The 53304-nt window shown below is 53.9% G+C and overlaps 1 protein-coding gene and 10 non-coding genes across 11 annotated transcripts; 3 read left to right on the top strand and 8 right to left on the bottom strand.

Moving 5' to 3' along the window:
• Positions 1–10986: 10986 nt before the first annotated feature.
• On the bottom strand, positions 10987–11058 carry TRNAP-AGG (transfer RNA proline (anticodon AGG)). Its single transcript has one exon. It is a non-coding gene; the product is annotated as a tRNA-Pro (tRNA).
• Positions 11059–12584: 1526 nt separating this feature from the next.
• TRNAP-UGG (transfer RNA proline (anticodon UGG)) lies at positions 12585–12656 on the bottom strand. Its single transcript has one exon. It is a non-coding gene; the product is annotated as a tRNA-Pro (tRNA).
• A 2679-nt stretch (positions 12657–15335) lies between these two features.
• On the bottom strand, positions 15336–15407 carry TRNAP-CGG (transfer RNA proline (anticodon CGG)). Its single transcript has one exon. It is a non-coding gene; the product is annotated as a tRNA-Pro (tRNA).
• Positions 15408–17539: 2132 nt separating this feature from the next.
• TRNAK-CUU (transfer RNA lysine (anticodon CUU)) lies at positions 17540–17612 on the bottom strand. Its single transcript has one exon. It is a non-coding gene; the product is annotated as a tRNA-Lys (tRNA).
• Positions 17613–20368: 2756 nt separating this feature from the next.
• On the top strand, positions 20369–20440 carry TRNAP-AGG (transfer RNA proline (anticodon AGG)). The gene has a single exon. It is a non-coding gene; the product is annotated as a tRNA-Pro (tRNA).
• A 1774-nt stretch (positions 20441–22214) lies between these two features.
• On the top strand, positions 22215–22287 carry TRNAK-CUU (transfer RNA lysine (anticodon CUU)). The gene has a single exon. It is a non-coding gene; the product is annotated as a tRNA-Lys (tRNA).
• Positions 22288–25111: 2824 nt separating this feature from the next.
• TRNAP-UGG (transfer RNA proline (anticodon UGG)) lies at positions 25112–25183 on the bottom strand. Its single transcript has one exon. It is a non-coding gene; the product is annotated as a tRNA-Pro (tRNA).
• A 3815-nt stretch (positions 25184–28998) lies between these two features.
• TRNAR-CCU (transfer RNA arginine (anticodon CCU)) lies at positions 28999–29071 on the bottom strand. The gene has a single exon. It is a non-coding gene; the product is annotated as a tRNA-Arg (tRNA).
• Positions 29072–29604: 533 nt separating this feature from the next.
• On the top strand, positions 29605–29677 carry TRNAK-CUU (transfer RNA lysine (anticodon CUU)). Its single transcript has one exon. It is a non-coding gene; the product is annotated as a tRNA-Lys (tRNA).
• A 1152-nt stretch (positions 29678–30829) lies between these two features.
• TRNAR-CCG (transfer RNA arginine (anticodon CCG)) lies at positions 30830–30902 on the bottom strand. Its single transcript has one exon. It is a non-coding gene; the product is annotated as a tRNA-Arg (tRNA).
• A 7710-nt stretch (positions 30903–38612) lies between these two features.
• Positions 38613–42446, bottom strand: ZNF213 (zinc finger protein 213). The gene is made up of 5 exons (XM_004373195.2): positions 41958–42446; positions 41102–41216; positions 40665–40750; positions 40323–40446; positions 38613–39271 (listed from the first exon to the last, which is right to left on the bottom strand). Exons 1-5 carry the CDS (start codon positions 42354–42356, stop codon positions 38613–38615), a joined length of 1383 nt encoding a protein of 460 aa, XP_004373252.1. The 5' UTR covers positions 42357–42446.
• Positions 42447–53304: the final 10858 nt, after the last annotated feature.

Genomic DNA, 53304 nt, shown 5'->3' with positions numbered 1-53304 from the left:
ATAATGTCCTCCAGTTTCATCCATGTTATGAGATGATTCACAGATTCGTCGTTGTTCTTTCTAATTGCATAGTACTCCATTGTGTGTATGTACCGTAATTTGTTTATCCATTCATCTGTTGATGGGCAGGTAACTATTTTTTTAATGATGATAAATATCACAATTAATGGTGGAATTTTGAAAGCGTGTCTCCCTGAATTCTAGAACTAAGTAAGAATATCCTCTAACACAGTTCTATTTAACATTTTATTGAGAGTAATAAGTCAAGGAAAGTAATTAAAAGGTATAAATAAGGATCAAAAATCATTAAGTACTTAATTATATGATTAAATACTGGCATTATTCACAGATGACATGCCCAAATATATACAAAAATCTAGATTAGAGATAATCAATGAATTTCCAAGGTCACTGAATCCAAGATCAATATACAAAAATCAATTGCTTTTTTATCAATCTGCAAAAAAACAGAAAATTATGTACAAACATAATTTACACTAGCATCCAAAACATCAAATACCTGGAAAAATTCTAATGAAAGGTGTAAAGCCTATCTGAAAAAAACGTAAAATGCTACAGTGGTAAGTTAAAAAAAAAAAACTTTAATAAATGGAAGGATATAGCAAGTTCATGAATTGAAAGATTCCATATTGTAATGATTTCAAATCACTCCAAAGTGATCTATAGAAAAATCCCAATCAAATACCAGTTGCTATTTTTGTGTAAATTGACAAGGTGAATCTAACATGGGAATAAAAAGATGAACAATAACTAAAACAAGTCTAAAGGGATTATAATTCCTGGATGTCAAAACTTATCATAAAGCTAAATTGGTTTTGACGAAAGGGTAGACAAAAAGACTATGGAACAAGCTTTCCAGAAATAGAACCATATGTATTCAGACTCTTGATTTGTGAAAATGTTTTCACTGCAGAGCAGGGACAGAAAGGATGGTCTTTTAAACAAATAGTTCTGGATCAGGAAAAATAAATCTTACACCCTACCTCACACCATACAAAGAAACCAATTCATGGTAGATTGTAGTCCCAAATATGGAAGGGAAGGGAAGAGAAGATAGCAGAGAACAAGAAACTAGAGGTTTTTTTCACTTCTGCAGATTGATTTGATCAAAATGAGTGCTGGACAATGAATAAGGAAGACCAAAGAAGAATTGATGCCATGGAATTATGGTGTTGGTGAAAAATATTGACTATACTATGGACTGCCAGAATAAGCAAATATCTCTTGGAAGAAGTACAGACAGGATGCGCCTCAGAAGCAAGCATGGCGAGACTTTGTCTCATGTTCTTTGGACATGTTATGAAGAGGGACCAGTCGCTGGAGAAGGACATCATACTTGGTAAAGTAGAGGGTCAGCGAAAAAGAAGACCTTCAAGAAGATGGACTGACACTGTGGCTGCAACTATGGAATCGAACATAGCAATGATTGTGAGGATGGTGCAGGACCAGGCAGTGTTACATTCAGTTGTGCGTAAGGTGGCTATGAGTCAGAACGGACTCGACAGCACCCAACAACATAACAACAACAACATAGTCTTACCTGGGAGAAGTGAGTGCTGTTACTATGGAGTGGCCAATGCTCCACTGTATTCTAAATACATGAAAGTTTTATAAATAAAGGCAAGTGAAGTGAGTGAAGACAAGAGGTTCATGACCTTTGTCCTGTGTTTGGGTCAATCACGGAATAGGCATTTGCAGGGGCCTCCCTGGCTACGGGGACAAGATTCCCTGAGAGCCTCATTACAGACAAGCAGATAATAATTGTGCTTATCTGAAAAGAAGACCCTCAACAAGATGTATTGACACAGTAGCTGCAAAAGTGGGCTCAAATACAGCAGGATGATGCTAGACCTGGCAGCGCTTCATTCTGTAGCACACAGGGTCGCTATGAGTCAGATCCAAAAGCACCTAACAACAATGACAACAGTGCTACCTACTTTCTAGTCCCGTTGGACCCAATAATGATGACAAAGAATATTAGTTAACTCCTAGGTCAGAACTTGGAGGTGAAGCAATCTAGCTTAATGTTTATAGGTTTGGAAGTTCCATTATTAAGACTTTTTGTTCTTCTTGCCTTATTAGCTCAGAAACTGAGGGGATTACAGTATTATCTCTTTAAACCTGTTTTCTTTTAGTGTCTGGTCATCTACTGCATGGGCTTACTGATGTCTGTGCTAATGGGAATGCTGGGTGCATTATAAAGCTGTCCTTAATCCTTAAAGCATTTAGTGTGAAGGATAATCTGTGTGTAATGGGGTAGGGGGAAGAAGGGGAGATATCAGGAAGTGCATAGCATCTCATGATTGAGGGCTCCTGGAGTAGATTTTTCTTGATATGTCTTCCCAGTTTACAAGGGATCACCCTGTTCAGAGAGTGGCCACCTAATCCATAGATCCACAAGTGAGTTTGTCCTTCCAAGGGCTTTATATTCTCATAGTGGAAGACACACAAAATGAAAACAACTGCTGGAGAAGGTTGTACAGGGCACACCGAGAGCATAAATCAAGCAATTCCATTGGGATGGGTGGAGAAGAGTGAAGAAAGACTTGAGTTTTAAATACAAATAGGTGCTTTTCAGGAAAAGGTAGTCATTTTGAGGAAGGAGGCTTGTGAAGCTATTACAGATAGAAAGAAGTAAGTGTGGCCATCAGGGAACCTAGTCTATTGGGAAAGGAGCAATTAGGTTTGACTGGAGTTAGAGCATGAGGATTAGAGCAGGAAAAGAAAGGCATGTAGCAGACAGCAGATCACGGCATCCCTGAAAGGAAGGTGATCATGCAATTTGATTTACCTGGCAAGTCTGAGTTTACCTCTGATTATTGGTAAGCCTCCTTTTACTCAATCATTGTTTGGGTGATAAATTACATAGCTGTCTGGGTGATAGCTGACGAGGTCTTGGAGAACAGCTCTTTGACCCATCCATTTATGAGCAAAGCTGTGTGAAGTGTGACAGTTCCTGCCCCTGTTAATGGCTGTACCTGGCAGAGGGTCATAGGCCACTAACAACTGTTTCTCCATGGGGCTGTATCCGTTTTCTGTCTCCCTTCCATAATTGGGACCAGAAACCTAGGGGAACTTTAGTTCCATCCTGGTCTTTCCACCAGGCCCAGTCAAAGCTGTCCTTGGTGCTGGTCAGCATGAACCAGAAGGATAACCCTTCCTGCACTGTGCTCAGTGCTTTCACTTGTGCAATCAACACCTTTGCTTTCTCAAACTTGCTGCTGTTCATTATTCCAATCCCAAGAGGCACCCTTTTTTTACCAGTCAATAAAGTGATCTCAAACACTGGGCCAAGTAGGGAATAAACACTCCCCAATACTCCAAAAAACCCACGAAGGCCTGCACCTCCTTTGTCATTCTGTCATTGTGGTAAGCTTGCATCTTGTCAATTATGGCTTCAGGCAACACACAGGTCTTACCCAACCTGACAATCCCTAGGAATTTTACAAACGTTTCCAGCCCCTGCACCTTGTGGGGATTCACAGCCCATCCTCTCACTTGTAGGTGGATGATTAGGGCATCTAGATATTTCTGTAACAGAGAAACATCTTCAGCAGTTAACATGATATCATCAATGTAATGAAGGCAACAGACAGCCATGGGGAAGGGGAAAAGAGTCAGATCTTTAGCCACTATACCATGGTAAATAGTGGGACTATGTACATATCCTTGAGGAAGCACTTGAAATGTCCATTGCTGCCCTTCCCAGGTGAAGGCAAACTGGTCCTGGACAGACAGGGCTAGAGGGATGCTAAAGAATGCATTAGCCAGATCTAACACAGCATGATATATGCCCAGATCTATACTAAGAGTTTCTAACAAAGAAGTGCTCAGAACTGCAGCACGTATAGGAGGGATCACTTTGTTAAGTTCCCTATAGTCCATGGTCATAGCCAGGACCCATCTGGTTTCTACATAGGCCACACAGGGCTATTAAAAACACAGTGGGCTTCCCAGAGGATACCTACTCTTTTTCATTCCAAAATAGTTTCACTAATTTCCTTATGTGCTCCAGGCAACTTATATTGCTTGATATCTACCACTCTTCATGGTGGGTGCAGGGTCACTGTTTCCCATGTAATGTTCCCCCTCAGGACTGCCTTTACCACCCTCACTCACAGTCGGAATTCTCCCATAGATGTGGTCAAAGTCAGTCCCATATGGACATCCATCCCTAGAGTGTACTGGTATTGAGGAAATATAAACTTGATTCAGTTTAGGGGGAGTATGCCTGCTTGTATGGTTAGAAGTACCTGGCATATGCAGACAGACTTTCTGCCTTACACATCAGTTGCCAAATGGGATCTTTGCAACCACTCAAGGTTTCCAAAAATAAGTGTGCACTCTGCCCTGGTGTCAACCAGAGCTAACACCTGCTGCATGTTTTTTCTTGACCAATGTATTGTTACATCTACATAGTGACCTCTGGTGCCCCTGCAGGGCACTGACCTGCAGGTGACCTCAGCCCCCCATAATCTCTAGGGATGGGGGGTTCACGCATCACCAAGGGCACTTCCTCAAAAGGAATTGTAGGACCCAGAGGTCGATACTGTTGCTCTGCCTTCAGATCCTTCTAAAGGCTAACCAAAACCACATTAAGTCCACTAAGTCCACCCACATCTACCTTCAGGTCAGATTCAAGGGGCACTTGGACAGTTGTCTCACAGGTTTCTCAGTCTTTCTTTTCTCTTTTCCCATGGCTCAAACCCCTTCTCTCTAGCCTTCTCAGTTTCACTCAAATCAACTAAGGCTTGTCCCACTTGATACACTGTCTGGCTGACTAAGGGATTAACAATAGCCACCAGCGTGCCATACCAGGAGGAAGAAGCTGCCTGCAGGATTTTTGCTTTCATTCCTACAGTAAAAAAATTTATTGTCTGGCCCCAACCCTGCCAGAGAGAACCCCCTCATTTGGCCACACCCTTCTGCAACACAAGACGATCCGCTCTGTGAGGATATGTATGCCCTCTGTGTTATGAGCTGTGTGTCTCCTCGGAGGCCCTGTAGGATAATTCTACTCTGTCCGATAGACTTGTTATAGTTGGAATAGACTCCCTGGGAGTGGGTACTCAAGTACATATTTCTAAGAATATATTTCTAAAAATATTTTAGAATTTTATCTTTCATGAATTAATGTTAATGGTAAAATAGGATACAAAACTTAGATGTTCATGGGAAACAAGACTAAAGATACTCAGATAAAAAAGATATCTTTAACTAGAACATTATTAGAATTGATTATGAATCCAAGAACCAGTTCAGAAAAATAAATGGTATAAGCCTTTACCAAAAGCAATCAAGAAAAACATGAATAAAGTTAGAAACAAAAAGAATAGTAACAAATATAAAATTATTTTTAAACGTATATAGGAATACTAGACACAATTTCATGTTAATATATTTGAAAATCTAGTGAAGTAGATGATTTTCTATAAAAACGTAAAAGTAGCAAAAACTAATACATGAAATAAAAAGTAATGTAGTTTACTAAGTGAGGGAGAAATTTAAAAACATCATGCCCTTCTCTCGCCCCCACCCTTTCCACATGCCCACATACAAACCAGAGGCTGATGATTTATTTCAAACTTTCAAGAACGGGCACTTTCTATCATATTATGAAGAATTTGTGGATATATAGACTAAATATTGAAAACATTCCCATGTATTCTTAAAGGCAAACATCTTAATACACAAATCTGACAAGTATAAAAATGAAAATCATATGTTAAACTCAGAAACAGCCTCTGATGCTGAATTCTGTCAGTTTTCACACTAGATGTCACTTTACCCATCTCTGAAATGAGAAATTAAGGGAAACTGCCCTATTTTCTTCTTTCCTCCTCAAAATCCAAGCATCTTGTTTAGTGGTGTTTTACCTAGTTTCAAATATTTCTCAATTTTTTATTTCCCACAATTGTTTTCAAAATAAATTTCAAATCACAATTTAAATAGTAAATTTCCATTATGTTTAAAAGAAAAAAAAAATTACCAGTGAGTAAATTGTGCTAAAGTAAACTGATAGAAATTTAAATGTGGAAATTGTATAGCAATCCAAGAAGCTGGACTATATGAAGAAGAAGAGGGCATCAGGTTTGGAGGGAGACTCATTAACAACCTGCATTATGCAGATGACACAGTCTTGCTTGCTGAAAGTGAAGAGGACTTGAAGCACTTACTGATGAAGATCAAAGACCACAGCCTTCCGTATGGATTACACCTCAAAATAAAGAAAACAAAAATCCTCACAACTGAACCAGTAAGCAAATCATGATAAACAGAGAAAAGATTGACGTCAAGAATTTCATTTTACTTGGATCCACAATCAGCACCCATGAAAGCAGCAGTCAAGAAATCACAAGACGCGTTTACAGATATCTCCATGGCCACTGGGACCACATTCCCTGAGAGCCTCATTAGAGACAAGAGGAGAGTAATTGTCCCACCTACCTTTGGCTCCTTTGGACCAAACAATGACGACAAAGATTACCTAAGGTTTAAATGTAACTTTTGGGTCAAAACTTGTAGATAGTAAACATGAAGCTACCTTGGTGGAGACAAATCCCAAACAAAATTGCTAGGACCTCAAGCCTCATCCCCTTAGTCTTCTGGTTCTGTGTCCATAGATGGGGAAGCTCAGTTATTAAATCCTCTTTCTTCTCACTTCCTATATGCAGAACCTGGGCTGTTCCTGTGTTTTCTGTGTAACCCTTGCTTTCTCATGTGTGGTCACCTTTAGAGGTAACTAGTGATATCTGTAATCAAATCGACTACATCTGTGGAAGGAGATGATGGGAAAGCTCAATATCATCAGTCAGAACAAGGGCAGGGGCCAACTGCGGAACAGACCATCAATTGCTCCTATGCAAATTCATAGGGCTATTCCCCCCTTCCAGTTGAAATGGAAGAAAACTCGAACAAGTCCACGAGAGCCAAAGTACAACCTTAAGTGTATCTCACCTGAATTTAGAGACCATCTGAAGAATATATTTGATGTGTTGAACACTAGTGACAGAAGGCCACACGAGTTGTGGAATGACATCAAGGACAACACACATGGCGAAAGCAAGAGATCATTAAAAAGACAGGAAAGAAAGAAAAGACCAAAATGGGTGTCAAAAGAGACTCTGAGACTTGCTCTTGAACGTCGAGTAGCTAAAGCAAAAGGAAGAAATGATGAAGTAGAGGAGCTGAACAGAAGACTTCAAAGGGTGGCTCAAGAAGACAAAGTATTATAATGACGTGTGCAAAGACCTAGAGTTAGAAAACCGGAAGGGAAGAACACACTCAGCATTTCTCAAAATGAAGAAACAATTCAAGTCTCAAGTTGCAATAGTGAAGGATTCTACAGGAAAAATATTAAAAGATCCAGGGTTTTTGGGGTGGGGTGGTGGCTGGCATGGAAGAGATGATTTTTCTTCTGCATAAATACTGGAAGAAGCCATGTGTTAAGGTCCCAATGTCTTAGGAACCAGCCCCCAGGCTGGGGCACTTTCCTGAAGCAGCTAAGGCCCCACTTGGGGTGCACTGGGTGTATTTCTGTGCATAGTCTTCCCGAGGGTTTAGTCTTTTTGGGTCACAGATTCAGTGGGGACTCCGCCACTTGCAGTGGGCCCTGGCCTGTGCCTTCCTTTCCCAGCGCCCCAAGGTGGTCATGTTTGCTGGGCTTGGCCAGTGTCCTCAGAGTGAGGGTGACTTTAGGGCTCCATGCACCCCGTCCAGTTCCCCCGACTGCTTAAATTTGGTCTGGAATTTCTTTACTTCTTGAAAGCCCTTCAACGCTTTTAAGTTTGTTTGTGTATTTTTAATATTTTCAGCTAGAGGGTTGCTCTCAATTACCCCCTCCCCCTTTTCTGTTATTGGAAAACTCCTCTCTCCTGGGGCATGTTTGTTTGAGATCTCCTGCTGTGACAGTGGTGCTTCTTTAACCAACACATAAGAGTTTTTAAAATCCTGTTTAGGACGGAAGTGGTTCCCCCAGGAAATGGAACTCGACCATCTGTCCCAGAGCCTGCAGGGTGCCCCAGAAGTAGGAGGTCGGACCAAGCCCCGACCTCAGGCCCACGATGGCCCTGAAAGGGGGAAACCTTTGCCCTTTATGGAAAGCAGCTCCCGGGATTGGAGCGCAGAGCGTCTTTCCCCACTTAATAGTCAAAGTCATGCCTGGACCCCCAGCGGCCAAACATGGGCCTCTGCACAGGCCAGAAGTTTTGATTCGCTCTGGGGAGACGCACTTCGCTTCATAGTCACCCACATTAGGGACCTGTCATAAGGGCAGCCCATTGTCTTCTAGTAGGTGCAGACTAATGGCAACCCCATGTGTTACAGAGCACAGCTGCTCCATAGGGTTTTCTTGGATGTAATTGTTAAGGAAGCAGATCACTAGGCCTTTCTTCTGCAGCGCAGCTGGGTGGGTTAGTAGTTGAGGGAAACAATTTCTGCCACCCAGGAACTTCTATAATAAGGATAGTCGTATTATAATCTGTGTCTGATAATCTTAGCATCTGAAGTCTTTGCAATTGTATCTATGCTGCCGGAGGTTTATTGGTTCTTGCTCGTGGTACCATATTTCCTGGTTATTTTTGACTTTGAGCTGCCCATTTTCCTTGTAAATGTCTTTGTGGGGAATTCTGTGAGATCTAGAATCAAAGTGTTTCTCCACAGAAAGCCTCCGTTTGCTTTTGCCAGGGGCCCAAGGGCGTTTCCGGTCACGGGTCACTTGAACTTCTGCTTAAGGTGGTGGCTTGTTTGCTTGTTTGTTTCTCCCCCGTTGGTCCTTAAATGCACGAAATGGGATTATTCAGGACCCTTGGTTCATGACAAGGAGGCCTGGTGGCACAGTGGTTAAGTGTGCTCAGCTGCTGACTGTAAGGTTTGTGGTTCGAATCCGCCAGCTGCTCCATTGGAGAAGGATGTGCCAGTCAGCTTCTACAAAGATTACAACCTAGGAAACCCTATGGGGCAGTTGTGTTCTGTCCTGTAGGGTCGCTATGAGTCAGAATAGACTCGACAGCAATGGGTATTTTGGGGGTTTGGTGGTTCATGACATGCTCTCAAACCCACCATCCCAAACAAAATTAAAAACTCTACCAATAACACATGTCCAACCGTGTGGTCTCCCACCATTCCGTTCCCCTGCTTCCACCTCTCCAGTGTGACCATCCACCAGATCTTGTGTGAGGCAGATTCCGTTGGGCCCTCAGCACTCCTCTTTCCAGCGCATGCCGAAGGCACTGGACAGCAAGCACTTGTGACCGCCCACCAGGGGGCTCTCTGCAGTCCTGTGGGCTGGACAAGGGGGTGCGGCTGGCGGAGCTGATCACCCTCATGTGAGTACAGACTAGGTGTAAACTCACCTAGCCTCCCTCTCACGCCTAAGTACTGAGGGATTCTGAAGAACTGCTTTTCACCCTTGTAGAGCTTTTGAACAGCACAGCAAAACCAGAAAGCCGGAACTCGTGTAAGGCAGGAGCCTGTCAGAGACGGAAAACTCAAATATTCTCCACTAAGCCAAGCGACAGAAAAGTGGTAAGACTGCACCCTGTCAAAGGCGGAAAACCTGCGAGACCTGGAAGAACAAGACGGTCCCATCGAGCTCCAGCTCTCACAGGTTTCGCCACCTATTCTGGGTTTCTTAACAAGCACTTGATATTCTCTGGTACAATTTTCAGGCATGCCCTCTACTGAATCTATTGCTTGACCTTATTTAGCTGGTAGGGCATGGGGGGGGGGGCGTGTAACCATGTGGAATCATAGCCTCAGACCAACAACGCATCCACTATTGTTCTTCAAATGTTTGGAGTTTATAACTTCCCCAAGTTAGCGGAACCCAGTGTTCCGTGTCTGGGGTCTCTATGTCTGTTTATTGCTCTGTGAGGGGCCCTGGAGGCCCACACACATCCGACTGGCAGAACAGAGCAGAGGAGGCACCCCTCCTGGTGGGTGCTGAAACTCACCACCCCTGTACCCCGATGCCTGGGCTCAGCCCACAACCCAGGGTCCTGGCTGGGGCAGGGGCGGAGAGGATCCCCAGGAGGCTACGCCCATGAGAGAAAGGACTCAAAAACAGAGGGGGGAGAAGAAAGGGGGAAAGGTCACAGGGTGCAGCTACAGATCCATTAGCCCCTCACGGCTCCCCAAGGTGCCGGCTCTCTAGTCGCTCAACTCTGGCCTCCTGGGCCAGGGGCTGCGGTGGTAACCCAGGCTCGGATTGTGATGGAGGCTGATGTGGAGAAGGTGGGTATTACTGACACAGAAGGGACTCTTCTCTTCTTCCATGCTGGAGTTTATACTGACAAATTAGCACATCAAGGCCAGGACCCTGGTGACGCTCTGGCAACAGGGCCCCAATTAAATTTAAAAATTATTAGTGGCAGCTTCTTAAAAAGCTTGAAGACTTTTTTTTTTAGTTATATTAAATGTTTATTACTGTGTTTGTTACTTTCTAAATGATATTTTATTGTATTTTTGGAGGTTTACACACAGTTTAGGTTCCCATTCCACAATTTCTACACAGGTTATTCGGCGACCTCGGTTACGTTGTTCACAACGCGGGAAGCCTCTCATTATCTTCCTTCTGGCTGTTGTTTCCGTTAATCTAGTCTCCCTTCTCCCTTATCTTCTCATCTTGGCTTTAAAGTAATTGTTGACCATTTGGTTTCATAGAGGTGATTTTTTAAAGGAGCACAGTATTCAAGAGTGACATTCATTATATTTTACACCAGTCTGGTATTTAGCTACTAAGTGACCTCAGGGGTTAGTTTCGTTTCAAAGTTTGAAGAGCATCTCAGGGCGATAGTCTCGGGGGGTCCTCAGTCTCAGCCGGTCCAGTAGTCCTGGTTTTCTGAGGCCTTTTGTAAAGATCACCTTCCACAGGGTCAATGTCCAGCGCTCAGGTCTCCGCAGCACGTGGATCTCTGAATGGCATCCACAGGAGAAAAAAGGAAGTGTAGTGATTGTGGAAAACAAGGGCTCATCCGCGATTTGAACCCGGGACCTCTCGCACCCTAAGCGAGAATCATACCCCTAGCCCAACAAGCCCTAAGCAATGGGGTCTGAGGCTTGTCCTTCTGGCCAGGTACGCTGGAGTGGGAGGGAGGAAGCCAGCCTGTAGGGAGGACACTCCGGATCTCAGACTCCTGAGAAGGAGCTCAGACGCCAGAGGGAGCCCAGCGCCACCCCGTCCCCCGAGCCGCACAAAGTGGGGGACAGCCCCTGAGCCCCAAATCCCGGCCCACCCTCGTCGTCCGCCGCCTTCACTTCGCGCTGGGACAACCACCATCCAGGCCCGGAAGGTGGACGGCCAGGCGGCATCTGTGGGTCTCGGTGCCACGTAGGCACGTCCTTCGGTCACTTCGTCGCAGCCGAGAGCGCGCTGGGGACCAAAGCGCCGGGGAGCTCTCCGGCCAGCGGCTCAGACTGACTTCCAAGGGCCGGGCAGCGGCTGCGTCTAGGATCTTGGAGCCGAAATCACTGGGACACTCCCTCCTCGGAAAGCCCACCCCCACACTGTGGCACCCAGTGGGTTTTGAAAATACGCCTATCCCTCCGCCTTACCACCCAGCCCGCTTCCGTGGGCTCCGCTTCCCCTCTCCCAGCAAGGCCAAAACCAAGAAAAGGAGCTCCCGACTAGCGGGCTTGAACCCACGTGGCTGAGGTTAGGAGTCACCTGCCCCAGGGGTGAACCAGGCGGGCAGAGCCAGCTGTGCCCTCAGGTGTGCGGGGAAGGCCAGCAGCCTGAGATGTGGCCCCTGGAGGAAGTGGGTCAGGCCACCAACAGTCCTCGTACCCGAGGCGGGTCAGTGATGCCCTCCCCACACCGGGGTGCCATTCGGGGACAGCTGCTCCCGTCCCCAGGTCATGGGGAGGGCGGAGGACGCGGCCTGCGAAACAGCAGGGACCTTGTACCGGGGTCCAGAGGTCTGGGTGTCCAGGGATCCAGGGGTCCGGGAGTCGGAGTCAGGTTCAGGACACGCTCGGCTGTTAGTCTGCCCTTCCGCTTGTCCAAGCGTGATCTGATCCCCAAGAATCCGGCAGGTATGGATGAAGCTGTCCCACTCCCTGCGGTGCCCTATCTTTCCCCTCCCCGCCATCCTCCTGACTCAGGGGTATTTCCTCCGGCCCAGACCAGCCAGGAGCGCCCACTGACGTTAAGCCGGGGCCGCCTCGCCCTCCGCTTTCCGCTAAAACGAGATTTGAAGCATGAGTATGGCTCCTCGCGACCTGACAGGCGAACCTCTGGAGCCCACACAAGAATTGCACGACTCGTAACAATCAACCGACGAGCGTGACTTGCGTATTTCCTTATTCTAAGTAACCTTCCCCCGCCCAGGATCCTAGCTGTGGGTTATGGGCTAGGGATTCGCGCCCCACTCTCGCCGCCTGATCTTTTGGGACCATGACCCTGCTGCCAAGGCAGGACAGCTGTCAGAGTCTCTCGACCCTGGGGGTCCCCCAACGGCTGTGGCAGCGGAACTTTTCACCTTCTGTATTTCCCTTCCACCTCCAGGGTCTCCCGTCTTTCCTGAAAAGGTGAAAACGTCCCTCTAAAGAAGGGAGGACGGGCCGGGCTCGTCCGGGATTTGAACCCGGGATCTCTCGCACCCAAAGCGAGAATCATACCCCTAGACCAACGAGCCCCGGTGGTTTTATGTCCTTTGACTGTTCGCCTACTGACTCACAGGTCACTCCAAAACACCTGGGAGCTGCTTAGCAGCACCGGCACCCTTGAATCCTCAGGATGTGGCTCCCCGGTTCACCGCCTTAGTCAGATTTTCAGGTGAAGGGTTTCGTTCTGCTGAATAACCGGGTAAACCAGCAATATCACCTGTTCGTACAGGAACCCTGGCGGCACAGTGGTTGAGAGCTTTGCTGCTTACCAGAAGGTTGGTAGTTTGAATCCAGCAGCCTCTTCCCTGGAAACCTTATGGACTGGTCTGACCCTGTCCTTTAGGGTTGCTATTGCTGTGAGTCGGAATCTTTTTTTTTTTTTTTTTAAAGCCTCCACGCAGCCCCAGCCGAGCTCAGTCTTTGATTCCTCTCAGTCCACATGACAGACAAGTGAGTAAAGGGGCCTCCAGATGCTTCTGGCCCCCAGCCTTCTAGCTGCTCCCAGTCTTCAGCTCTTCCCAGCTGAACCCCAGACTTGACGGATAGAAATTAAACCTGCTGTTCCCGGTTGAACTCCTGACCCACAGAATCCATCAGCATAATAAAATAATTGTTTTGTGTCACTAAATGTGGGGATGTTTGTTACACAGCAACAGTAACTGATACATTGTAACTGTTTTTATAATGACAATAAATATCGTAATTAATGGTAGAATTTTGAAAGCTTCCCCCCCCCCTGAATTCTAGACCTAAATAAGAATATCCTCTACCACACTTCTATTTAACATTTTATGGGGAATCCTAGATAGAGCAATAAGGCAAAAAAAGTAATTAAAAGGTGTAAATAAGGATAAAAATCATTAAATACTTAATTAAATGATTAAATACTGCCATTACTCACAGATGAAAACCAAAACCAAACCCGTTGCCATCGAGTCGATTCTGACTCATAGTGACCCTATAAGACAGAGTAGAATTGCCCCATAGGGTTTCCAAGGAGTGCTTGGTGGATTCCAACTGCTGACCTTTCAGTTAGCTGCTGTAGCTCTTAACCACTATGCCTCCAGGGTTTCCATTCACAGATGACATGCCTGAATATGTAGAAAAATCTATAGATTAGAAATAAGTGAATTTCCAAGGTCACAGATCAATATGCAAAACTTAATTGCATTTTTCTATGTCTGCAAAACATAGAAAAGTATATTCACGCATAATTTACATTAGCATCCAAAACATCAAATACCTGGAAAAATTCTAACGAAGGACGCAAAGCCTATCTGAGAAAAATATAAAACACTATTGTGATAAGTTAAAAAAAAAAAAGACCTTAATAAATGGAGGGTTATAGCATGTTCATGAATTGAAAGAGTCCATATTGTAATGATGTCAAATCACTCCAAATGGATCTATAGAAAAATCCCAGTTGCTATTTTTGTGTAAATTGACAAGCTGAATCTAATATGGAAATAAAAGGACAAACAAAAACTAAGTCCAGAGTCTACATTCTTGGATGTGAAAACGTATCCTAAAGCTAAATCGGTGTTGACGCAAAGGGTAGACAAGGAGACTGTGGACCAAAGCTTTCCGGAAATAGAACCAGATGTCTTCATACTCTTGATTTGGAAAAGATTCGCACTGCAGAGCAGTGGGGGAGAGGGTGGTCTTTTAAATAAATAGTTCTGGATCAGAAAAAATAAATTTCGAACCCGACCTCACACCGTACAAAGAAACCAATTCATGGTAGGTTGTAGTTCTAAATGCGGAAGGGAAGAAAGATACCGGGCAGAGAACAAGAAACTAGAGGCTTTGTTGACGCTTGCGGATTGATCAGCCAAAACACGGAGCTGGAGCCCACAACTTCAAGACTGAGAGTCTTCTACTCTGCCGACGGGGCTCACGCAGAAGCGGCGACGCCCAGTTTGCCGGGTCTTCAGGTCAAAGTCCAGTCCTGGCGGGTGGGGAGGAAGGCTTTCCCTGTTTGACGTTGGAGTGTGTCGCTCCTGCTCTCAGGCTGGTCTGGATTGTCGAGAAGTCCGAGGGCCCGGGGAACTGAGTTGCGATCTCAGTTCAGCCTCCGACATTTTGGGGGGACCCAGAAGGCGCGCCAGAGCTTCAATGGCCTTCAGCTGCGACTTGGGCGTGGCAGCAGAGATGGCGCTTCCTAGGGAGACGAGGACAGGAGAGGGATGGAGGGCTTGCGCCCCAGGCATCCATTCTTTCAGGAGCCCCGCAACCCTGGCCGCCGCGGTCCCCTCTGCCGCTGGAAGTACGTGTCCAGCCCGGGAAGCGCCAGAGAGGAGCCGCGTTGGGCGCTCCCGGACGCGCGCGGACACAACGGGACACCAAGGGACCAGCACAGCCGGGCGGCCGGAGCAGAGCTTTCAAGGACGCCCCTCGGGCCCAAAGACCGGCCTCCCGCCCTCCCAGTCCCCGCGCAGCGACCCAGGCAGGGGGGTGCAACTCGCCCAACCAATGAGGACAGGTGCTGGGAGTTGGGGGTAAGGAGGGGGCGAGGACCCGGACAGCGCCAGGGCGTCGTCTCGTCCCTTGCAGCGGAGAATCACCCGGGATGTGGCGGGGAGTCCGCTCAAAGCCTGTCCGCCGCGGAGATGCCACAGAGACTGGCTCTGGGCGGCCCCCGCCGGGTCTCCGCCTGAGCTCTGCACACCTGCTGTCTAAAATAGCGGTGGGAAAAGGGAACCCACCCAGGGCTCGTCCGGGATTTGAACCCGGGACCTCTCGCACCCGAAGCGAGAATCATACCCCTAGACCAACGAGCCACGCGAAGGAGGCCTGACTTCGCCTCTCGCGGTCCTCGCAGACTCAACTTCATTCCGCAGTTGGCGGAGTCCCTTCCAGCCACGCACCGGGCGGAGACCTGGGGTCGCAGCCAGGAGACCCCGCGGAGAAAGAGGGAGGCCTGGAAGCGGGCAGAACAGCTCAGTCGCAGGAAGAGGGCTCCGCTGAGCCGACACGGGTTGATTCCTGCCACATAGAAATGAGGAGCAGAAAGAGGGGTGCACGAGGCTCCTGCGTGAGCTGGGAGGTCACCTTGGAGGGGGAACAGCCTCCCAGGGAGGGGGACCCCGGGCCTGGGGCTGTGACTGCAGTGGGGGCGGTGGCTTGTGGCTGGGGAGCAGGGAGGAGGCGGGGCCGTGCATCAAGGAAACCCTGGTGCCTTGCTGGGGAAGGCGCTGGTGCCCTAAACCAGGGCCTACGGGCTCCAGTCCCTCCAAAAGGAGAGGGTAGATGGCTGTCCAATTTCGTGCGAGCAACTCCGAGACTATTGGAGATAGAAGGAAGCGCGGATCCCAGAATCCTGCTTCTCCCACTTAATCCCCAAAGCGCCGCAGGGTGGGTGACGACCCCCTCAGGGCACCCTGCAGTTCTGACCCAGCACTCAGTAAAGAGTCAGTGCTAGGGAAACATCAAGACGCCTTGAAGGGAACTTGTAAACTTATTTCTTTTACGCAAGTCTTGGCTTGGGCCGTAAAACGCAACTCCTAAACACGGAGCTCGAACCCACGAGCCTGAGATTAAGGGCCTCATGCCCTGCCGACTGAGCCAGCCCGGCAACTACGCTGCTAGACTTCAGGTTCTCCTACCATGAGGGAAAGTGACTCTAAGGTCCGGTTCGCACAGTCCCGGCGGTCAGCTGAACCTGCCTCTCCAGGCCCTGTACACAAGGCCTCCATTCCACCGGCTGGAGGCGGGGCAGGTTCTTTTCGCAGCCGCCCTCGTACCCAGCACGTCTGAGGCCCTGCGAGCGCAGGGGGCGGAAGGAGCAGGGGCTAGATGCTGGGGCGGGCGGAGCCGGGCTGGGCCCTCCAGCGGGGAAGGGAGAGAAGGTGCCTTCCCAGCTTGGGACCGCCCCAGGGAGCCTTGCCAGAGTGTGTGGGGTGACTCGGCTCCCCAACACTAAGAACTTGCCCCATTCGTCCCACCTGGAAAAAGGAGGCTCCATCGCCAGAGCGGGCTTCACTGGCAGGCGACCTGGGACACAGTCACACCAGTCAAGATGTTTTGACACAGTGGCCACAACAATGAACTCAAACATATACCTAAGATCATGAAGATGGCGCAGGATGGGGCCGTTCTGTTATACGCAAGGCTCAGAATCTGAGCCGACTCCACGGCAAGTAACAATAATGACAACACTTCGTTTAATGCTCTGCCGTCACTGCCTTGAAATGCTTCATGATTTTGTAATGAGGGACCCTGGGTTTTCATTGCACTGGCCCCTGTAAATTATGTAGCCAGTCCTGACAGTCCCCTAAATCTAACCAGTCCCCCCAGGACCTCCACCTCTATCCCCAAGGGTCCTCCATCCTGCTGTCTTTGCACAGCTGGAAGAGAGGGCCCCGGGGGAGGGGGCATCATCACCACCAGGCCCTGGGTGGCCGTGCCTCTGAGTCTCAGAATGGAGAATGCAAAGTCCCGTGCTCCAGAGAGGTAAAAAGGCACGGTCACCGGAAGATGGGGGGCGGGGGGTGGCAAAGACAGCCGCCTGCGGCTGTGGCTTGTTGGTCTAAAGCCATGATGCTTGCTTCGGGTGTGAGAGGTCCTAGGTTTGGCTCCTGGGTCCCTCTTGGAGTTGGTCCCTGGAATCTGGTCCCCAAGGTCTCCACGGGGATGACGTGTGGACAGCGCAGGTCAGCCTGGGTCTGGGATGGGTTGGGGCGGGTAAGCAGGGCTCCTTCCGGGACCGGTGTGGTAAACGTACCAGCACCACAGGGAGAGGGGATGCGGGCTTCCCCAGGAACAATCCGCCCCTCGTGTGCAGGCATGCCATTCTCTATTTAAAAACCGAAACCAAGCGTAGCATAGAAGTGGGGGCCCGCTGCAGCCCTCAGGGAGAAAACGACAGGAAGCCTGTATAGAATCCCGTGCAAGATGCAGAGCAAAAAAGCTGCGCCCAACGTGGGGCTCGAACCCACGACCCTGAGATTAAGAGTCTCATGCTCTACCGACTGAGCTAGCCGGGCCCGTGTAATAAAGACTTAAAGGCAAATTCTCTGAGGACTCCTGGTGGCTGACGCACCAAAGGGAACTCGTAGAGTTTGCCCTGAAAGAGGCGGAACTACCACAGCGAGCAAGGAGCCCCCCGTGCCCACCTTACCCAACACGCCCCTTCCCGTCCTCCGCGCCGCTTCCCGGGAACCGGGACGTTGAAGGCAGCGAGGGAGGGCAACCGCATGGCCCAGAGATGGCGGACATCGAGAGAGGGGGCGCGCACGCTGACCTAGATGAAGTGACAGACAGAGGCCGGGGCGCGGCGGTGGCGGTAGGAGGCTGGTGCCTTGTGGAGCGAGCCGAGACGCCCCCGCTCGGCCGGGGACCCCCTTGCAGGGGCAGCGACACTCAGCTATCTCCCTCCCTCCCAGGCCTCCCCACCGTCCCTCCCTCCCGGGACCGGGCAATTAGGCCCCCTTGCGGACAGGGAAGTCAGGGTCACGGAGTCAAAGTGACCAGAGGCCTTGCGTTCAAACCCTCTGCATACTCTCACTTTCAAGCTCTCCAGTCTTGTCTGCACCTCATCGCCCACTGCTGCAGGGCAGGCAGCTGGAGAGAATCGCGAACACCCGGTGGAGGACCCCGGTACCCCAGGGGTGCAGCTCCAGATTGGGCCAGGGCAACCTTCTTCCTTTTCTGCCGGCTTCTGGAGCCTTCGGTGGTCCACCTAGCACCCAAAGTCTGGGGAAGGGCTACCGGTCAGGAGGAGACCAAGACGGGACAAGAGCTCCCACCAAGAGCTGCAGAGACTTTCGGGGCCGAGGCCAGAAGAGGGGCACTTGGCTGAGGACAGAAGCCCCTGGGTCATCTCCAGACTCTGGTCCCTCTTCCTGGGACAGCTGAGACTTGGCTTTGACCCAAGGCCCATCGCAGGGGCCGGGCAGGCTGGGAGGGGCAAAGCACTGGGGTCCTGGGCTTGGTCCCACGTGGAACCCCCAAATCAGTCCTGGAGCCGTGCCAGTGCCCCTAGGGTCCAAGTCCCTGGTGCCTCGGCCTGTACTGAAAGGAGGTGCCACAGTCTCGAGAAGGGACCCTGGACTCCAGGACCCAGCCAGGCCTAACCTCACCCATCTGTTCCTTAAAGCCCCTCACTTATGTGGTGTTTACAGCAGCTCTAGGAGGCTAAGGAGGGTGCTGTGAATCGAGAATGTTTAGCATCTTCTGGTTCCCAAGAGTTAGCCACATCCTGGACCTGGGATGCCAAGGGCCGAGGGGAGGAGCAGACACAGCGGCTGCAGTTGCTTCTCAGAGAGAAGCCCCGTGCATGGCTTTGGAACCATGAAAGAAAGAAAATTCTGGTCCAGACACTGAGCCTGGCCTTTTCACTGGCTGAGCTGTTTAAAGACACAAGAAAACCAGCTGAAGGAAGCGATACACCTTTCTCCTCCTTCTTCTCCGACTTGGGAGAGGATCGCCTGGGGTCCATTTCCCTTCTAATGGGAAGGGTGGAGGATGGGTGAGAGACTCCCTCCCCTCAAAATGGCTATGCTTGACTTTGGGGCCGGGGAGGGAAATCATGATGGGGAGCTGAAGAGCTGGTCCCTTCTTGGGCCACTCCAGTGGTGCACTTGCTGAGAGCTGACTGCTGGCCTGTAATATTTGGAATTGTGGATTAACTCAATCTTTAGGCAGCTGTGTTGCCTCCTTCCGAGGCAAAACTATGCCCAGTGTGGGGCTCAAGCCCAGGACCCTCAAGCCCAGACCCTAAGATGAAGCATGTCATGCTTTACCGACTGAGCTAGGCGGGCAGACAGAGAAGATGTTCCCTGCTCTGCTGTTTAGAGGCCTGAAGGCAGGCGTTCAGAGAAGGGGCAGAGGCGGGATTGGCCTCAGGTGGGCAGTGCGGGCATGGCTACCCCAGAGCGGCCCTCTGGGCACTGCGGCATCCAGGCAGCCAGAACAGTCCCTGCTAAGGTCTCTGACGTCCAGACACCGCCCTTTCTTCCGCCTCACATAGCTGTCAGTGGAGCGCGGAGGCTTTAGCCTCGGGGTCATGAATTGGAGCCTCCCATTGGGTAGAATTTTTGGCCTGAGGCTGTTATGCGCAGACCTGAGTGGGGCCTATCGGGGTGATTCTGGACAGCGGCAAGTTACAGCCTCTCTGCCGGGCCCAGGTACTCCCAGAAGGGGCCTGGGGTCCAGGATCCTACAGCTAGTAAAAATCCGAATCCCTGCTGAATTTTGAGTCGGCCTTTTTAGGGCTCCGAACCGTTTAAAGTGACGTAAAGGATTAGCCGATGGAAGCAATCTGTGTGCAGGGCGAACAGACCGCCCCATAAAGTCCCAGGGCAGAGGGTTCACAGGTCGCTTTCGTTTGTGCCAGGGAAGGTCCTCGCATCTGTGAATCCACGAAGCCACAGCTCTGCCCGCCATGGCCACGTCTTGGGAAAGTCCGTCGCCCGTCCAGGTATCACTGGGCCCGGCGCCCAGCTCTGCCCGGAACCTTGGGCGGTGGACAGAGGGCAGGACACAGCTCCCCTCCCTACGGAGGCCTCGGTTTCGGGGGGCATGGAGAGGCCAGGAGGGCCGGAACCCCAGAGCTGCGTTCCCCCCGGACCTAGCGCCGGAAGGGGCGGCAACGCTCATCCAGGCCGGCCCTCTGGCCTGGGATCAGAGAACCCCGGAGCCTCCAGTCGCTGGGGGTCGGAAACACCGGGCGCTGTTGAAGGACTAGGAAAATGCGCTTTAGCATAACTAAGCATGCGCGAGCGAACCCCGCGTAAGCGGTGGCTCGTTGGTCTAGGGGTATGATTCTCGCTTAGGGTGCGAGAGGTCCCGGGTTCAAATCCCGGACGAGCCCCTCCTGTTGTTTTTTTTTTTTTTTCCCCCCACTTAAACTCTTACCCTCCTTTCTCGAAGACTGGTAGCGGCTGAGGTTCGAGCACCGGGTCGCGGAGCCTGCGTGGGCGCTCCGCGTCCGCCCTTCTGCGGGGAAGCGAAGCACGACTGTGGTCGGCCCTCCCCACCCAGCCCGCCAGCCCGCTAGGCGGATGGGAAGGGCCACAGATCTTTAACCTCTGAGTCCTGAGCGTGAGCCCGACACTGGGTAATACGAAGTCTGAGACCTTCAGGGGGAGACCTTCACGCGCAGCCGGACCACGCAGGCTCCCCGACGCTGGCCCATGCCCTGCCTCCCGGGACCCAGCCCAGCACGCGGCGTCCTCCGCAGCGCTCTGGCTCTCCTAGGCTGGCTTTCCCCACCTGGGCCGCTAGGGGGCACTGCTGGGTTGGGGATTCCGGGCCCTCTCCACGCTTCCCATGCATCGTTAAAATCTATCTCCCTCCACTTTTTTTTTTTCCTGGAATATTTTAAAAGCGCATATCGTATCTTTTCACCCATAAAAGCTTCCATGTGTATCTCTACAAATAAAAACGTTTTGTTTAAAATATTCGCAATGCCATGCGCGCACCCGACAACATGAACGGTATTAGGATCCTCAGATCCTCAGTCCGCGCGCTGTCCTCTGACCTCTCTCACTTGCTTGGTTCTATTCAGGATGAGGACAGGTCTGCACATCGCACTTGGTGAACGTTTCTCTCGTCTGAAATGTCAGTGGATCCTAACAGGTCCTCCGAGGATTCCCTGACCCCGGAGCTGAGGGGCAGGAGGAGAAGACCCCTGGGTCCCATCCCCAGGCCCTCTGCCCCCAGCCCTGGGGAAGGCACTTTGCTCGTCCTGCTGTTGTCTGAGTTCCTGCCTGAGCTCGGAGTCGGGGCCAGGAGTGGGGTGCGGCTGGGGATCTCAGCTCAGATCCACCGCGGGGCTCCGGGGCTCAGGCCTGTCCTCTTTCTCCTTCCCTCCAGCCCCTGAATTCCGGGAGACTGGACCTCGAAGCAGCTGGCGGGAGGCGGGGGTCGCTGAGGACTCCCCCATGTTCCCATGCTTCGTGCACCATCCATGACCAGGTCGCAGATTCCGGCAGCGCCGGTTCTTCCGAAGGGCAGACCAAGGAGGTCTGGGCCCAAATTTTTTTTTAAATAAATTTTAAATGTTCTTTCGATCTTAGATAATTGAAGTATAGATGGATTTGTCCGGTGAAACAGCAGGATCCAGTGGGTCTAATCACTGTTTTAAGTTCACGGGTTTGTTTGATCACACTTGGAGGGGGGCCGCGTTGACATTTCCCCATTTGGGGCCTCGAGTCCACGCGTTGCGGGACCAGCTAGCGCGAATGCGTCCTGAGTCCGTCCGGCGGAAGGGCTTCCGCGGGCCGCTGAGCCGGCTGTCTGTGGGTCGGTCGGTCGGTCTGTCAGTGTAGCGCCCCACTCCCACCCCGCTCTGCCCTGCAGTGCCCCGCGAGGCGGCCGGCCCGCTTCCTGCTGTCCACACTGAGGGTCCAGGCAACCCGGGTGAGGACACCGCAATTTCCTCCCAACTCGGGCCAGGGAAAGGGGAGTGAGGGGCTGGGAGAGGAGGGCTTGGGCCGATGTCGGAACCCCGGCGGGTTCACTTCTGGCTGTCCGGAAGCGCAGGGTGGCCAGAGGGCGACTCTAGGGTGGTCTCATGTGAGCCCGCTTTCCTGGTCTCTTTGCTTCGTCTACCACCAGGTCAACTCCACCCGCCTGGAGCGGTTGCCCGGCTAGCTCAGTCGGTAGAGCATGAGACTCTTAATCTCAGGGTCGTGGGTTCGAGCCCCACGTTGGGCGTTCTTTTGCTAAGCCGCGTCAGTTTATGTACAATCCCTTAGTGGCACCACCTGCGTAGTCCGCGATGGCCGGATACAGCGGTGTCCAACCCTGCCACGTGTCTGTCACCGTGCTTATGCTCCCGGAGATGATCAGACATCCTCTCCTTACACTGGGTCCGCAAGCCCCTTTCATTCTCCTTTAGAAACTTCAGAGATTTCAACCCATTTCAACCCAGGGAAGGCGTCCCGCAGTTCTTCCTGTGGTTTAGTCCACGGAGCTGTGCCCCGGTTACCCAGCTGCTGTCAGACAGCCCCTCCACGGTGGTAAAACGCTCAGCCTCTAGTCTTTCCCCAGGGGCTGGGTTAGCGAGACCTTGGCTTCTCAGATCAAGATCATTCAACATGGGGCTTGAGCCCTCCAACCAGTCGCCGGAAGGTCAGGGTGATATCCTGGGTGGGCGTGTCCACATCTCCAGGTGAACAGAAGGCGTTTCTCTTTGCCTCACTGGACAGCCAAGGTCCCGGGCCGACGCACTCCTTCCTCCTTCTGAGTCCCTTCCTCCTTGCGTGTCCCAGGCTAGTCGCCTAAAAGCAAGGCTGGTCTGGAATTTGAATCCGGACCTCTCGCACCCTAAGCAAGAATCATACCCCCAGACCAACGAGCCACCCTTGTTCCACTTGCTCATTTGGTGAGCCGGTGCAGGCTGTGGCCTGGCTGGCCTACAACAGTCCCAACTTCCTTGTCTCTGGCTGCCCCCCCACACACACACTTTCCTGGGTGGTGGGGGGAGAGGTAAGATTTTCTCCAGGTCCCGAGGAGAGGCGAGGGATGGGTGGAGCTTCAGCATTGTCACACCCTAAGACTCCAAGTCAGCAACTCGCCCGCTGGGCTATTTGGGAGTCTGAATTTTAGGGGTATCCATTCCTCCAGGCTGGCCACAGCGTTGGCCCACTCTACCACTGTCCCCTCTGCCCAGGAAAACGGAGACCCTCAGCTTGGGGGATGCCCCGAGTCCTCCCCGGGCTGGGAGCATCCAAGGCGTTGCGGGCTCTCAGAGGCTCCGGACCCTACTCCCTACTCCCCCACTCCAGTACGGAAGCCCGGCTGCTCAGTCCCCCGGAAGGCCTGCCCAGCACAGTGCTGCGGCAGCTCTGCGCGCCCAGGGCCCTCCACCCCCAAGGCCACCGGGCTCTGGACTCCAAGCAGAGGGAGGGGTCCTGGAGTATCGCAGCCGCCCAAAGCTCCCCTTCCTGCCCCGCGACCCGCCTCTGGGGCTGCCCAAGCAGAGCGCAGGCTACAGCAGGAAAGGCGGGGGTGGGGGCCGGGGGGGTAAGTTGGGAGTGAAAGGGTGAGTGAGGACATTGAGGGAAGGGCCCCGTCCCCTGGGGCGCAAGCAGGCAGGGGGGTCTGAGGAAATTCAGGGAGAGACACCCGAGATGTCGCTGCCTAACCGGTGCGCCGCGTCCTGTGAGCCAACTTTACACCCGGCCTCAGTGCCAGGCCCGGTCTGACCACTCCGTCCACCTTGGATCTGGGTCGACCGCGCTGGGCCCGACTGTGCCCCACCCACTGGCCAGCCCAGGCCCTCTGCGAGGGGCTCCACTCAGTGCCCGAAAACACCAGAAAAGGCCAAGTGTGGGTTCCTTTGGGTTTTGAAATCGAAGTGAGAACGACACCTCCTCCCTAGGAACCTTGGTCCGCAGCCTCACTTGCTCTCTAGGGACTGTCCACTGTCCACTTATTGAACACATGGCGGCTGAGCCCCACCTCCATCTTGGATGGGAGTGGAGGGGACCAGACCTCCGGTGAGGAAATGGGGAGGGGCAGGGATTTTGGAGGGAGGGATGTCTCCGACTGGGAACAAACAGGACCTCGGAGAAGGAAGACCTAGCTTGCGTGGGGGCGGTAGTGGTCTCCTCTTACGGGAGATGAGGGTCTTAAGCGGTTCCGGACGCAGGAGAAGAATGCGCCGCAGGGGGCCTGGGGCCCGTTGACGCCCTGGCTCAGGTCTGTGCAAACCACCCACATGGGCTCAGGGCTCGAGGGCCAGGAGGTGTGAAAGTGTCACTCAGCCCGCACAATCCGGGGTGACGGTCCCGGGCACGTCGTGGGTGAGGCCCGTCGGTCGGGGACTGCCCGCGCCCCCGGCGATCCCGGGTCGAGCAAGACGCCGGGTTGAGGTCAGGATGCGCTTCCCGAGCCTGGGGCACGGACTGGTGGGCCGCAGCCCCGAGACATCCTCCAAAGCCCTGGGTAGCTGCCGTTCCTCCGGAGCAGAAAGGAGACCCTGCGCCTCTGAGCGCAGCCGTTGGCGTCTGTGGTGACCTCACGCCCTTCGCTGTCCCATCTCCGAAGACACGGCCCCTTCCCGGCCCATCCCCACTGCGCTTCTCTTTCCCCCTGCGTTGTCGAAGGTTCCTTCCAGCACCACGGGCTCGTCCGGGGTGTGAATTTGTCACCTTGCACACTCAAAGCAAACAACAATAAAACAAACAATAGAATTTAAAGCAAAAATAAACAAACAAAAACCCCACGCCTCGACCAAGCCGCGGGCGAGATATCCCACCTGCGGGAACGGGTCATGGCGGGGACGAGTTTGTCCTCTCGCTAGCCGGGCTAAGGGGTCCGTTCCAGCAGCGCTGGTTCTCCAGGAGCACCCAGGACACCGAGGACCGCAGCCTGGGGGCGCCCGCCGGGCCTGCATCCGACCCCGTCTAATGGAAGGCTTCCCGCTGTCGCGGGGGACCGGGTGCTTTTTCCTCCACGCTGGCCTCAGCGGGGCTCTGGAGCCTTCTCGGCTGGGCTCGCTACGCGCCCTGGAAGGGTGAAGGGGCAAAACGCTGGGCTCGTCCGGGATTTGAACCCGGGACCTCTCGCACCCAAAGCGAGAATCATACCCCTAGACCAACGAGCCACTTCGACAGAAGTCACTTGACGTCTCCCCTTACCGGCCTGCAGCCGTGTCTCCACCGTCGTCCGCCAGCCCCAGTCCGGGCTGCCAGGTCTGGCGCTGGAGGGGAGTTTCGGTTTCCATTCCGGGAAGGGAGTAGGGGGTATGCAGCTCGGCCGGAACCTGCGGAAGGGAGAGCTGCCCAACACCCTACGTACAACGTGAGAGCGCTTCCTCCCGGGATCACCCAGGCCGGAAGCGCTGGCCCCCAGCCCCTCCAAGCCGCCCATTGGAGTTTATCCAATTTCACCTAACATGGCACCCAAGTCCAGGACCTCGAGAACAAGGCTCTGCCGCCTCCCAGCTGGCCAGCCCCCGCAAGCCTCGATCACTCCAGGGAGGGGGTTCCGGTCCTGAACAGACACCGGGCGCCTGTCCTCAGCCAGTGACCTCCTTGCCTGAGATACAGCCTGAGCCTAGTTCACCGCTCTCTGTGCCATCTCAGCTCAGCACGGGAACAAGTCTTCATAACTGCACTGCTACAGCCTGCCAGAGACGAGCAATACTCCACCACCAGGCAGGTCCTCCCTGCCGGCCCGCCAGCAGGTCATCCACCTTCAGAATCTCAGCCTCACGGTCTGGTTCCTAGAACCCCCCGGCTTTTGGTACGAACAGCGCTACAACAGGAGCCCTGGTAGCACAGCGGTTAAGAGCTTGGCTGCTAACTAAACGGTTGGCAGTTTGAATCCACCAGCCGCTCCTTGGAAACCCTACGGGGGCAGTTCTACTTTGTCCTATTGGGCCGCTATGAGTCGGAATCAACTTGACCGCAACGGGTTTGGTTTGGTTTTTGGTTCTAAAACAAGTTCCCTAGAAGCAAGCCTAAGACAAGGATCTTCATGCAAGCAATTCATTAAGGAAGCATTTCCAGGAAGGATCTGTAAGGCAGTGAGGGAAACACCATAGAGCAGGGGTGCTCTTTATTAAGCTATTATCTTTCAGCTTCAAACTCATCCTTCTGTACGTGGCTTTGCCAGTTGGATCCCTGTTAGGTTTTGCCAATAGGAAGCACTGGAGAGAAAGATGGGAGCAGAAAGAAGGGACTTTCTTCTTGTAGCTGAAGAGCCGATATTGCTAAAAACCAAACACATAATTTAATTATGCATGCTGCAGAATTACCATGTAAATTGAATTCACAGTCTCATTAAATCTTCCATGTCAAAGATACGGCAGTAATTGGGAAGAAGGACTTAAGATTTGGACTGGGACATCTGGAGGGACTCAGACAAAGTTGAGAATCTTGAACCCTGAGCCTCCCTTGAGGATGAAAGCAGCCAGCCCTCTGGTATCTGAGATTAGCCTTCCTTTGCTTGAATATCCGCTAACAACCTCATCTGGAGCAGGTGCCTTGCAAGAAGATGCCACTTCTCCTCAAATCCCACACCAACCACCTCTAGTTACCACTTGATCCATAACTAGAGTCAGATCTCAGCCTGCTTCAGGAGCAAGAAGAAAGTCAGAGCTGGTAGGAGATTGCTCATCCAGCAAAAGAAACACAAAATTTTGCTAATTTATGCCAGCAGAAACCTGGGGGGATATGTGTGGGAGTGGGTCTAAGGGTGTTAGACTAAGGAGGATGGGATATGATTTTGTGTCTGTGAATTTAGTGATCTGGGGGCATTTCCCAGAGAGTATTTAATGTGTTATCTCCTGCCAATGAACATGGCTCCAACAGGTTTTTCAGTTGGTTGATTGGAATTTGAACTCAGGGATGTGGCCTATGTCTAATGAAACTGAGATGCCGGAATCAGGGATGGATTACCCAGTAATCAAGGTAAGCACGTGCTTAGGGCAACAACAAGACAGGAACACCAGCTGTCCAAAGCAAAGACCCATAGATGTCAAGCAGGCAGGACACAAGGAAAAGCAGGCGCACAGCAATGAGTCAAGAAAGACTCGATTCATTATCCTTATTATATATGGAAGTAGATATTGTTTGGCAGCTTAATTGTGACAAAATCATTGAAGAATTTACAAGACAAAGAATAGAAAGAAATGTTTTTAATTATAACATGTTAGAGATGAAAGATCTATCTAAAATAAAATACAGTAATTTGTTGTAATATTTGTTTTCTGATCATTAAATTTTCTTTTATGACATCTTTTCATTTGTTCATTTATAATTATAGCATTTATTATGAAACGAGCATCAAAACTGAAGTATGAGCCATTTAAAGCAAAACTGGTGAAAGTCAATTTTTGGTTGTGGAAGAGCAACAGAATTTTACATTGGTTATTGAAACAACTAAGTTCACTGACTCATTTTCTTTGCTGTAGAATATGTGGTATACAGTAAAAAATCTTAGTACCCTGCATCCACTAAAATTTTATAATGCAGTTCATCTCATTCCGCTAAAATGGCATACACCACTTTTGCGTTCAGTCACTAACATTGTATTTGCACTTAAAAAGAAGTTACATCATAGATAGCTAAGACAGACAGATACGGACACACGCGCGCACACACACACATATATCCCATTGGAAAGTGTGAGTAATCAAAGGAGGGGGTACCACAGTTTACCAGTGTTTAGGACCCTCACATGCCTTAATCCGGCCCTGGCCAAAATGTCTCGGGCATAATGTAGAGGGAGGAATACAAAGAGTTAGTGAGATGGAAACGTTAGAGTCCTCACTGAGAGGACCCAGAGGACACTCCCTTCAATAAACCATTGGCAAATAATTAGTGAGGGAGGCACCAGCATCCTTGAAAAGCTCAGTGGTGGCCCTTCTCTGCAAGCCAGGTATGACGGTGGGAGATGCTGTCATGGAGATGGGCTGTTTGATTGAATTGTTTGTCTTTTTGTTGTTGGGTTGTAGGAGCTCTTTATATATTCTAGATACTAAACCCTTATTAGGCATACAGTTCCCAAATATTTTCTCCTTTTCTGTAGGTTGTCTCTTCACTTGCTTGATGCACAAATGTTTTTAATTTTGATGAAGTCTAATTTATCTGTTTCTTCTTTTGTTGCTTTTGCCATTCGTAGTTTTTAAAAGCAAAAGAGAACTACGTTTTTATACGTATATATGACAAAGCTCCAGCCGTTATCACCTATGGGGAGGCATAGGGCACGGGAGGCCTCTGATTTTACTCTACACTGTGTCCCGTGGTGTTGGAAACTTTTACCTCGAGGATGAAGTCATGTGTTACATGGATTAAAATTTTTTTTTTTTTTTAAATTACAGCTGATTTCAAACATGCAACCCTGGTGGCGTACTGGTTAAGAGTTACGGCTGCCAATCAAAAGGCTGGCAGTTCGAATCCACAAACCACTCATTGGAAACCCTTTGGGGGGCAGTTCTACCCTGTCCTGCAGGATTGCTATGAGTTGGAATCGACTCAGCGGCAATGGGTTTGGTTTGGTTTATTTCAAACACGCACCAAAGCAAAGCAAACAGCCTAAGGAGCCCTCGTGTTTCCCAGCTTAAGCTATTATCAACTTGTGTATAAACTTGTTCTGTCTATACCTTCACCCAGTGCATTATTTTAAAGCAAACCAGCGGTCATATAATGTAATCTCTACACAATCTAACAACTTAAACAATATATACATAACCATAATACAATTAGCACATCTAGAAAAATAAAAATAAACTATCCTTCCTTTATACCATTAAGTAGAAAGCTGAGAAGGCCTATTTCTTACCTGAGAAGAAAGTCACTACTTCTGCCTGGGGCAGAGTCCCTATTTGCTCGGTGCGGATGCAGTGACTTGTGCCCGATCCAGTTTCACTAGACTCTGTCCCATTGTTGGAAGGTCTGAAAAGACTACCTTTTGTACCCCGAGTGGGACTCGAACCCACAATCCCTGGCTTAGGAGGCCAATGCCTTATCCATTAGGCCACCGGGGCTGACGCAAGACGGGTCTCACTGATCTAAGAACAGTCACCCAGCCCCCCTCCCGCTGGTTCCTGCATAACCTGCGGGCTGCGTCTCGGCCTTTTTCCCGGCCCCTGGACGTCCACACTCGGCCCACGCTCCCGCTCAGACCTCACCTGTCACTCTGCAGTCTCCGGACCCCGTAGAGGCCGCGCAAAGATTGGATAACAGCGCGTTGGTCTAGGGGTACGGTTCTCGCTTAGGGTGAGAGAGGGTCCAGGTTCAAGTCCTGGACGAGCACTTTAAGTCTCCTTTTAGGAGACAAGCATGGGCAACTAGTCGCGAAGAAGGTGTTTGTGATGCAGAATGGGGGAGGGAATGGAGAGGGGACACCGTGCGTGCTCTGCAATGACGAATTCCTCTTCCGGAAAGAGGGCGAGGGCAGCGTCCGTCCCTGTTCCCATCTCTTTCCCCGTTGCTCCCGGCTCGGGTCCCTGGTTTCTTTGATGGACCTTGGTGGCTTTAGATCGCTGACCTGAGAGCCCTCCAAAACGCATTGGTAAACGCCCGGCTAGCTCAGTCGGTAGAGTATGAGTCTCTTAATCTCAGGGTCGTGGGTTCGAGCCCCACGCTGGGCGCTCGTTTTCAGTTGCTGTGTCCCCATGGTTCCTTCATCTTTAAAAATCTTATCCTCTTGAAACGTGTCTTCCTTATACTTACAAGCCCTTAGTAAACCACTGAAAAGTCACAAAGATGAAAAAGGAAAAGGATCCCTTCACAAGACCGAGACCATCAGCGCCACCGTCCGTGATACACTTCTCCAGCTGCAGTTTTACACATCTTTTTTTTACACGGGAGGATGCTCACCGCTGCTCCGCACCTGGATTATTCCACTTAACCAGAGCATGCTGGGGGAAATTCGGTTTCAGCAGGTAGAGCCTTTTTTTGTCGTTGTTGTCTTTTTTTGTTGACTCAATTCTGGACGTACTGTTTGTCTTTAAACATTTAAATATACATTTACACGAGCAATTCAAGGGTACATTCTCGTTGCAAGAAATCTAAATATAACATTTAAAAATGCACACGTCCTTCAATCCCCTTGGAACAACTCCCTCCCTAATAATCCCAGCTCCTTGTCTGTCAGCTCCCATCCTCTGGATTATAATTTATTTAACCAGTCCCCTGTGGGCGAACATGCTGTTTCTTTCCAACGTTTGCCCGCGCACGACTTTGAGCACAGAGGGGTAGGTTTTCAGGAAACGTTCCTCAGACGGAATTGATGGGTCAAAGGCATGCCGGAGTCTAAAGAGGCGGCCCCAGTTTTCATCCATCTGTCATCGTGGCTGCCCTGCCTGGGGCCTCTCCAGGACCTGGGTCCGCCCCGGCCTGCGAGGTCCCGGGGGGCTGCTGTGGTGCAACGGCGTGCAGGACGGAAGTGCTGGCCTTGGGAGACAGGCTCCTGGTCCGACACCCACTGGGGTCACACAGGCCGGGCTGGCCCCTGGGACCCCCGGCCCCTGTCTCCGAGGGTGAGAAATGAGTTGGGCGGGAGCCCGGGTCCTGCCGCTCCCGGAACTCTCGGTCGGTGGCTTCGGGGTCCGCAGTCCGCCCGCCTGCGGCCAGCATTGGGTCCCCCGGCTGCCATCCTAGCCTTGGGCTCTCGAGCTCCGCGGGAGCAGTCCCAAGAGAACAGTGCGCAGCGAGCGGCTTGCGTAGCCCAGAGTGTCCCAGGAGCCGCCAAAGAGAAAAAGGAAAATTTTGAGCTTAGGGGAACAAAAGAAAACCTGCAGCGACCACGAAGGGACTCGAACCCTCAATCTTCTGATCCGGAATCAGACGCCTTATCCATTAGGCCACGCGGCCCCGCGTCCACAATGCGCGCAGCTGGCCTCATAAGGTGTACGCAGCCGCCTTGAAATGTACCTTACTACGCATGCCGGTGGAGAGGAAGAGCACCGCCCCCAGGGCACTATGTGGGCGGAGCTCCGAGCTACGGCGCTTGGCCGAACACCTGCGGCTTGGCGGGAACGCGCAGCGGCCGGCCGGGGACTGAGAGTTCGAGTCCGCCCCCAACCAAGCCCGCAGACCACCACCCGCCCCCGCTCGGCGAACCCGTTCCGCTGTCTTTCTGCACCCTCTGGGTCAGAGGCTCCCGCTCCTCCCCCAGCCCCCGAGCGTCCCCATCACAGTCCAGGCACAGTCCCGGGAAACTGTAGTGGTCTGTCCCAGGGTCTGTCGGCTGCACATGGGACTCGGACCGCCTTGAAGGCAGAGGCCGCGTCTCCTGCATTTCCATGGCTCCAGCGTGGAGTAGAAATGGGGTGCGTGTGCAGAGGTGGGGGTGCGTGTGCTGCTCCTTCCCAGGACCCCTCCCCCCGGGTCGGTTTCGGGACATCCAGCCCAGCCTGGGCCCCTTAGCCTGGCACGCTGGGCACTGGCCCCCTGCTGGGGCTGTCGCTTCTTGGCTCCCCGGGACACAACGGCGCCCTTAGGAAGTGCCCTTTGGTTATCCTCACACATCCGAGAGCAGGCAGTGTTCACGAAGACAGCGATATTTATTGCATGCCAACCAAGGGCCAGCGCCCTGCAGACATACATGGTCGCTCTAGTAACAGATGAGGAACCGTAGCGTGGATGGAGTCAATGGTGACGCTGTAGTCTGGCCACCCAGGCTCAGCACCCGGACCTGGGCGCTGTCAGGCCCGCAGGCAGAGTCGGCGCCGTAGTGAGCTTCGGATCTCTAGGCAGGCCTTGCGGGGCTCGTCGGAGTCCGGGCCCAGCACGTCCAGCTCACACACCCGCCGGTTGACCTGCGAGGACCACGCTTGGCCTGTTGCCCAGGACTCCTCACCGTGGGGCTCAGCCTGACATCCAGTGGGCAGCCCTTGTCGCCCACCTCCACCTGCCCCCACACACACCTCAGTCATCAGCTCTAGGAGGTCTCTGCAGGGATCAGCTCCGAGGACCTCCACCAGCGTCTGGATAAAGTCCGAGCCATTGTCATCCCGATAGGCCACATAGCCTAGGCCAGGGGACCAGGAGCTTCAGACTCGGGCCCTCTCCCCTCTGGGGCCTCCAGTCCCTACGGCCTGTTGTTGGTGGCGGTGAGGGCAACAAGCAGACAGGACCCGGGCGGAGGGGGAAAGAGACCAGGGCAGGGAGCATCTGGAACAAGTGGGTGCTCAGTATTTGCAGAGTGAATATATGGATGGATTCAATATTTGAGCAAGCATTAACTGTGCACTTATCATGTGCTAGACTCTGGGCAGGGCCCTGGGATCAACAGATCCACCCTGCCCATGGAGTTTACAGTTCAGGGGGAATGGTATGGGCAAGGGGCTTGGCACAGTCAGCAACCAATACCTGCTCACAATTGTTACAAATAATAAGGCATGGGAGGAAGATGGCTTCACTGCAACTGAGCTGGTAACCCCTGTACCCCAACTTCCAAGACCAGGAAGTCGGGCCCTGCATGGACACAGGCTCCTTGATGACCCATCCCTTACCCTCAGCCGCCGCGTAGACCGTCAGGATGTCTGCGTGGTTGGAGCTCCCTGGAGCAGGGCCCCCGGAGGAGCTGTCTGCAAGAGGAGTCAACCCCACTTAGCATCCCGGGGACTCCAACAGCCCCCTGGGGGTCTCCCTACTTTTTACAGATTGAATTGTGTCCCCCCAAAATTTATGTTGAAGTCCTAACCCCCAGTGTCTGTCACTATGACCTTGTTTGGAAATAGGGTCTGTGAAGATGTTATCAGGGAAGTTAACATGAGATCACACTGGACGGAGGTGGGTCCTAATCCTATATAACCGGTGTCCTTATAAAAGAGGAGGAAGGACACAGAGACAGATGGCGGGAACACCCTGCGATGCTGCAGCTGCAAGCCAAGGAATGCCTGGAGCTACCAGAAGCTGGGAGAGAGAATGGGACACATAGTCTCTGAAAGCCTCAGAAGGAATCAACACTGCTGAGCCCTTGGTCTAGGACTCCCAGATTCCAGAACTGTGAGACACGGAACTGTTCTTCTAAGCTACCAGCTTGTGGTGCTTTGTTACTGCAGCCCTCCCAGACTGTCTCAAGGGCAGCACAGGGCAGTGGACAGAATGCAGAGCAGGAAAGGCAGAGAGTTCAGGGTTCAAATCTCGGCTCTGCCACTGACCCGCTGGGTGGCTTCAGAAAACTGATTTCACCTCCCTGACTGCAGGATTGTTGAGAAACTCAAATAGAAGTCTCATTTCTCAAATGCCGTTGGCAATTTAGGAAGCCTTTCCTTCTCTCCTCTTAGTAATGAGGAGATGCTTTCTGGAAGGTTCTCACCACCAGCCGTGCCTGAACCAGGCTCTGGGAAGCAGAACCCACCTTGGACATCGGCATAGACCTGGAGGACATCCGAATGGGAGTGGATGGCTGGAGGTGCCCGCAGCCAGCGCCAGAACCAGGAGAGAGTAGTGGACCCCAAGCTGGCGTCCCTGTGCCCTGGGGAAGGAGGGAAGAGGCACGTACCTTCACTCTGTGGGTACTTGGGGGTGCTTCCCAGGGGTGCCTCCCGGGGTCCTGAGTCCGTGTGAACCATGGAGTCAAGGTGAGAACCTGGACCCCAGAGCTTGGGGCAGGCCTGCCAGGCTGGTAGTATCCAGAGCACGGCGGGCACGTGCTGAGGATTAAGTGCTCAAGTACATGGGGCCTAGAAGGGGAAGGCAGAAGGGGTCAGGGAGGCTTCCTGGAGGAGGTGGACAGCAAGTCTGAGGCTGAAGGTTGGCCAAGGAGGAAACTCAGGGCAGGAGGAGACAGGCTGAGGCCAGGAGCAGCCCGGGCCTCCAGGTGGGCCCCAGGCTCTGCTCACCCCCACGACAAGCCTGAAGCAGGAAGATCTTGGGGCGGCCCTGCAGTGCCCTGCAGCGGCTCAGCTCCAGTACCAGGGTCTCCGGCTGCACCTCTTGCCCATCTGCCCCTACCAACTGCCCCTGCTGACCACCGTGGGCCATCAGGGCCACCAGGGCACAGCTCACAGGGCCCCTATGCGTGTCCAGCTGCTCCTGGAACTGGGCCAGCTCTTCCTGGAAAGCCTGGGGTGGGAGTAGGGAGCGAGATTGAGGCCTGGGCTCTGGAGCTGGCCTGTTCTGCACCTGGCTGTCCCCTGTCTACTCGACCTCTCGCCTCCAGCCAGATTCGGGCCCTGTGGGGAAGTCCTCTCTGGAACCCCCACTGCAAGGCCAGGCATTACCTCATTGGAGGTACATACAGTCCAGCCTGCCACAGCTGGCACCCTCTGGCCCCTGCAAGGAAGCTGCCAGAAAGTTAAGCGGTGTGAAAAGAGGGCAGTGGGCTGATGGGTGTCCGGGAAGGAAATCAAGATACTTGGAGGTAAAGCTTGAGAGTCCAGCTGGGGCCCTGTGCTGGGAATCAAAGGAACCGCAGTCATGGGAGGCTGCAGGAAGCCTGGGAAGTGACCGCCAAAGGCATGCAGCAGGAAGGAAGGAGGCTGGACTTCTGGGCACACTTCCTGCCCCCAGGTCCTGGGTGAGGGGTGTCAGGGCCCCTCCCCGGAAGTTCCACGCTCCCCTCACCTGGGCTATAGGGTCCATCCTCACGGTGGTCTCAAAGCCCAGGCTCCGGCACAGGCCCCCCAGCGCCTCCACGTCACGTTGGGTCCCGGGCCGGCCCTGGATCACAGCCAAGAAGAGGGCCGCCCTGGTCCCGGACAGGTCATACTGTGCCCTGGGGCTGGGCTCTGGCTGCAGCGAGGGCGAAGTCCTGACCAAAGTGGTCCGGGAGGGCGCCTTGCCTCCCCCACCTCGGGCTCCCCCGGCCTCTGTCCCACTCTCAGCTGCGGCCACAGGATTGAGCCCCCTCCCCACCCACTCACCTCGGGTCCCCAGTCCTGCACGCCTCCCAGGCACAGCGCCCCCCTCAAGGAGCTGCGAAGGACCGGGCAGGAGGTGCCCCCTGAGGACTCCTCGGTCGCCCTTCGGAAGACCTGAGGGGTGGGGCCAGAAGGCACCTCAGGTGGCTGCTCCTTGGGGAAGGGGGAGGTTCAGGGAGGTCCCAACCCAAGCAGGCAGCCCAGACCCCGGCTTCAGGGGTTGACTCATGGTCACTGCAGTCCCTTTGGGGTCACCTGCTAGAATGGAGGGACAAGGGGGCAGACAAGAGGGGAAAGGCAAGACGGAACTAGGCAGGACCTGAGTTCTAGCTCAGGCTCAAGGTCATGGACTTGCCTGAGTGTGGCGGACAGAGGCCGCACCACTCACTCCCCCTGGGGCTCTGTGTACAAAGGGGTGGGGGCTCCCTAGGGCAGGGCAGGGCACCAGCACCCTGCATGCCCCTCAGGACAGCTCACACAGAGCAGGGAGCAGAGCTGAACCCACACCTCTCACCTCTGGGGTTGCCAAGGGCCCCCAACTCCCCCGTGAGATCTGTGGGCCTCAGGCCAGATCTGAGTCATTCCCAGCCTCCAGGACCTGCGGGCTAACGGGTGTGAGAGTGGAAGGGATGGACAGAAGGACAAGCCTCCACTGGGGGAGCATGAGGGAGGCGTCGCTGACGGTCCGGAGGGGACTGTGCTGACGGCCCAGAGGGGGACCGTGCTGCTGGTGGGGGAAACGGAGGGGGTGTGCCAGCAGCAGGAAAAGCTTCCTGGGCAAAGGCACGGGACGGGGAGCAGTCTGCACATTTGGGGGACCCTGAGCGTGCTGTAAGGCGCAGTGTAGGATGGGAGGGCAGGCTGAGGCTGAGGACACGTGGGGAGACAATAGGGCTGGGACAGAACGGTGGGCGGGCATACGAATGAATGTCAGTGTGTGGCAGGCTCAGGAGCACCCAGCGCAGCCTGCCTCCCTGGGCTCCTTCTCTGGGCCCCCACCTCCGTCAGCAGCTGCAGCAGCGACCAGTGAGGACAGCGGCCACAGAGCTCGGCCAGGCCCAGGAGGAAGGTTCCAGGCTCTGGAGTGGCTAGGGAGGAAGCAGCATGCTGGCGCAGAGGGAGACCTCAGGGAACCCCCCGTCCTCCTGCCTGTCCCTTACCCCACCCTTCCAACCTGGATTTGCCCTGTTCCAGAGCCAGGGGTCCCTACCCAGGCCACTCACCCCCCGGAGCACTCGAGAGCAGCAGGAAGAGCTTGGGGCAGCCCCGCAGGGCCCCACAGCAACTCAGCTCCCGGGCCAGCTTCTGGGGCCGCCTCAGCTGCCCACGGGGGGCCACCACGGCCACCAGGGCACAGCCTATGGGGCCCCCGTGGGCGTCCAGCTGCTCCCGGAACCCAGTCAGCTTCTCCAGGAAGCCCTGATGGCAAGAGCAAGGGCCCGGCCTGAGATCCCTCCCGGTGGGGTGCTGGGGGCGGGGCTGAGAGGTGACGGGGCAAGGGCTCACCTGAACGGGGGCCTCCCTTTGCGTGAGACTCTCAAAGCCCAGGGTCTGGAGTATGTTCTCCAGGACAGCGACTGTGGCGGCCGGCACCCCCGGGCTGCTGAGCAACAGAGCCACCCTTGGGCCCAGTAAGCTGTACCTCCCCTGGGGAAGCAAGGCCGGACTTGGGCTGGGCCAGGTGCAGGTAGGAGCCAGGCATGGGCTAGGCCAGGCCTCCTGCTACCTTTCTGCCCAGGCTCTCCCGAGCGTCTGCCATTTGCGCGGCCACCCGCAGGGTCCCAGCCACCAGGAAGGCCATGGTGCCAGCAGAGCTTCCTCCAAGCTTCCCTCTGGGCCTCAGCCCCAGTGCCTGGGTCCCAACCCTTGCCCTCTCCTGAAGCTTTGTCCCTATGTGCTGTTTATGAAGTGGGCTGGACTCTGCACCCTGCCCCTGTAACCCTGGGCCCCACTTCCCCAGCTGCGGCTCCATGCCCTGCTCCAGGGGACGTCCCAGCTGGTACTCTGCACCCTCACCAGGCCCTATTCTTAGCTCCTGGCCCATGCGTCTATCTGATCTTGTTAGACCTGATAGCTCCCAGATCCGGCCACCAGCCCTGCAGACTCTGCACTGTTCCCCAGGCCTCACCCCTCACCCACCCCCCCCGACACACCTGCACATGCCAAGTACAGACGCACACGCATTGTGTGGACAGCCCACAGGCTAACCGAGGGCCCTGGGGGCAGAGCCCTGAGAGGGGAGTGGTGACAGTGGCCCAGAGCCATCCAGAGCCTCAGCCAGCAACCTCAGGACGAAGAGGGTGAATCAGGTGGCTGAGGAAGGACCCGCACACAGGCCAGGTACCTCCCCTCTGGTGGGGGGCACCGAGGCCACTGCCCTGCACACAGGAAGTCACCAGCACGGGGGAAGGAGGGGTTGCTCTTTGGCGACCAGAAACTTGAACCTGCTCCCAACCAGCACCCACCGCAGGCCACAGCCTGGGCCCCAGGGGGCAGGGGCCAGTCCTCCCTGGGCTGCACCGCTACTGCCTGAGGGTCTCCACCCGTGACAGCGGGGAGAAAGCAGCCGCCTGGGGAAGACCACACCCCCCACCGGGCTCCTCAGCTCTGAATCCCCTCACACTGTGACCTGCCAGGGTGGGGAGGGGTACCAGCTATCCCCTCCGGAGCTGCCCCAGGCCAGGGTGCTGCAGAGGATGGAAGCCCGGGACTCAGGCTGCCCTTTGGGGCCTGGCTGGCCTGAAAGCCAGGGTGCGGCTCCACCTGGTGATGGCCCAGCGCCACATGCCAACGGGACAACCAGGCCAGGAAGCCCGGCCCCCACCTCCCCAAAGGACAGAGCAGCCTGGCAGGAAGTTCTCAGGTTTATTCGAGCCATCGGTGGCTCTCGAGGGCGGCTGGGCCCAGTGCCTCTGAAGGGTCTCGTGGTCTGTCCCTATGAATGCAAAGCTGCAAATGCCACCTACAGACGGAGGGAATGCAGTGCGCAAGGCCCCAGCCCAGTGCCGACCAAGTGCTAGCGTTCGATGAAGTCACCCCAGACCGGCCCCCCACCCCCCACTGGCTAGGGGGAGGCCCCCAAGGGCACGGCTGGGGGCGAGTGCTGAGAAGGCAGGCAGCCTGTGTCTCCAGGACGGGGCAGAGATCACAGAACATTAGAATGGTCGGTGATGAGGGGTCCCTGCACCACCCTGCAGGGAAGCAGGAAGCCCGTGGCCTCGCCCAGGATTCAGACCCTCGTGGCGATCCCTGATTGTCCCTCCTAGGGCCCAGAAAAGGGGTCAAGGCCTGCCCCACGCCCTCCGCTCCCATGGAAGGCACAGGTTGGCAGGGGTAAAGGGTGGCCACGCACCCACCTGAGACAGCAGGGGACACAGTCCCCAGCCAAAGAGGCTGTAGGAGGTCTGGGACGGGGACCCTGGCTTTGCCCCAGGCCTCCTGCACCCCTGCCACCCCAGCCTTCCCCACGTGTCTGTGGTGACTGGCGAGCGCGGCCAGAGAGGAGGAGAGACGTGGAGCGGGGGTGATGACAAGGTTACAGGGCTCCACCGGGAGGGCCGGGCAGGTCCCTGGAGTGGAGTCGGGTGGGGTGTGTTCTGCGCAGTCCAGGGCGGCGGGGCAGACACGTGACGAGGAGTGACGGGGCCGCAGGGGCAACCACGTGCTGCTGCCTGGCACTGTGGGGGGAGCTCACCGGCGGGGTGGCGCCCAGTCACCCCACAGGCTGGGCCATCTTGGCGTGCAGGCTCTGGTGAGCAATGAGGTGGGCACGCTGCTTGAAGCTCTTGTCACACTCGCCGCAGCCGAATGGCCGCTCGCCGGTGTGCACGCGCCGGTGGTCCAGCAGGTAGGAGCGCAGCGAGAAGCTCTTGCCGCAGTCGCTGCAGCCAAAGGGCTTCTCACCCGTGTGGATGCGCTGGTGGTCGGCCAGGTAGGCGCTGCGGCTGAAGCTCTTGCCGCACTCAGAGCAGGAGAAGGGCTTCTGGCCCGTGTGCACGCCCTGGTGGCGCACCAGGTCAGAGGAGCTGCGGAAGCGCTTGTCGCACGCCTGACACTTGTGCGGTTTCTCGCCTGTGTGCGTGCGCTGGTGCCGCGCCAGGTCCGAGCCCCAGCGGAAGCGCTTGCCGCACTGCCCGCAGCTGTGCGGCTTCTCGGCCGCCAGGTCCCGGAACTGCCGCCGGCGCGTGGGTGGCCGTCCTCGCCGCGCTCCCCCGACCCGGCCCAGTGGCATCCCTGGCTGGTTCTCACTCTCCCATGCCTCAGCCTCCTCGGGGCTCCAGGACATGGCCGTGTCGCGGCCAGCCTGGCCAGGTGACACCATCACCGCCTCTTCCAACCACGACTGCTTGCTCTGGCTTTTGAGCCCCAAACCTGCAAGGGGAAGGGAAGCGGCCTCCTCAGTCCCACTGGGTTCTGGGGCCAGAGCTGACTCCGGGGGTGGCGCCCGGCTTCAGACAGCCCTGCACCTCAGTGTCCTCGTCTCTAAAATGGGCGTCATGACACAAAGCCAGCAGAGAAGCAGTTCGGAGTGAGTGTTGGGGATCCAGCTGCCGGGCCCTGACTGCAGAGGCACTCACAATACCCACGGCCTCAGGCACGTCACCAAACCAGCCCTGCCTCAGTTTCCACACTGGATCCAGTGACCCAGCTCTGAACCCTGGCTATCTGGACTCCAAAACTGAATAGGTTTAAGTAAATTTCTAAAATCCTCCAAACTCTCACACTTCGCTACCCAAAACTAAGGGACCAGTCTCAACTGATGTGGTTCCTCTTGCTGCAGGAACTCTTGGTATCCAAACTCTGGAGGAACGAGATGTAAGCAGGGAGGGTTCCTGTCCAATCACATCCTGAGGATTAAATGAGATGCTCCCTGAACCGTTCTGAGAAAGGTACCCCCACTTAGCAGAAGGGGGTCAGTCCGTGCACACAGCGGGTGCTTTCACGGTGAGTGCCTCTCAGTGGCAGGCGGGCTGGCCCCGCTCGTCATAACCGACAGCCTGGGGTCCCAGCTCTACCCTGCCAGTGTCAGGTGACCCAGGCTCAGGCTTCCCATCTGCAAAATGGGGATGAAACTCCCCTGCACTGGATGGTGAGAATCGACGGAGGAGACGCACCACGAGAGCCCAGCACGGAGGCCGGCACGCAGCCAGCACTCCCCAGCATGCTCCAAGGCACAAGAAAGCGAACCGTCCGCATGGCGAGGGAGGCAGGGCGCTGCTGGACAGAGGCCAGGAGAAGGCCCACTTCAAGCCAGCTACGCATGGCAGAGTGGGGAGAAGACCTGAGAGTTGTAGCAGGACAGGGAAGCGTAGCCTGCTGCGGCGCCCCTCTGCTGCTGGGACCCCAAAGAAGGTTGCAGCCTCTGTCTCGGAAGAGCCAAGGACTCCAAGGTCCTGGCTGTGTCCATTGGTCCACAACTTACCTGGGGCAACATTCCGCGAGTTCTCCCGCTTTATGTCCCAGAAGAGATCCCTCTGAGCAGGGTCCAGGGATCCCCATTCTTCCCGGGAGAAGTAGAAGGGAATGTCCCCAAATGTCACAGGTCCCTGGAATGACGCCAGGAGATGAGGTTCGGAGCTCCTTGCTGAGGACTCCCCAGGCAGCTGTGGGCAGGGACAGGAGGGGCTTGGGATGGGGAACGGAACGGGTCCAGGCAGAGACGGGGTGGGTGGAAGAGGACAGGGCAGACAGGAAGCCAAGGCTCATTTCAGGGACTGGACAGCGCCGAAGGGCCTCAGGGAGGACGGAGGGGCTGCTTACTCACGTGGACCCCAGAAGCAAGGCAGGCATCTGTGGTTTCGCTGGGACTCCCCTCTTTAGGAAGGGCAGGGGGCTGGGGGGCAAGCTGGTCTGAGAGGAAAGAACAGAGCCTCAGAGAGGCCAGCTCAGGCCTGGATGGAGACTTCACACCCTCCCCTGCCCAGACAGACACCCACAGACCTAGACACACGCCTATATACATACCCACACCCAGACACTCAGACAGGTAAACCTAGACACACACATACATACGTACCCATATCCAGACACTCAGACAGGTAAACCTAGACGCACGCACGCACGCGCACACACGCCTGGGTTTCACACACACACACACACACACACACACACACACACACGCCTGGGTTTCACAGAGGCAGCAGTGCCCTGCCTACCACACATGGAGCCGCTGCAGCCTGCAGGGAGAGGCCTACTCACCACCGTGGCTGGGCTGCTCCTGGGGCAGCCGGCTCCGTGCCCCCGTCTTTAGGGGAGGCCCCTTGGCCTGGGCTCTCTGGACCGTGGGCTCGGCTTCCACCTCCTCTGAAGGCACATCCTGTGCAGGAACCACAACATGCTCATCAGCATGGAGCCCCGACTGGGGAAGACAGAGTCTAATCCCTGGGAAGGAGACACAGGAGACATCCCTCAGGATGCTGGGGTGTGGGAAGGAGATGTGCACGGGGCCCCAGGGACAGTCCAGAGCAGAACGTGACACCAGGCAGTGCTGTGCGCCCAAGAACCCCCCGATCTACCACGAGACCAGAGCCAGATCCCCAAGGCCAAGTCGCAAGGCCACCTGGCAAGGGGATGTGGAGGGGGCCCTGCTGCCAAGGCAGAGCCCACACCCAGCCCCTCACTTGGCCCCCAGAGGCCTCTAGTGTCAAGACCCGCCACCTCACAAGACAGCGGGCTCCACGGACAGCTCTACCTTCTCAGACCCCTTCTGGAGCTCTGATCATACGTGTCACTGTATCCCAGGGCCTGGCCTAGAGCAGAACACGAATGGGCGCTGGCAGAACCTGCGTACAGCTGAAACCTGCCCTCCTCGGCCCCGCTGCTGCCCTCCCCCTGGAGCCAACGAAAAGAACTCCGATTTCTTTCTGGAGGTGTCCTTCAGAGGTTCACCATGTGTGTGCCATGCCCGTGTGCACACGCCCCTGCTCTGTGCCCCCCACTCCGACCCCACGGGCCTCCTGGAGGACCTGGCTCTGTGGACACGGCCTCGCCCCTCAGCCCAGGTTCCTCCGGATGCCCCTCCCCCAACACCCGCACCTGGATGTGGAGGGACCCTCACCTGCTGCCTGGCCTTCCCTGGCTGCTTCTTCAGGTCCTCCACCAAGGCGACTGCCTCTTCGCCACTTCTGGGGCGCTGCTCACGCACCCAGCCCTGGACGCCGCCAGGCAGCACATTCAGGAACTGCTCCAGCACCAGCAGCTCCAGGATCTGCTCCTTGGTGCGCAGCTCAGGCCGCAGCCAGCGGCAGCACAGCTCCCAGAGCTGGCTGAAGGCCTCGTGGGGCCCACCCACATCCCCATAGCAGAAGTGCCGGAAGCGCTGGCGGCAGGACTCAGCATCCCTGCTGTCTTCTTGCTGGGCGGAGTCCTGCTCCCAGGAGGAATCTTCCACCTTCACGATCAGAAGCCCGTCTCCCTCCCCAGGGGCCTGGTCCTGGGGCTCCAGAGGGGCTGCCATCCCCCGGGTCCTGGGGCTCAGGGCTGGTCGGCCTCAACCTAGCCCGAGCCTGCCCCTCAGTCTCCCAGTGGATTCCCCTGTGGCAGCCGGGCCACCATCTGGACACACGCTCCTGGGAAAGAGCAAAACAGCAGGATGGGAGTGGGGGGGGGGGGCAGAGGCAAACACCACCCGAAGGGACTTCTGGGGACTCCAGCTCCTGTCTCTCAGAGACCTGAAGTCTGTTTGAAGCTGGGCTGTAAAGCCTTCATGTGACTGTCACTCCTCATACAGGTCCACAGCCCCTCAGCCACAGCTCTGAAAGCCAAAACCCCGGCTTTCCCATCACCTGCTTGACAGCGACACCTAACCTAGCTCATTTGGCTGCAGCATCTGACCTCTGATAGGAGACAATTTATAATCTTCATTTCTTCTTCTTAAGCTAAGTGGTCAAATATTTTGGAACAGAAATATTAATGTAAACATTCAGGTAAAACTCATCAAGCTGTACTTACAATATGTGCGTTTCTCTGCATATACAGTAAAACCTGTGAAAGCCAGAACTTGTGTAGGAAGGAAACTGGCCAGAGAAGGAAAACACAAATATTTTCCACTAAAACAAGCGATAGAAAAGAGGTCAGACTGCACCCTGTCGAGGGCAGAAATTTTGTGAGAGCTGGAAAAACAAGGCAGTCCCGTTAAACTCCGGCTCTCACAGGTTTCACTGTATATTCTACTTCAATAAAAAATTTTAATGAACATGTTTGATTATTGAGTGTTGCCCCAGATCCTGTTGGAGATGGGGTACTGTAGTATCTTTCTCAAATCTGAAAATGTCTAAATTCCAAAACACATCAGGCCCAGTGGTTTCAGAGACAGGCTCATGGCCATGATTCCACGCCATCAGCCACAGGTTCTTCTCAATGTACGACACACGTTTGTTCCTTACCCTGTCAGTTACTCCCCACAATCATCCGGAATGGTGTGTATTTTGGGTTTTGCGTTAAATTGCCTTTTTTGTTTCAACGAGAAAAGTAATACAAACCATCGTGGGAAAAAAAAAGGGGGCAAGGAGCTCAAACAATATAGAAATCCACGCTGGTGCTGTTAGTTGCCTTCAAGTCAACTCCGACTCCTGGTGACCCTGTGTGTGAACTGCTCCATAGGGTTTTCAGGCCTGTGACCTTTTGGATGGAAATCACCAGGTCTATCTTTCCAGCTGCCTATGGGTGGGTTGGGACCTTCAACCCTCACAGCTAACACATCGTTTAACCGTTTTCGCCACCCAGGCATGGAAGAGGAAACACCTCCCACAATGTGGCTGAGTCCCCCAGGATCTCTGTTAACAGCATGACATACGACCCCGCCGACCTAACAATGTTTCTTCACTGGCGGGGTCGTCGGCTTCCCGACATGGATGTGCTCCAGTCTCTTAACCAATTCGCTAGTGATGCATTTGAGTTGTTCCCAAGTCTTCTCTACTGCACACTAAGCACTTCGTTTACTTAGTTCTTCTATCCCTCACCCCACCATTCTCATCCTGCAGTGCTGGAGGAGGAAGCGCCGCTCGGAGAGGGCCAGGGACTCACCAGGATCGCTGAGCCGCACGCGGCAGGCGGGAACGCGGCCCGGGCGGAGCCCCGCGCTCTGCCACCCGCAGCCCGGAGCTGAGGAGGGGGCGGGCGCGCTCGGGTTTCTGCCCAGGAACCGAGCGAGCGGCCGGGCGGAGGGCGACCCGAACTCCTCCCGGCACTTCCCAGCAGTGCGCACTCCTTCGGACTCCACCTCGGGGCACCAGCCCCGGCCCGGAGCCCCGCGTCCGCTTCGGAGCGCCGCCGCCGCCGCCGCCAGCGTCGCCGGTCCCCGCCCCCGGGACACTCAGCGCCCACGGCCGCCCAGGCGTTCCCAGTTCCGTCGCCAGATCCCGCCGCCGGAAACCCGCGCGGGGCTCGCCGGGAAACCGCGGGCGCATCCGTCGCGGGAAGCATTCGGGACTACACCCCGCAGAAAGGCAGTTCGTCTTTTGAACCTCCCTTCTCCCCGAGGAAAGGCCAATCAACAGGGAAAATTCCAGGGATGGCCAATCAGAAAGCAGCGCCGCGAGTTGCGTCAGACCCCTACACCCGGGATGAAGAGCTGGGTTCTGTGCCTTGACTCGGTATGTTCGCTTCCGTCTCCGTGTTTATTTCTGTTTCTCTGTGCCTCTGGTCTCTGAAGGGCAGAAATGGGAAGTCAAGGCCTGGCCTGATGAGCAGACATGGCGCCTGGCCTAGCCAGAAATGGAGCTCCTGCTGCGCCGGAAGGGCTGTGCGGAGGTGACTCTTCCTTCCGCTCGAGTCTCTCTCCGCGCAAGGCAGTGTGTGGAAGGCCGATAACATCGTGGAGCTCGGTCAGCGGAGACCCATTTCCAGCCTCTTGGGTCCCGCCCTCTCCCAAGTCTTTAGCGGCAGGTCGGCAGCTGGAACCCACCCAGCAGCTCCGTGGGAGAAAAGACCTGGCGATGTGCCCCCGTAAAGATTATAGTCTGGGAAACCCTGTGGGGCAGTGTTCCTCTTTCACTTTGGGTCGCTATGAGTCGAAAGTCGTCGACTGGACGGCGCAACAGAGGGGCGTGAAGTTTCCTAGGAAATGCCATCCTGTGGGGGCGCGGAGCCTCTTGCTGCGATTCTCCGTTTCGGCAGGCGGGAACGCTGACCCGGGGGGTCGCCGCGCTTCCCCCACCAGCAGCGTCACCTGCGGGGAGTTGAAACGGCGGCGGGGTCCCGAGGCCGGGAGGGATCTGCAGGATGCAGGCCATATCTGGGAGGCTCAGAGTTCTCTTTTCCATGCAATTGGATCCATTCCCACCTTCTCCACCTGAAGATTTGAGGCTCCAGTTCTTTATCTGAATAGAAAGGGCTTTCTTGTTTTTTGTTTGTTTCGATTATGCAAGTATTGTGTGCTTAATGTAAAAAAGGAAGTAACGAATGTATGAAAATTATAAAGATGTCCCTTCTGGTATCCACAAGGCTAGCTCCTTCACTCTCTGCTCAAATGGTACCCCCTCAAAGAGACATTCCTTAACCCTGTGTAAACAGCTCTCCCACCGTCTCTGCCCTGCCGTATTTTTCTTGCTAACATTTATGACTACCTGATATTATATATATTTGTGTAATATTTGTCTCCCACTATTCGACTATAAGCCCCATTAGGGCAGACACTGTTTTTATGGCACAAGGTAGGGACTCAGTAAATATTTGTTGAATGAACGAAGGCAAAAGACATTCTTAATCCAGAAATAAGCACTATTAGTAGTTCAGTCGGTGTTCTTGCAGTTCTACGTCTATGAATATATTTCTAATACAAACCTGGAGTCAGTCTATAAGTCATGTTTTGCTGACCCCGCAAAGGTATATCAGATACCTTTATCAGCATTTATAAATAAAATTCATCAGTTTTGCAAGCTGTAAAGAAGAAGAATTGATGCATTTGAATTACCGTTTTGGTGAAGAATATTGAACATAGAAGAACGAACAAATCTGTCTTGGAAGAAGTGCAGCCAGAATGCTCCTTAGAAGCCAGGATGGTGAGACCTTTGTCTCACATATTTTGGACATGTTACTGGGAGGGACCAGTTCCTGGAGAAGGACATCATGCTTGGTAAAATGGTGGGTTAGTAGAAAAGAGGAAGATCCTTGAGCTGGATTGACACAGTGGCTGCAACAACAGGCACAAAAAGCAACAATTGTGAGGACGGTGCAGGGCCAGGCAGCATTTCTTTCTGTTGTACGTAGGGTCGCTATGAGTCGGAACTGATTCAATGGCACCTAACAGCAACGTAGCATTCCATAGTATGAAAGTTCCATTTAACCGGTCCCCTACCCTTGTAAATTTAAATTGTTTACATTTTACTTTATTTCCAGATACGCTTCTATATACTTTTGTGCATTTGCTTGAACATTTCCTTAGGAAAAACTAGAAATGGAATTGCTGAATCAAGTTTGAATACATATTTTCAAACTCTTCTCTAGAAACTTCTTTACATTTCTATTTGAGAATCAAATGTTTCCTTCTTCCCCTGAGGCTGATGGAGAGTAAAAAAGGAAGAAACTTAGAGGAGCTCCTCCCCTGTCAATTCAAGGCTGAGATTCAGAGTTCTGAGGGGAGCCCGGCTGCCACAGGAACTCGCAGGTGGCAGATGAAGAAGAAAGGGGCCGGAGGGCATGAAGTTGAAAAACCAGCTGAAGGTTTCGAGCGCAGGCTGTACTGTGACTTTGTGAGGGCGGCTGAGGTGAATGCTACTGGGCTTCCTTTCCTCGTCTCTGTTGGTTCCAGTGGAAATCCACAAAGAAGGAATGGAAGTCCTTTTCTGCAGCTCTGACCTTACAGTGTTCTTCCAGCGCCCTCTATTGGCAAAGCCTAACATGAAGTTGGTTAGCAAAGGAGAAGTGTTTAGAGTCCAGCTCCAGTATTGCAAAGCTGGGCAAAAAGGGTGCATTTAAGGCTGAGGGAATAAGTAATTGCCATTTTCTACTGGGCATTACTTACATGTGGGAAATGATCTGTGTGCAATTATATTGAGACCCACCGCCTCATTGAACTTTCTTATCCTTCTCACAGTTTTTGAGTTTCTTGATGGAAGACTACATTGTGAGGCTGGGAAGGAAATATGGTCAGCCAGTGGTTCTGTGCCAGGATTGGTGGCTGAGTTTTCCTCAGTTCACGTCTACTCTTAGAAGTTACCTTGTTTGGTGAGTGGCCTGTTAAATGAAGATCCCTGTATTCACTTCCTGTGGCTGCTGTAACAAATTACCACAATCTTGGTGACTTAAAGCAGAAATGTATTATCTCAGTTCTTGAGACCAGAAGTCTCAGATCAGTACCACAGCGTAACTCAAGAAGTTAGCAGGACCAGACTCTCTCCAGAGACTCTAAGGGAGAATCTGTTTCTTGCCTCTTCCATCTTTTGGTGGCTGCCTGCATTCCTTGGCTTATGGCCACATCACTCCAATCTCTGCCTCCGTATTCACATTGCCTTCTCCTGTCTATGTCAAATCTCCCTCTGCCTCTCTTGTGATGGCATTTAGGGCCAACTGGGATAATCCAAAGGAGCCCTTGTGGCATAGTGGTTAAGCACTCACCTGCTAACCCAAAGCTAGGCAGTTTGAACCAACCAGCCTCTCAGCAGGAGAAAGATGTAGCAGTCTGCGTCTATAAAGATTTACAGCCTTGTCAACCCTGTGGGGCAGTTCCACTTTGCTGTATAGGGTCGCTGTGAGTCAAAATGAACTCGATGGCTACGAGTTTGGTCTGGTTTGCGGATAATCTAGGATAATATCCCAATGTCATGATCCTTACATCAATTATCTGCAAAGACCCTTTTTCATTATGAGGTAACATTTCCTTATAAGGTTCCAGGGATTAGCACCTGATAGCTTTGGGGGCCATTACTCAGACCGCTGCAGGCCCGCACAGGGTCTTTTCCAGCTGCATAGGCAGTAGTTCAGTTTGTAACCTAAAACGCTGCATAATTCAGACTGCAGCCCTGAAGGCAAATGATCACTTTCCAACTGATGAGAATGTCAGTGTTCATCTCTGAGAGCCATTTTTCACTTGGCACAGAGTCTAAACGGGCTACACTGCAGATACGTGATGGAATGGTCAGGGATACAGATTGCTTCCAGGGTCGACTAGGAAGACGGCTCCCTCACATGACTATGGGCAGGAGACCCCATTTCGTCCCCACGTAGACTTCTCTGTGGGGCAACCTGAGTAACCCATTTGCCGAATGATCTAAAAACCTTCCAGTTTTGAGTGGGCTTCTTTGCTACCTGGGTCACGTGACCCAGCCGATTCAGTGGTGCTTGGAGTGCCCTTTGGCAGGGTCTTATAGATGAATCACGACATAGACCCTTAGAATTTTGGAGCAAAACCATGCTATCCTGTACTGATTACCACTCTCCTTTTGAGAAACATCTTTTGGCTTACTACTGGGCCTTCAGAGCCCTGGTGGTGCAGTGGTTAAGAACTCAGCTGCTATCCAAAAGGCTGACAGTTTGTACCCATGCCAAGGGAGAAAGCTGTGGCAGTCAGTTTCCGCAAACACTAAGGCCTTCGAAACCCTATGGAGCAGTTCTACTCTGTCCTGTAGGGGAATTATGTGTCTCAATAGACTTGATGGCAATGAGTTTGGGTTTTTGGTTTGCTGGGCCTTAGTAAAGACTGAACGCTGGACCACAGGCCACCAACTTACTGTGCGACCTGAACTTCCCATCAAAAAGTGTGTATTGTTCTGGGGAAACTAGCACAACTTGTACAAGGAAAGGTCATGGAAGCTCCATAGACACATCCAAACTCCCTGAGGGACTGAATTGCTGGGCAGAGGGCTGTGGGGACCACGGTCTTGGGGAACACCTAGCTTAATTGGCATAACACAGTTTATAAAGGCAATGTTCTACATTCTACCTTGGTGAGTAGCGTCTGGGGTCTTAAAAGCCTGTGAGCAGCCACCTAAGATACTCCACTGGTCTCATCCCTTCGGGAGCAAGGGAGAATGAAGAAAATAAGATACAAGGGGAAGATTAGTCCAAAGGACTAATGGACCACAACTACCATGGCCTCCACCAGACTGAGTCCAGTGCAACTAGATGGTGCCCAGCTACCACCACTCACTGCTCTGAACAGGGATTACAACAGAGGGTCCTGGACAGAGCTGGAGAAAAATGTAGAACAAAATTATAACTCACAAAAAAAGACCAGACTTACTGGCCTGACAGAGACTGGAGAAACCCCAAGAGTATGGCCCCCAGACACCCTTTTAGTTTAGTAATGAAGTCACTCCTGAGGTTCACCCTTCAGCCAAAGATTAGGCAGCCCCATAAAAGAAAACGAGACTAATGGGGCACAACAGTCCAGGACAAGGACTAGCAGGCAGGAGGGGACAGGAAAGCTGGTAATAGGGAACTCAAGGTCGAGAAGGGACAGGGTTGGCATGTTATGGGGTTGTTAACCATTGTCATAAAACAATATGTGTACTAACTGTTTAATGAGAAACTATTTGTAAACTTTCATCTAAAGTACAATAAAAAAAAAAGTTTATTGTTTGACCCACCAAGTCGTAAATTTGGGTATGCATAGCAGCACTCCGTGGGAGTAGTGTATGTGTGATTGAGCTTGAATAGGTCCTGCAGGCAAAGTAAGTCGCATGAAGAAGAGGCACAGATGCCCGTGGGTCCTGCTCCAGCTACATCGCCGCATCCCTCCGCACCCGCACCTACACGGCGACTTGGCTAAGAAGGGAAACTTGCGCTTGGATTACAGTTGGTTCTTCATGATACGCAGTCACCACCCAAAGTGGGTGGCTGCAGCTCTACAGCCCCATTGGGATACCCCGAGGGCAGTGGTGGGCTCCACAGGCCAGGCCCCAGCCGCGGGGATCAGGGCTTCCTGGACGGGAAAAGCCTAGAGCGCCGGTTGAAGGTGATGGCTCCGGCGGGTCACAGGTGAAGGGGCGCAGGCTGGCCGTCGTTTCGGGGCGGGATGTGGCAGCAGGGCTTGGACTTCCCCGATATCTGGGACTGCTCTAAGATCGCGGGGGTCCGCTGAGCAAAGCGGGAAGCAGCCCTAGCCCGGAACTCGCCCTCAGCCCCTGCCCTCTCCAGGACAACAGGAGACTCGGTGTCTCAGTGGTAGGCCAGTGGACAGAAGGCACGGGGCCTGAGAACCTGGCTGAAAGGGCCTGGGTACTGTGGTATTGTTAATGCCTGGCTTGCAGAGTTCAATTCTGCACACTCCCATGATTTTGATTTGTTTTCCTCCTATCCTCCCTCTTGCTTTCCCATGATATTTTCTTTTTTGTTATTCTTTCTCTCTCCTCCTATTAACTAAGATTAACTAAAGTTTCTTCTTGGATGGTGGCAGAACCAATTGATGACTCTCAAGGACTAGGATTAACTCATCTGCCATGTGACAATAATGGATGATCTTCAAGGATTGCCAGTAAGAAGTTAGATCACCTGGGGAGTGCAGAATGTAAACACCGGAAGAGAAACTATATTCCTGTCCATAGAAAAACTTTCAGCCAGTGTCCAGTGGGGAGACAGGTCTTTTGGAGGAGCTCATTCCTCTCTGTCTCTTGTATATCAATATACAATAAAACACTCTTGCTGCTCACCTAACCCAATCTCAGTATTGGCTTCCGCGGCAGGTGGCTCAGACCCACCATTGGGTAACACAGCCGGCTCTGAGGTTGGATGGGAACCCAGGCATCCAGCCCCCGTGGTCATTTGTTGCTATGGCAACGAAAGCGTGGCAAGCAAAAATTTTTAATCTGGGAGGAGGCGACGGTTGCCCGGGCAACCTTGCGGGGAGGGGTGAAGACGGCACGGTCGGAGAACGTCCACCATGATTGGTCAGTTCGCTGGTGCCCGCTCCTCGCTCTGCTGTGACGCTTGATTGACAAAGAGAGAGCGGAGCCGCGGGGCCTTCCGAAACCTGGGGAGTAAATGTTCCCCAGCTTCGCTCTGGGAAGGCGACGGACCCCGGCCCAGACTCAGGGTCCACTCTGGAGCACTCAAGTCTCAGCGAGCACACGAGCTCGAGGAGATACTGTCCCAGCATACTTGAATCTTTGGCCGCGGAATTCAGAGGGTACCGCCGCGGGAGGGCAGAGGCACTGAGCTCCTTCAGCAAGGACACATCCGAGCCAGCAGCACCCCCGAAAAGGCCAGGTCACGGGGCTCTAACGGGGTAGGTAGCTGCAGTGGAAATACTCTATCCCTCTGCTCTCACCCTAACCACCTGACACCCACCTACTCGTGGCAGAACCAGTCAGGTCCAGTTCTCCAGTGGACAAGAAGTGGGGATTTCAGGTGTCAGCAAAAACCAGGTGGAATCCAGGCTACTCCTCTAAGCATCCTCACCCTCTACCCAGAGGAGCACTAAGACCCTTCTCTGCCACCCTCCCCTCTACCCTCTTACCTCTCAATGTTGTCCCATCACCCACCCAGTTAGGAGTAACCTGACATTCAGGAGCCTTCCACAGCACGTCCCCCAGCTACCTCCTAGGTCTTGTTTGCTGTGGTCAGATATTTTCCCAACAGCCAACTTCCACTCAAAATACCATCATTCTGGGCCAACTCTAGAAAGTGCATTTTTAAAGTGAAACTTGGCACCCTGTGTCACTCAACAGACCTCTGAAGTTAAAGTCCTGACATCTGGTCCCTGACACCCTGACCAGTGCAGCCCAATAACTGACTAGTGAGGGAACTGCCCCAAAGCCTCCTGCATCCAAAGCCAGCAACGCCCATTGTGCACGTGAATACTGGGTGCACAGCCAAGTGACGACGGCCTCCAGAGTCCCGTCAACAAGTCTTCCCACCTGTGCTCCTCTCCTCCATGTGGAAGTGAGCTTCTGGAGAGCAACGCCCCTGCTTGACAGGCGGGAGTCCCCCTCAGCTGCTCTCACTGAGCCAAGCAGAGAAATTCCACTTCTGGCTGAGTAACGGGAGCCATGGAGACAAGCTGAAGGGAGGGCACTTTCATTCTGGCCTCTTGGAGAAATAACCACCTGACTCAACCCGTCCTGCCAGCTGCCCAGCCCTGGATTTCCGAGACCTCCCAGACACCACCACGACCCAGCTGGAATCCCCGGTCCCTGGTCCCTGTCCCCCACACCACAGCCGAGTCTAAGGTCCTTGAAGGTCCAGACTGTTGCCTGCAGTATCGGGCACGCAGGGGACAGTGAAGAGCTGTCCAGGTGCCTGGAAACAGGTGTTCCATACATTCCTCTAGGATAAAAGATCAGACCTGCAGGGAATCTCAGCTTCCAGCTCTCTGGCTGAATGACTCTCAGGGTTACCGACACTTTGCTCAGCCTGTTTCCTTATCTATAAAGCTAAGCTGACCCACGGCTCAGAGTTGTGGACTCCGGGAGATGTACAGGTGGTGCTTGGCCATATGCCTGGCACTGAGCAGCTGCTCGACAGCTGGCAGCTATTATTACTATTCTCAGTTGCCGTCCTGCTGGAGCGACTGTGTCAGTGGGGATGTGGAAGCCAACAGGACTGTGGCCACCCCTGCTGGCTCCTGACCCACCCTGACCCATGGAGACAGGACGGGCCGCAACGGCTTCCCTGGTGCAGATGTACTCCAGGTGAGTTGTGCCAGAGCTGAACGCTGTCTTGGGCGCTGAGCCACAAATCTGGGCTAAGCAGTAGGCTGTGCCCACACCTCCCCAGGAACACAGTTACAGCCCGGGAAACGGAAGTTGCAGAGGTAGAAACCCAGGGAAGACTGCAGTGATGGAGCCAGGCAGCGGCGGGTAGGACACATTACAGAGGACACGTGTGAGCAGGCAAAGGAGGTGAGAAGACTGGAGGAAGCTGGCAGTGGCCCAGGATGGACCACAAGGGACAGCAGCTCTGAGAAGTGGGGACTCCTCACTGCATTGTGGCCTGGCCCCTGTGGACGCAGATGGAAAATGACCACCCACAAGACTCAGTCCTTGGAGCCTGGCAGCCAGAGAGGAGGTGGTGGGAGGTAATGCCAAGTGTGAATTTTCCAGTTGGTGCCTCCCTGCTGTCCGGGTCCCAAGCGGCAGAGCTGAGGGAGAGGCTGGGCTGATTCATTGCTCCCAGGACAATATGAAGGGCAGCTCAGGATGGCCCTGCCCAGGTCCATGGTTCCCGAGCCAGCTCGGCTGGCTTTCGGCCTGGAAGCCAATGTGCACAGAAGCTTCTGCGGCTAGACTTGATCCCCAAGCTCTAGAACGTGATTTGGCACAGGGGCCCTGATTAGGTCAAGGCTGGGAGGGTACCACCCTGAAGGTGATGACCGAGGGGTGCCTGAGTAGGGACTCGTGCCACAGGACCCCTGAGACAGAGTTCTGGACCATTGCCTCAATTCCAAGGCCTTTAATCTGAAGCTAGTGTAGCTCCGCTGGCCCCAGGTCCCCCCCCGTGGCCATGCCCCACCCCACGCCTGCTGCCTC

The sequence above is a fragment of the Trichechus manatus genome, unplaced genomic scaffold (genome assembly GCF_000243295.1).
Source record: "Trichechus manatus latirostris isolate Lorelei unplaced genomic scaffold, TriManLat1.0 scaffold00024, whole genome shotgun sequence".
In the NCBI taxonomy this organism is placed as follows: Eukaryota; Metazoa; Chordata; class Mammalia; order Sirenia; family Trichechidae; genus Trichechus; species Trichechus manatus.
This window is presented reverse-complemented; position numbering and strand designations above follow the sequence as displayed.

Excerpts from the sequence above, each read along its gene's own strand:
- ZNF213 (XM_004373195.2), bottom strand. The coding sequence starts at position 42,356 with ATGGCAGCCCCTCTGGAGCCCCAGGACCAGGCCCCTGGGGAGGGAGAC. Across the intron at positions 40,751-41,101 it reads CCAGGAGCAGCCCAGCCACG|ACCAGCTTGCCCCCCAGCCC; the intron begins GTGGTGAGTAGG and ends CTTTCCTCTCAG. Across the intron at positions 39,272-40,322 it reads CTCGCGGAATGTTGCCCCAG|GTTTGGGGCTCAAAAGCCAG; the intron begins GTAAGTTGTGGA and ends TTCCCCTTGCAG.